The following is a 72,089-nucleotide window of genomic DNA, read 5'->3' as shown; positions in this document are numbered from 1 at the left end:
ACACCCATATTTTTTCTCTGCCTCCCTTCCCCCTTTTTCTTTCAGGAATGATTCAATACAATATCTTAAGAGAAATATAGCAATTTCTAATTGAGCAAGCCAGTGGAAGGTATCCCTGCTTGTGGTAAGGAGGTTGAAAATAGATGATCTTTAAGGTGCCTTCCAACCCAAATCATTCTGTTCCTCTATGACTAAAAATCAAGGCAAAATCAATCAACCTTAACCCTAATGCTTTCTTCCAGTTTTAAAACAGTCACCAGAACATCCCTTATTAAAGGGGCTAATTAAGTATGATCCCTTTTTCTTTCTTGTAAAGGTTATTGGAAAACAAACCGAGCAACATCTTTGTTATATTTTTGCTGAGAAAGTTCCTTCTTTGGCAGGGGAAGGGTAATTGTGATAGCAAGCTACTTCTGTTCCCAAATTCCCTGATGTGCTGGGGTCATGTTGCATATCTGCACTCTGCTTTAACAAGGAACAACAACACAGACAGAAGGGCTTATTTTTGGTGTCACTACATTTAGAGCAGATGTTATAAGCTCAATTATCCTGGTACTTCAGCTGTAACATTGCATTATTCTCTAAGCTCCGTATCTTTGGCTGAAATTGTTTTGTTGGAAGACACTGCTTTCTGAAAGCTGGTGCATCTGCTCCTCCACTTAGTATAGCCTGACAGCTACCTTCAGTAAGCAAATTTATCATTTTGGATTGCTTCTGCACCGTAGCTACAAATCACATTGGATGTACTGCTGGACAAAACACGTTTTATAATGTGGAGCATCTGCCCATTGTAAGAACATCCAGCATTTTAACACAGGATCATTAGTCACCGAGAGTAAATTGACAGGTTATCAAGTTCTGCATATTTCAGTCAGCTTCAAAAAAACCCTACTTGTGTAATGCAGGAATATTCTAAGTTCAGCAACCTCAGAGTATAGTTATCTCCATATATAACAATGTTGTGAAACAGAAAGACATGTCCCGCAGCTCCTGAATCACAGCCTTGAAATGCAGCATGACAATTATTTCATTTTGAGGCCAATGGTGATGAGCTCTGTCAGCATGGCGAGTAATTAGAAGAAATAGGGATCACTTGACTCATCTTTTCTTCCTGCCTTTGCCAGGTCGTTAAAGATTCCATTTGCACCATCTAAAGCTTATTCAATTCCATTATTCCATTCATTTACTGCATCATATTGTTCTGGAATTATGTTTATGAAAAGGGACTCTACATTTTTAATTTGAAGTTTTTTTGTCTTTGAAACAATGAAATAATTTCTAATTCTTTCTGTAAAGGTGATGTTTTTTAGAATGCGTAAATTGAGATGAAAATAATTGAAAATAATGAGTCAGGCCAATAACTAGCAGACGAATCAGCCAAATGATAGCTTAAAGAAGGCAGATCACATATTAAAAAACAGTTGAATATTTTCTTTTAAAAATCCAGCTAGACATACAATTCCTTATCTCTGTCACCTAACATTTGCCACATCTACTTTATGCACACATATACTTTGCTTGGTAAAAAGGCAGAATCTTTCATTACAATGTATAGCAAGATATGGCAGTTTTACACTATTTCTATTATTAAGTAGTACTATAACAAGAGGGGACTTGTTAAAATTTCATCATTTTAGTAGCAGCATTCTCTACAAAAAATACTCATATATTTCCTACACTTGGACTGTATGAACAGATTATCCAACAATTACATATTAATTATTAATCACCCAGTGCTTTGGAAGCCACCCTGTGGCTCTCTTGTGCAGGAGCTCTACTGCTTTTGCAACCTAATGATATGATTTTCCCAGCTGCGGTGTTGCAGTGCTCAGCCAGACGGAAGGCTGATGACAGAGGGAGACATAAAGTTATGGGGATGCCTAAGGTTCTACCTCACCTTGCTTGGGGGAGGTTTTGAAACAGTAAACTAAACAAATTCAGTAGGAAAAATACAGAAAACTGATTAGATGGCAGACTGTGGTTAGAATTGGAGTGGTTTAGGTGGTCTGTATAGAGATTAATGGAAATACCTGAAAATAAGCAAATAGGGAAGATCTTTTCCTCCTGCGTTCCCCAAGAACATATTTTCTGACTCCATGTTTAAGCAGCAAGCCTGAGAACTGTGATTTGCATTATCTGTACACATTTTTGGCTGTACATGGTTATCACTCAGGAAAACAAGATTGATTTCTCATTCTCAAGCACATTTATAATGTCTGTGCAAATGAATGTAGGGCATATCCCGGTTAGATCAATATTTATGCAGCCTACTTTAGAAAGCAAGGGAGTTGCTTCTGAGCAGCAGGGGATCTTGTAATTTCTTTTCCTATGGTTTCCTCTTTTCCTCGTTTCCAGTGAAATTTGTTTGCATAATGCTCCACGCTCGCTGACAATTAAAGGGAGTTTTCATGAAGGCCCCTCCAAAAGGCCGGGGACTCCCTGGGATGGAGGGAGGTGTGGGTGAGCCCGTGGAGCTGCAGGCCGGGCCCGTGGCAGCAGGGTGGCCCCGGAGCGTGTGCTTGTGGCAAGGGGTGCGAGCGAGCACAGTGCCACTCCCCGAAGGGACAGGGGCTTGGAGGACCTGGTGGCTTCTGCCGCCTCCCTCCAGCTCCGGCGAGCCACTTTGGCTTTGCGCACTTCATTCCACTTGCGAAAGAGCAACAATTAATTACCCTAATTAAACCCAACTGCAGAATATCCAATACTGCGGTTTGTTTCGTTCTTCTAGGCTCACCTCTTTCGTGCACGCATTCCCCGTGCTGTTGTCACAGCTAATCTCTTTCATTCATTTTGAAATGGTGGGCAGGGGGCCAGGGGAGAACGGAACACATAATAAATCAAAAGTAGCAAAACATTAAAAAGAGCCAAGCTCCCAGCAGTATGCCGGCATCTATGTCTAAAAGGATCTTCCTAAACAGCTGTTTTCTCACAGCACAGCTTTCATTTTCTTGATGCTTAGGAGGAGGCAACTTCACTGACCCACAGACAGAAGGCAGCATTTGTGAATACCCTTTACTTTTTCTTCTGCCATATTTACCAGAATTTTCTTTTTTTTAACCTGACTTGAATAAACTCAAGGGCCTTCAAATGCCCACAGTAATGCAAGTTCCTACACAGTGATGCATGCATTTGGAAATTAATTGGGAGATGACAACAAGTAACTTTACAGTACTGGTATCTTCTGATTGTCAATTTAATTTGCCATCAAATAAAATACACTTTATGTATATTAAGTATTCCCTGAAAGCATTATTTTTTTTCTAAAGAAGCTCCTCCACGATGCAAACATGATGAGCTCTAGGCTATTAAATAATCTTGATTTCCATGGCTATAGCACTGAAATGCAGCATTAGCAAATACAATATATTGAATGCCTCTGTAGTAAATAATTCCATTTTTTTTAACTAACTAACTAGGCAATAAGAACCCTGTCAGTTCTGTGTTGACAAAGTATCTTAGTTACTGAGTAACTATAGAGATGTTTCCCTTACGCTTGACGTAATTATCAAAATGCCTTCCAATAGCTGGTGAAAATGTTAAGGCTGAGAGAGTAATTCCTGGAGTGTGGTTCGCTCCTCACAGGGACAAAAAAGTCAGCTCTGCATAGGCCAGCTATGCACCCACAACTAAAAAGTTCTTCATTGTATTTCTTCTTGCCATCGGTCCCTTTAGAGCAAACTGGGACATCTGGTACTGCCCTCCAAATCAAGTTTCAGATTTGGTCAGCCTCAGGCACAGGGCCAGGAGAAGACACAGACACAGACATCCTAGGACATAAGCCAGAAATTACTTTGTTTCTCTTAAAGCTCCAGCTTAGGTAAGGACTTAAACTCTGTGTTGTCTTGTTCAGAAAGGGGGATGCAGTTGAAAGTATGTGCAAAGCTTGCCCTAAGAGCCCCCAGCCGTAAAGGATACTGGTTTTGCTACTTCCCTGATCTGTAGGCAAATCTTTCTTCATGATCCCTGGCCTGTGCTGTTCTGGTACCTTGGGGTGGTTCAGATTTTGCCCTGGTGCTGTTAACTCTCTGCAGATCTTTACTCTCTGGAGCCTCTGACGGACACCCCAAAGCTGGATGTGTCCTATGGCCTGAAGAACATGGACTAGTGCACCATGGTGAGGGACATTTCCTACTTGGCACTCATGCTGAGCTCTGCATGGGTGATTTTTCTCCAACAAGTGATGTGGAACATGTAGAATTTCAGTCTGAGCTGTGCTCAATGAAGAATGAAGGCTGGAAGGGATCCCAGTGGGATATTTACTGCCTCTTACTGACATAGAGTATTACAGATACCATACAAAAATATTACTTATAATATAATGTCAACAATCATATATAAACTGCACCCATGTTGTTCCAACAGGTTGTCTTTTAGATATGCAATGACAGAGGCTCCACCGCCTCCATGCCTGGCTGCTGTCTGTCCTCTGCCCCGCTGCCCTGACCAGCTATAATTATTCCCCAGTGACTAACTCGAAACCACCTTGCTGCCCCACAGGCAGAGAGCAGAATAATTGCCTTCCGCTTTGCAGCCCCGCGTGTTGAAACACCCTTCTTTCCTTCTTCAGGCAGAGCAAGGGCAGTGCCTTTGGACTTTCCTCACAGGGGTTGTTCTCCAGGTCTCCTGCCAGCTGGGAGGCTGTGTCCAGCTGGGGTGCTCTTGTTCTAGGAGAGCCATACCCCAAAACCAGCCTGACTCGCAGCAGGGTAGAGGAGAAGGGCTTGTGCCTGCACCTTGCGAGCCATACCCTTGTTGGTACATCCCAGTTTGCCTTTATCTCTGAAACACGGTGCTCCCAGGCTTCAGTTCACAAGCCAGGTTCCTGCCCAGCAATCTGGGCTATTGCCTGATTGGATTTGTCCATGGTTCCTGCCTGATAGAACCATCTCATATGAGCTTGTCCCCATTCTGAATTGCATCCTGAGTTTCCCCCCACACCAGCACAGTGTCCCCTCAGCGACACCAGTGACGATGCCAGCCCCAGCACCAGTGTGCCCTGCTGTTCCAGGTACAGCCACTGCACCTGCTGTCACTCCCCTTTGCTACAATTTGACAAGCCTTGTGTCAGCCTCCTGTAAATTTCTCTTTTGAGCTTACTTATGATGAGAATGGCATCAGAGGCACGGTCAAAAGCACTTGGAAGACAAGATACGTGACATGGCGTCTCCTTTCTGTGAGACTGATGGCTGCCATAAAAGGAAATAAATTTGCTTTAGCTCACTTAGTGCTCATTTAGTTTATCACCAAGTGTGAATTAGCCCACATTTGATTACTTGCTCCAGTATTTCCAGGGCATTGACATGAAGTTGGCAAGTTTTCTCCTTTGCTCTCAGTTTTAAGGGAGCCACCCTATTTGTGCATCTTGTACAAAGTCACAGTTTGACTCATCCTCCATCAAGTCTTACAGACAACTCATGGCCCAGAGGTGCCATTAGCCAGGTCTTCAAGTATCTGAGGTCAAAGTATCGCTGCCAATTTGCAAATAATTAACTTCTTTCATGAACTCTTTCCTTGTTAGAGTCATCCATCTTTGCCACTGGTACTGCTGGTGTTCGTGTTACCTACCCACATGCAACTGGTGTTTTGGGGAAGAAAAGTAGAAACTAAAGGCACTAAACACCTCTTATACAGAAAGCAGCACGATGAAAGCATTCCTGTTTCAGGAGTTAGAGACTATAGAATCATAGAATGGGATTCCTGATGTGATTCACATTAGAATGTGGTTCCTGGTGTCCCTTGATAATCCCCTATCAGCTTACGCCTTGGCCCTTGCTTGCCCCTGCATGTTGGGGCAATGCTTTGTACGTGCTTGGCTTGCCAGGTGTCCTCTTCCTGGGCATTTCCCTCCTGTGCTGAGGAGGGAAGACTGCAACCATTAAAGAATAAAAGGTTTTAGAGGGCAAATAAGTGAGTCATGCCCTGGTACGTGTCACTGTAAGTAAAATAAAACAGTAAATCGGCAGATTTCATGGAAACAGCGTGGTCCAGGCTGTGCTCCTGGAGCCAGCACAGGAGATCTGTGCATTCGCAGATCCACACGGACATGGCTATCCCTGGCACACCACGTCCCACCCCAGCGCACAGGACTGATGAGGCGAATTTCTCACAGTGCCATTGAAAGGAGTTGGTTAAGAGTGAAAAACACTTTCCTACAGCATAAATCAGCCCTGCAGAAACTCGGTGCTCAGCCATACCATAAATGCCAGAGCTGTTGTGCTGTTTTGAACTGGGGAGCAGAGAAACATCCCCAAGGCAGCCCAGGGAAAGACAAGGAGAGGATAACAAGAATTCCAGGGTGCAGGTATTTGACATAATCTTTGAAAAAGGCCAGTGGCTGCTCTCTGCCACTCTACCCACTATTTCTTCCTCCACTTTGGCTGACCAAAAAGCACAAGCCAACCATGATTTGTTAATAATGAAGAAAAATGGCTCTTTGTTGACGGAGCTGCCACTACGCATCCCCAGAAGTCCCATGAGCAGCTCTGCTCAGGAAAGCTATGCTTGATTAAACTGAGCACTGGCTTCTGAAATACTGGAGCAAGGGCTGTTATGGGACTTCATCCAATATAACTGCGTTTTATTTTTATTGCTCCTCATCTGTTTTCCCTGATTTTGATAAGGCCAGAGAGCACCTTGGCTCAGCAATCTCTGCTCTCAGCAGGAGGAGGAGAATCATGCACCGAGTGACCTTACTGAGGTGCCTGTCACATAAAAACCCTTCTGCCACCTGGAGTCCTGCCTGCACCCACTTTTCTCTCTCCTTCATGAATATTTATGGTGGCAAAACTAGATATTGCATGAATTAGCATGGAACTTTAAAATTACGCAATGAGCAATTTCATATAGAATGAAGTTCCTTGGCAATTCTTCCATGTAGTTATATCAGTAAGATTCGTGCCTGTGCAATTCCCAGGGTGAAATCAATTTTACTTTTTTTTTCTTTTTCTTTTTTTTTTTTTTTAAGGGAGGGATAGAAGATTAATGTGATTCTCCACACACTTTCATCACCAGACTTTGCTGGTTTCCATTCCAGTGTAAAATTATGATAGTGCCCTCCTCTCAATTTATATTTTCCTTTGCCTGCATATTGCTTTCGTCTTCTTGGGGTTGTCTGTTGCACCTTTCCTTTTTGTGTTTCCTTTTTTATCTCACATCTAAGATCGCTGTTTTGTCATGAGACAGGGTCTTCCTCAAAAAAGCATCAATGATAGACAGAAAATGGAGGAGACAGTCAAAGCTGCAGTAGGCAAGAGGAGTAAAGTAGGTTAGGCAGTTAGCATTCATCAAATATTTAGTGAGTGATACAAGCTGAGGCCAGCTGTACGGGATCTTGATATGTTTTCTCTTTGTACAACTTGGTCAGTCCATCACACAGGTCCCTGCAGAGCACCCCAGCACTTACCCATGTGCCTGACCTACATTCTGCACGGCGTGTGTGCCCGTCTTTCCCCAGATGGCAAAGACTGCTTTGGAAGAGGGTTTTGCTCCCATTTCAAGGCACCTGCAGCAGAAACCCAGCATCTGGCCCCTGCTTACCCTGGCTGTGACATGAGCTGCTCTTGTGGGTAAACATTCCTAAGCCCTTACTGTAAAATGTGTTTCCCTTTTTCTTATTTGACCCTTTTTTCATCCTACTTTTTTCCTTCTTACAGCAACACTGCTCTGGGAGAAGCCAGCATTTCCCACTGGTAAAATCAGCTGAGCTCACATAATTTCTCTAAGCCACAGTGCTGGAAGGTTTGTCTTGTCTTGTGTTGGGGATTTTTTTCCCCCCAAAACCACTAATAATTAAAGATATTATCCTATAATGTCGTGGGAATGGTTTATCAATTCAAAAGGGCTTTAAGATTCCCAGGGAGATGAAGCCACTGTGCCACATCAGGCTTTGTCATGGCACCCCTGGTGTGCCAGGGGTTTGCTGTGCCACTGGGTTCACACAGTGCCCATGGCTGAGTCTCTCCTTGTGCTGGGCTGTGTCACAATGCAGGGGCCTGTGCTTGTTCAGAGCCCCTAAACCAAAGACAAACGGGGACAAAATGCCTTGCCTCATCCCTTAAATCCCACAGCGTGCCTCCCCACTGCCAGGCTCTTTTCCCCCAGCATCCTGGTGCAGGTGTGCTGCTTTACTCCACAACTCTGTGCTGGCACCTGGATTTCTCTTTCTTTACAGCGAGGCTGGGGCTCCCGACAGCTCCTGCAGTTTGTCTGCCTGACAAGAACCCGCACACATTTTTTGGCTGCCCCAGCCCACACTCGAGGGGTCCTCGACCTGCCCCGTGCGTCCCTTTGCTTTCGTTTTTGTTTCTCAGGGCCCCTCCGTACCGCGGCTCCTGCCAGCCGGGCAGCTCACAGGAACACGGGGCTGCGGGATAAGCAGCCAGGGCTCAGGAACGTGCCACGATTTGCTAAAATTGCCTAATGAAGCCTAGAGAAGCAACTGCAGGCATTTGCGAAGCATGGAACAAAAGTAGCACCCTTAGGCGAATATAACCCTAATTTCTTCACATAATAATTAAAAGGGCAAATTTAGGAGAAAATATTAATCCCTGTCCATAGAAAACTTGCTTTTCCCTTTTACTCCAGGCTAGAAATATCAATGGAGTTAAACATTTGTCGACGCTTGCAAAAGCACAGCCAGAGCAAGAGAGCTGAGTAAAGGCAAATCTCTCCAAAGGAGAAGCCAGAGCCTGCTGTCGCTGGCAAGATACAGGGCTCGAAGGAAATGAAGATGAGTGAGATTGCAAAACTGAGATGCCTGCACTTGCAAATTACTTGTAATGGCTCCAGAAACGACTTGTCTAGTGCTGTTGTTTTACCTTTTACCTACCACTAGGTATGCACGTCAGCTCATTTAAAGGGCTGTATCGAGACATATAATTTGTTTACAGCTCGTTAATTTCCATTATAATAACAATGGCATGGTACATGCGAAAGCACGCTGGCGTTTTGGTGGTAGCATGCAGCAGAGCCTCCCGAAGGCAGCTCATTGCCTGCCCAGAACCGGCTGCAAAACATTATTCAGCCCTATTAGGAGTAATTTCGGGGGCAGATTGGGGAGCACGAGTCTTCCCTTTGCCACAGACAGAACACACACGGTTTAAACTTGTTTCCTTCCTAATTGTGGGTGAGCAAAGCACAGGCACTGTTCTTTCCATTTGGGTCATTTAGGGTTTGAAAAGGAGCTAATAAGGAAGCCAAGGAATTATAACATGAGGGTGGTTCTCTAACTTCTTCCATTCCACTTGTAACACATGCAATTGTAGAACTTCTTTTGCAGCAGGGCAATGCCTCCTGCTCCCAGCAGATGATCCTAAGCCATTCCTCTGGGTACCGGCTCACAGGTTACTGCTTTCCTTTGGCAACAGTCCTTAGGCTGATCCCGTGTGTGGGGGCGAAAAAGGTGGTGAATCAGCTCTAAAGAAAAAGGACAGAAAGGAGAACAGGGATTGTATTGCTGGCTCAACCTCAGGTGCTAGTGGGAATTTGGCTTGCCTCATGCAGGGTGCAGATTTTGACTGGGATGCTGTGAATCCTGGTAATGTCCTCTGCTGGCATTTGGTGCTTCTTCTGAAAAAAAAAAAAAATCCCAGATCTCAGAATTTGGAAAGGGACTTTGCACTTATTTTCTCTTAAGAAGAGTTTAAAAACTGCAGGTAATTAAAAAGGATTCAAAGCTTTTACAAAATATATAGACAACTATTTCTTTTGACCAGCTTTAGTAAGTACAGCCAGGTTCTGACTGAGGGGTATAAATGCTCTTTTTTGGAATGGAAACATTTTTCCTAGTAGTTTACTATTCTTTGAACTTGTCATAAAGCACAGAGCAATTGTCAGCAATACGCCCCATGAACACAAAAATATCTTGGAAAAACTCCATCACAAGATTTTGCCTTTCAGACATTTTTCATTGCAGTGATCACTGTTTGCCAAGAAATAACAGATATGAAGAGAAGAGGTTCTGCTTGGTTCAGTAGTAGATCTAGAATAATTATTTTGTGGTTGCAGAAAAAGCCTTGCTGTTTTCACTGTGTATCTTGAGAAAAATTCTTTCTTTCCAAGAGATTTTATGAGAAGCACAGGCTGTGCTATAAAATCATGCTTTATTCTTCATTTAATCACAGGGAGCTGATATAAAATGCAGACACTGAAAGCAAGAGATGAAATCTCACGACTTTGCGTGAACCCACTCTTGTGGTGGAGGAGAACTCCTGACTTTGGTTTTCACTGCAGTGATGTGTAAGTCCCAACAAACACTTTCAATTTGCAGCATCTGCACAAGTTTCATGCTACAGCTCCAGAGCCAAGTAAACATCATATCACAGCAGGATATGATGGATTTCCCCATCTTCATGACATCACCGCCTTAGCAGGGCATTTAGCAGCTGAATGCTTCAGTCATGAGTGTGGCCTTTTTCTTGGTCATTTTTCCCAACCTGACTCCAGTACCAGGTTCTTTCTGGCTTCCCATGTACAGCAGAAATCCATTTCTGTTTCTCTGGAGCCATTGCCAGGTCTGTATTTGTGGCCAGGGCTGCCTCACAGGGGGTTTCTGCAGCAAAGGGAGAGGCTGCAGACACCAACTGCGTCAGCCACAGCACATTTGCCATAAGCTTTGCAATGTGTTTTATGCAGAGAAAAGCCTTCAGCCCTCCTAGTCTAATCTTGTAAGGCTCCTAGCTGATCTTAGGTGTCTGTCTGGAGGTGGTTGTCCTCTAGAAAAGTCTATGGGCACATGTCAGAAAATGGCAACTTCATCTGTCTTCCAGAACTACCCGAGGTGCTGCAACTCCAAAAGATATAGAGCAGGATTTTTCCAGAAGCAACTGGGAAAAAAAATCTAGGACAGAGCTCACCAGGGCTCTTCTAGATCATCCCTGTCTCTGTAAACCAGATTAACATATCATTTTTTTCTCCCCTAGGATATGCTGCTGTGGCAGTATCAGTGGTGCTGGATGCAGCTGGTATATCTTGAGGAAGCCAGATTTGATAAGGATTGCTCTCCCTGGCTTTTCAAAGTGGGAAATGTAGGTTTAACTGTGACCACATGTAGAAGTATGCTTTTTGGAGCTGTCACCATCATCCAATGCACTTGGATTTTTCTTCCTCTTTGACTTTTTTCCTTGTGCTCACAAATGGTGTCGCTGTGGAAAGCTATTAGGCACCTTGCATCTTCCACTGGAGCAGACACCACATATGTTCAGAAGGGTTATCTTTGTTCCCTCGCTTATGCCAGGCCCATTAATCTTGATGCAAAACAAATTAACATGTTATTATCCATACTGGGACAGTTGCAGGGCGGGGGGTGTCTGTGTAATGTACCAAGCTTCCACTGCTTAGGGTGTGCTTTGTTACCTGGAATGAACTAGTTACAGTTTCTTGATCTACAGTACGGGATGCAGCTGTTGTGTAACTCTGGAAAAACCTTCTGTTGTTACCCAACACTGTTGGTATCACCCCATCTATGATACAGCTGTGCAGTCAGAGCTGTGTTGCGAGCAGAGTGCGTTTGTGCACCGCACATCCCTCTTCCTGCCCCACACATCCCTGTTCCTGCCCCACTGTGTGCAGAGACACATCAAACACCGCCTGCTTGCTTGGGCACACAGGGAACAATCCTCTTTTCCCCACAGACTATGAGGGAATTGAGAAGCTGAAGCAGGTCTGTGACAATGATTTTGGTTTGAACTGCAGGGGTGGACGCTGTTTTACTCACAGGAACAACCACCAGCCCTTGCCCCAAAGTACCAAATGGCCACATGTCCCCTGCCCAAAATGAGCCTTGCAAATGGAAACATGGCTTCTGGACCAGCTCTGCTTTCCACTCCTGACGTTTTCCACCTGGGATTCATAAACCCTGGGTCATTCCCATTTATGTCACATGAAAAGAGGAGGAGAAAGCGCGCTGCTGCTGGCCACACGCGAGCACTGGCCAACCTTTGTACCCGGGGTCAGCAGAGCATCGCCACGCAAGAGGTTTTGCTCCACCCAGAGGAGGAAGAGAGACAGGTGCCATTGTCCATGAGCACGTGGGGTCACTGGTGCTTGCCCAGCAGAGCGAGTGCCAGCTCTGCTGGAGCCTTCCCTGGGAGTGGGAATGTGCAGTGTGATAATAGGAGGGTTTTTTACTCTCATCAAGCTCAAAATTATTCTGTTTGTTTGAAAAAAACAAAAAGGAGGAAACACCTAATATGTGTACCTTCTCCTGCACACGCTTGGATGTGCACACAAGGATGAAGAGCTGTGCACGGAGTGGGGCTGTGTGTGCCCTGCTGCCAGCGGCTCCCAGCAGCTGAGGATTCTGGCACCAGTCACAGAATCTGACAAGGCATTTCAGTTTCATTGGAGCCTTTGGCTGCGCATCACCAGGGCCCAACCTGGGTCACGGACATTGCTGTCTCTCTTTACAGCCACAGACCTCAAGCTGCGATCAGTATCTCCAGACACAGACAAAGTGCGGACACCACCAGCATGTGGCAACACAACTCCTTATATGCACCCTCAGAGAAGAGCAATAAAGATCAGAGCTCATAATTTTTCAAACATGTAGGGACCAGTCCTCATCCCAGAGCTCTTGCAATGCCTCACAGGCAGCAGTGAAGGAGAGAAACCCCAGCAAATGTCTCCCGACGGTGTTTGAGTCCTCAGCTCCCAGGCTAACTTACGCCTTCTGATTTCAGTGGAAGATCTGGCTTGAGCAAAGCAGGACACAGTCACACTCCATGTTGCACAGTGACAGAGAAGACAGCAATCTTAAATCTCCTGAATCCCAGCCTTGTGCTCTTTCTTCCCAAGTTCACGAGTACTTAATCTTTGAGAAGCTTATGCGAAGATTTTCATGTTTGTTTAAAGTTTTAAAACAAAACCTAATCACCTGCAGGCAATCCTACATGGCTTTTATTTTTTTTTTTCAGTCCCAGATGCAAAACAACCCTAAACCTGCTCTGCAGATCTGCTGACACAGAGGAGATTAAATGCTATTTTGCTTCTCTTTTAAAACCCCTTATTGATTTTTTCCTGGGTTCACATAGGGTTCACAAGTGAGAGTGTTGGTCCTCTGAGTATGACTGCCCATTTTAAGTGCCACTTTATGCATTAAAGGACATGCTGCAAAAAGGGCAATATGGACAGTAATGCTGAAGGGCTTGCTCATGGCCCACAGCCCCAGCAGCTTCATTTGAGATTTGTTTATCACCTGATATGGTTAGAGCATCACAGAGGGTGCTGTGGAGGTCGCAGCCATTTTAACCAAGCATGGTGCTGTTGCCTTGAGAGAGGGATGAATCCACAGGAATTGGCCTTCTGTGGGTGGCAGAGGAGAAGGACCTAATTCCTTTTGGACCTGCTGCTGCACCTTCGTTTGTAATTGCCTGATTGACCTTGACACCAAGAGGTCAGACTCTGTCCCCAGGGTGTGGGCACAGAGCCACTGCAGGAGCCACAGGCTCCCTCAGGGCACCAAACCCCTGGGGACAGGGCCATGCTTTGGAGATGTGAGAGCAGGGCTCCCACCAACCCCAGCTGTACTCAGAAACACCCACACGTGGCTGTCTGGGTCACTGTCTGGGAAAAAGTATCACCAAAAAAAGGAGACCAAGGAGCTGAGCTCAAGTGCGAGCCTTGATCATCCCCCACACGTGGCTGTCTGTGTCACTGTCTGGGAAAAAGTATCACCAAAAAAAAGAGACCCAGGAGCTGAGCTCATTCCAGATCATCTGCACAGCTGGAGCATCATCCCTGATGACCACATCTGGAGGAGGTGCTGCCTGGCTCCCAGGCCACCACCTGGCTCTTGGTCATGGCTTTGTCAGAAATCTCATTCTTTGAAATGCAGCACAGAAACTGGAACAGCAAAGGGAAAGAGATTAACATACTGAGAGCATAAATGGGTGGTGTCTGGTAGTACCACAAGGAAGTGAAAATCGGGTCTTAGTGCAAGAGGTGTTGGACAAGGGTGATTACCCTTACAGTTGTCTGGTCTACAGGTGTACATATAAATGAAACAAAAAAATCAGGTATGCCTACAAACAATACACAGAATCACATAATAAATAAGGTCAGAAGGGACTGTCTGGCCCAATCCCTACCCAAAGCACAGCCAGCTGTAAAGTCAGAGTAAGCCTTTGCTGGGAGAGCTTTGCACATCCCTGCAGGAGACAGTTTGACCACCAACCCTGTGAAAGTTTTTTGCTAATGTTTAGTTGGGAACTCCTTGTACATAACTTCTGTTTGTTGCCCCTTATCCTTTCACTGCACACTTCCAAGGTCAGTCTGGCTCTGTATTTCCTGCAAGGTAGTGTCAGACTGCTCTGAGGTCTCCTTTCAGCCTTCTCTTCTTCAGGCTGGACAAACCCAGTCCTCTTGTCCTCTCCTTGTATGCCACATTCTTCTGTTGGACCTGCTCTGGTACCAAGGACCCTACAACTGGACACAGCGTGCTTAGACGGCCTCCCAAATGGTTCGTGTTTTCCTCCAGAGAGGCTGAAGATTTTGTTTGGTTTGGTTATAATCTAGGTTCTCTAAATTTAAGAGGTTTTGCTTTTCTTGCTGAAATACCCTACTGACTATTGCTGGGCAAATGACACTCAGAAAGATCCTCCAGCTGTCCCCATGTGGCTGCTCCCTTCTTCTCAGCTGGTTTCTAAATTGCCAGAGCAGGGAGGCTCCAGAACAACCTTTATTGAGAGAAGTAGGACAAAATTCAGCCTAATTGCCACTGTGGCCGAGCTAGGGCAGTCTGAAACAGAAGCCGACAGTGAGCTGTGGGCGATGGAAGAGGTTGCAAGCCTTGCACAGGAATCCCATGATGTCTCTTAAGCCCCTACGTTCCTCTTCACCATTTTAAAAGGCAAAACCTGTGCTTGCCCTTACCTCCGTGCCGGCAAAGCAGAGCACAGCCTGTGGCAGCCGTCTGGGGCTGCTCCGCTTTGGTGCCACTCCTCTTTTCCTCCAAATACACAAAGTGCACCAGGCAAGCCAGGCGGCTTCTGGCATCCCGCTTTCCTCGCCGCTCCAGGCACGGCGCTGCTCCCGCACACGTCCTCTCTTCCACGTGGTTCATTTCCCCGCCATGGTCTGGCTTACACCTCCTTTTTTTCTTTTCCTTTGGTAGCAAGCTCCACCTTGGCTCTGCGAGAGTGACACAGGCTTCAGCCCGGCAGGGTGCGTGGTCCTGTCCCTTCGCTCCTTCCCTTCAGGGTGGCCTCCGTGCCCTGGGAAAACATTGCAGTAAAAGCTGCCCAGGAGTGAAGGCTGAGCTGGCTTTTGTTCTGATAAGTAATCAGGTCACACAAACACTATCAGACATCATCAGTCGTGTGATCTCTGCCGGCAAGTTCTTCAGCAAGGAGGGCAAACCCTTCGGTGCCGTGCTTCATGGCAGAGCCAGAGCTTTGTGCCTTCCTTGGCCAAGCCCTGTCGCATTTGAGGCAGGGCATTTGCCTCTGGGCCGGGGCTCTGCAGCCAGCTTTGCAAAGCTTGGCTTGCTCCTCTGTACCCTTCCCCCGGGACTCTCTGCCTCCATCCATCCATCCATCCATCCATCCATCCATCCATCCATCCATCCCTGCAGGTCTGAGGCAAGCCGAGGCATGTGGCCAGCCTCTGGAGCAGGAGCCACTGCTCACCAGCAGTTTTCAGCCTCAGGATGTTTCCCTTCGAACAGCTTGACAGCAAAAGCTTTCATCCTGGAGAAGACTGACTTGCATCTGCAGCTCGTCTGCTCGTCTTCCTGGGATTTGCACACCAGTGGCTAAAACCTGGCTTTGGCTTTAAGGTTGAGTGCTTGAGTGGGGTGGATCTGCTGAGGTGGCCTTGCCCCAGCTTCAATCCCCTGCTTGAAAGGTCTCACAGGACAGCCTAGGATATATGGGATGCCTCATGGCTGAATTGCACCTTGGCAAAACAGCTTATGATTCATCCTTCGGGACCAGTTGCTGGCTGTCATACAGAGCAGGGGCAATTTGTGAGGAAGAAAAGGTATCTTTCTGAAAAATAAAGTGGTTTGGGCTTTTTCCCCCTCCCAGAGGCCTGCGAGGCAGAACGGCAGCGTGCGTGAAGAGAGCATTTATGCAGATGAGCAGCGTGGCCTATTTAAGAGCAGAGTGAAAGAGCGATTATTCTGCAGCTCCATTCTGATGTTAACCAAAAATAAAAAATGTCAGGACTCGGCAAAAGGACCACACACAGCCAAGGAAGCAGCACTGGCGGTGGGGGTTACACTGGCAAAGGGACCCTGAGTGGGAAGCAAATGAATGCTGGGGCTCCCACTCACAAAATCACCAGTTCCAGGGTTTGCAGGAGCAATTGCCATGAGAAAGAGCATTAAAACCCTCTGTGAGGCAGGCTGCAGGCAGTAGGGAATAAAGCCAATCGCTGTTGTACTCATTTCCCCATCCAGGAAGTCAGGGCTAACTCTGCTCTCTGTTCCTGGCCAGCTGAGCCTGCACAGCCAGGGCTGCACCTCAGACAAGGCACCTGCCAAAGCTGCCCGTAAGTCCTGTAGGCACAACCCAGCACCTCTTAGGAAAATACTTTGGAAGCCTTTGCAGAAGCCACCACCAATTTTTGGTAAGAGAGAGCCATCAGTTTTGCTTACGAAACTGCTGTTTTCTCATTTTTAATTTTGACCTTTAAAGGAGCTTTTATTTATCCAAGTTTCAGACAGAGCAAGAGGACACTAAGCTAAAGGGACAAGGGCACCTGATCTGTTACACAGATTTCTGAGCAGAAACCTGACCAAGATGAACAAAACCAGCTCACAGTGGCAAAATACCTGCAAGATTCAGCACAGGTGGCCTCCATCCCCACTTACACCCTCCACTCTCTGCAGTAGTGATGTACAGTGGAATTCCCTGATCCTGTATGGCTGAAAGATGATCCTTAAAAATTGACCTGCGCTTGTGAACTCCGAGGCCCCCAGGAGCAGATTCCCAAAGTACCCTGCTAAATACCTCCCAGGTAGCTTAAAGTCAGCTCTCCTGAAGTCTAGGGTAGCAGCTCTATTCTCCTGTTTTCTCATTACACTGAGAAACCAACTCAACCATTTCATGATCACTGTGGCCCACCATGACATTCCCCATGAGTCCTTCTCATCCACCTTGGGGCAGAGGGATCAGCTGCGTGCAGCCAAGCTCTGTTGTGACCCCACCCCACAGCCATCAAACAGGCCAGATCCAGGAGCAGGGATGTAACCCTGGGCTCCTGACACCAGCGGGGCACATTTCTCCCAGAGCAAATGCCTGTTGGAGACAAGAGGATTTATGCTTTCAGCTTCACACTGCTGCTTACAATCAGTGCCATGGGGGACAAAAGCACCTCTGTGTCCCATGGAGCCATGGAAGTAACTATAGAGAAAACTCCTCAGTGCTCAGATAACCTGAATCTTCAGACCTGTCCACAGAGTGTAGCTACCTCTTGAGTCAAGGACTGTAAACTCAGAAAGAAAAAGAAAAAAGCCCCCATGCCACAAACAGCTGGATACTGGGAGAATAGGACAGCTTTCCCTCTGAGCAGCACAGGGTGAATGCAGCCATTTGCTGCATTCCCTTTCTCCAGGAACATGTTTAGAGCAAAGGAAAAAGCGCTAGAAAGAGAAGGGGAGTGCACAGCACTGGAGGCAGAGAGGAGCCCCATCAGAAGCAGTGATGTCAAGCTTGGCTATCAGACTCCAGCAGGTGTGCCTCCATTTGGATGCAATTCCATTTGAGGGAAAATTTTATAAAAATAGGTAAAACTGGCAATCAGTGGATAGTTTATCATTTTGCTTACTGGTAAAGGGCATGCAGCAAGAGCCTCCTTCAGCTGCCTGCCCCTGGGTCTCTCACTGCCACCAGAGCTACTCACAGCTACTTGTGGCAGCAATGCAGAGAGAGAAAATAAGGTTCAGGACATACAGGAGACATCTGGAGAGGCAGCTGAAGGCCTGATGGGATGCACCAAGATTCCTCAAATGATGCTAGATATCTACACCTGGACTACTTTAACCCAGCCCCCTGTCTACACCAAAAAAGAGCATTAAGTAGGACAGGAGGAGACAGCAGTTTATCAAAGAATTGCAATGATAAATATCAATGGGGTGTGTCCTGTAGCTCTTGCTTTGCTGCTTAGAGAGGACATTTGTATCAGCAGTGGCAATGACAGGCCACCAGCTGGAGCAGTCTGTGGCACCTCTGAGACCTGGCAGCGCTGGCTGGGTTGGGGCAGGAGATGAAGAAATATTCCCACCTCACTAGCATTCACTGGGAGCTGCTGGAGATGCAGAATCACAGAATATCCTGAGTTGGAAGGGAACAAGAACCATTGAGAAACACAAACAAAAGCCTTGAAGGCAGAGACAGGGAAGGAGTGAAAGTTGCTTGGCTTGTGATTTGTCTGTGTACATTAATCTGGAAGCTTTTTGCTGCTGTCCCCTTTTCAGCTGTCACTTCAGCATGAAGATGTAAAATTTTAGCAGGAAGGGGAAGCACTCTCAGCCTACCTTCAAACCACAAGTCGTAGTTTTGTTTAAAATGGAAAAAAGAGATAAGCATGGCAGGGAAGGACAGCATCAACCCCTAATGCTGGTGGTGGCTTCAGAGGCCCTTTGGCCCAAGCACCTCAGGGAGGACAAGAAGGCAGCTTCCAGGCAGAGGAAGCAGGACAAGAGCACTGCTGAGCCACTGAGGTCCACAGGCTGTGCTGGGTGAGCTCTCCACCAGAGCTCCTGCCCAAGCCTTGTGCTTCTCCTGGGCAGCCAAGTCTAGCCCTGCTTTGGCCCTTGGGCAGCAGAAGGACCCAGAACACACACGTGCACTTCCACCATGTGCCATCTAGAGCTCAGCCACTCTCCTGCCACCCGCTCAGCTCCAGTGACCACTGAAGTGGCCACCTTGCCTGTGCCCGAGTTTCCACTTCAATTCCACAAGGGACAGAAACCACAGCGACACTCCTGCCCAGTGCCCCATGTCCTGGACACAGGCAGGCCGTGTCATCCCACTGCAGCTGATGCTCCCCATGGGTGTGGAGACAAGGGCAATCTGCTTGATGCTCAGAAGAAACTGAATCTGCAGAGAGTGTTTGTCTCCTACTACATTTTCTGAGCTTTCAAAGCCCTTTGAGCTGAAACATGACATTATCCAAACAGAACATGATGCTACAGTAAACAACACAGAGCAAAAATACATACACTAATTAAAAGTGAAATGACTTACAGCCAGGGAAACCCAAAACAGAAGGATGGAGCAAGGTCATTGTGGACACACCGAGGCAGACAAACAGCAGCATATGAGACTCACAAGGATATGAGATGGAGGGAAACCACAGGAAAATGGCATAAGCTTGTCCAACTCACCCAGCAGCAGGCCTGGAAGCAGGGATTTTGTGGCTGATCCCATTGCCTCACTGTGAGAGAAGTGAAGCAAGAACATGGGAAGTGGTAGCACAATATGGCTTGTGGCCAGAAAATTAGATGAGACCCAACAGAGGCAGCACAATGGAAGTGGAGATGAAGGGGGAAATGACCTTTTTTCATTTGGATAAGTGTGCCCAGCTGAGCCCAGGTTGCTCCTCACAGGTGCTATTGCACACCCCACTGGTGAGAGCCCAGCCAGAACAACTCTGCTCTCCACAGATAAAACAAAGGGCAGGCAAAGCCCTAGACTGGCAAGGAGCCTGTAGGATTAAAACCTCTCTGGAAATAAACAAACCACCACTCAATGCATTTGCATCCACATTTGTGAGGCAGCACCATAGGATTATTGCTGCTCCTTTTCTCAAGGAGGGAAAAGTGACATTTTAGACACCAAGTGCTAACAAGCACAGACAAGTGAGTTTTTAGCTGAGGCTACAGTATCTGTAAATTAGAGAAATCTATTTTGCTTTCTTTGATAAGGCAGCTGCAGTCTGAAGCCAAATCTGCCCTCTTTCACCTGTCCCTGCTGCCTCAGGCATATAATGTAATACCTTATTTTAATAGGTCTCAAGTGAGCAGTGAAATCATAACCACACAGTCTGATGGCGTCCTCGCTGCTGCAAACACACAGTGTGGGAGTGTGGCTGCAAAGTTTGCTTCGCTGGAGGGCCCCAGCCAGTCAACCAGCACCAGCTTCCTTTGGCTCTCCATTTCTTGTGTGACCAAAATCAGCTCCAGAGTACCTGGAACTGAATTTGAACCTGAACCAGCCTCCAATAAACAATACTGAGTGACTCTGTTAGCTACATTTCAGTCCGAGTCTTCCCATCTTTTCTCCCCTCTCTCCACCTGTGTTCTGCCCTCTGCAATGCGGGTGACCTCCATCTTTACTTGCCACCCGCTGGATTTCAGCCCACGGCTGATACAGAGCCAGTAAGAAGGAAGCCATGACTTACCTGGGCGGGGTTTTAGCACAGCACCTTGCAGAAGGGACCTCACCCGAGATGAAGGGGTGCTTGCCAGGGGGAGGCAGGACAGTGAGGCTGCCCCATGAGGGAGAGGCACCCCAGCCTTCCCACAGCCCCCACAAGAGCCAGCAGCTGGACACAGCTCCATCAACAGCCCCAGACCAAGAGCAGCAATGGGGCAGGCCCCAGGACACCCCGGGCTCCAGGCAGGAGCAGCAGGAGAGGGAAGCACCCAAACCACGGCCCTGGGAGCACACGGCCGGCGCTGAGGCGGGGTGAGGCGCGGGCAGCACCAGCCCAGCAGCACCGAAGCCCCGCCTGGGCTAACCCGGGGCTCCGGGCCCAGGGCGGGCTGGGCAGGCTCCTCAAGGCCCGTGAGTGCCCCCGGGGCCCCGCTGCTCCTCTTGCTCCGGCTCGTTTTCCCCCGGGGCTCTGTGGAGCAGCCCCGCTGGCGCTCAGCCCTGCACGGCGGCCGGGGCAGCGCAGCTCCCGCTCGGGGACGGCGCGGGCCGCTGCGGGGGCTCCCCGCCATCCAGCCCTGCCTCCCTGCCTCCCTGCCTCCCTCCCTGCCTGCCTCTGCCGCCTTTAAACTCTCACGTTTCCCTCTATCAAAGGCACGGCCAGCTGTAAAAATAATATCCTGGCATGGATGGAACAATACAGCGCAATATGCAAACACCTAAGCAGAGCAAAGCGCGGCTGCGTGCGGCTCGAGAGAGCGAGCGTTTGAAGCAAAATTAATTTTGTTTCATTTTATTAAAGAACCAAGGGAGCTTCCCAGCTTTTAAGTGGCAACTGGAGGAGGCTGGCATGTCCCTCCATCAGAGCTCATGGACCAAAGGGAAGAGAGCATATGGAATGTGTTACACATGTCTGTCATTGAAGTAAGGAGCTTTAAAGAGTTCAGAAGGAAACTAGATACATTTCCAAACAAAAAAAAGGCTGAAAAATACAGGGTGAGTGACAACACCCAGTGGGGAGGGGAGAGGGCTCCCATCGCCTTCCCTCTGACTGAGAAAGCCTGAAGCATAAAGTCTTTTGAATATGGAAGTTGTCTAAAACTGGTTAAAGATGTGCAGTGAAAGATGAAACTTTAGGGCATTAATCGAGAAGGCATTTTGGGAAATTAAGAAAGTAAGGGCCCAAATAAATGGTTAAACTTTGTAGGAGTCCACACTCTGCCTATACACACCATTGGAAATGTCAGGCTGGCTTGACCTACTGCATCCCAGCCCAATCTCTACTTGCCTGCAAGAAGACCACTGCTAGGTGCTTTTAAAATAGATCCAAAACCAGAAACAACTGTAGTTTGTAAATGAAGCTTCTGTAGCACGGACCACCAGCAAGCAGACGTGGTTCCCCTGTGCCTCCTGATCACAGCACCCACTCCTCTGCCAGCAGGATGCCCATGTGCAAGTCAAAACCTGCTCTGAAGTGCTGTGCATGTCACCTGCCACTGGCCAGGAAGTGGCATTCCCCTTCCCGAGGAGGTGGTCTGGAAAGAGCAGGAAAGTGAGGGCAGATCACCAACTAAATGCAGGTTGAGATGTAACCTGCAAGCCACAGGGTGGTCCCTGCTGAAGTGAACTCAACACCTCCTGCTCCTGTTGTCTTTGCTGATGGGGCTGTTGGTGCAAATGAAAACACGGCTCACACACACACACACAAAAGCTTCAGAAATGGAACATCAGCATTCTCTTTTCTCAAGCCCCTGTGCCAGGTTTTGGGCAGCTGTCCCTGCATCCTGAGCCCGAAGGCAGAGTGCTGGTCAGGGCATGAGTGCCCTGCTCCTGCCAGGTCTGCACTGGGCAGTGCAGCACAGCACCTTCCCACCAGCTGTCCCATCAGCATTAGGAACCTGTTGGCAATAAAAGCATTATCATATTCCCTTCCACAGTCAAGAACACAACTTAGGAAAATGCTGTTGTTAGTTTGCAGCAGCTTGGCTAGACATCTTTGGCTTGAACAAAGTGACAGCTTTGTCACCTCAGGGCAGCTGCTCTGCCCAGTGGTGCTGGAGGCATGACAGCCTTTGGGAATCAAGCTTTAATTGTAGAGTATCCAACCACATTTGCTTTCCTATCTAACTCTAAATTAACATCCTGTTCTTTGCCTCCTCCAACTAAGAACATGCTAGAAATGAGACATCCTTCCTCAGAAAGGAAGCAAAATGTGTTTCCAGTGTGCAGTGCAAATTCCCAGCTCCCATTTAGCTGCCTTTGCAACAGCAGGCACTGGCACAGGCTCAGACTCTGATAGCTATCCTCTTGCACTGCTTATTTTATTTTGAATTAGCAAGTTTGCACTATCATTTGGGAGTTTCCCTATCACAGATTAAAGCATTTCAAATGGCCCTCCACATCCTTCATAACAATGTTTAAACCATGAACCATAACATTGCAGTCTCTGTCACTTTCATCATGTGCATGGCTTTAGCACACATGGGAAAGAGACTTAGAAAGGCTAACCAGGGCAAAAGTGAGATTAAAAAATCCCAGCAAACACATAAATGAGAAATGGAGAAAAACCATCAAAGGGAGACACCACTCAGAAGAGTGCCTTAGCTAGCTGTGGGTAGCCATAACAATTACGAACACATTATAAGGTTTTGAATGTATTGTTCTAGTCTGTCCCATGTCCACATAACTCAGCCCTGTGCAGATTGCTGGAAGGGCTCATCTCCTCTGTCATGTGTCTGATCTGGCCAACTGCACTGTGGTGACATGCAGAATTCAGCTGGTTTTGTACCAAATTGATGCAGTTGCTCTTTGAAGTTCTGTGCTATGAAATTGATCTGAGCTGTGGTAAGAAATCAAGTGATGTGTGGAAATTGTCTCTCCCCAATGCCTGTTCCTATTTTTTTGGTGCTGCTGTTGCTTTCCCCTGCCCTTCTTTCCTCATGTTACTGCTCTTTTCATCTGTGATCTTTATTTTGTACACTGACAGAGGCCGGGATTTACATGCCTGGTTTGAAGTACCCAGGAGGCCTTGGCAAGATGTATCTCAGAGCAAATCTGGTCTTAAAGGAGCAATTAAAATAAGTCCCATGATGCTTTCATCCAGAAATCTTGAGACTGCTAAGCTGTCTGCTCTTTTGCTGAGGCAGGTACATATCTTGTAAAAAAAAATTTAAAGAAAGGAAAGGAGCATTCTGATAGCAACACAATTACTTTTATACATTATATTTACTCAGCCTAGACATGCCGTCAGTTTAAAATCTTAGTTTTGGCTAAAACAAGAAAAAATCTGATGTTGAAATGGCATCAAATTACAAATGATGTAAAATTTTAATGTAATGTTTGATTATATGTTATATTTTATTATGTATCTCATAATTTTTTTAAGAAGTTCCTAAGCAGTATTTTAACACCAAAGCTAAGTGGCAAGTAAGTTTTTAATACAATGATCCCCATCTTTCCATAGTCACACCAATGAGCATTGGTAGGAGTTAGTTCTTATCTTTGTATCAATCTTCAACATCCTCTGCCTCAGGAAAAAAAAAGCATACTTTAGAAGTCAGTAAAAAATGGACATTTTAGATCAAAGGAAAGTTCTAAGATGAATGCACAAGTGGTTAAGATACAACTTTCCAAGTTCAGCACTTTTTTCAGCCTCTGCTTTTGTACCTTGTGCTATTGACTCATTCATGTAATCGTGACCCTGTACACCAGTCAGGGAACACATATCAATATTAAAAATAATTGTCTTATTATGTTCTGTCTCTTGGGCAAAATGTTCCCGAGCATGAGATATTCCAGATAAATGTCTGATCTGTGGACCTTCAGGCTAAGTAGAGAGAGGTAAGACATTACCCTCAAAGATAACCAGACTGCCTCAGGAATTACTCCTAAAAAAAAAAAAATGCTTCACAGTGCTCAGAAAGCAATTCTCATTGTATGAATGCAAGTATCTAGAACCATTTTAAACCTCAGTAGTTCTTAAGTCTCAGCTTCCACATCCGGCTGCAATTCTCTGCATATTCAATATTCATTATGACACCTGGGCTCTTCTAGCTCTGGTTTGGGTTGGCAGAGACCTTTAAAGGTCATCTATTCCAACCTCCTGCAATGAGCCTTCCACTGGATCAGGTTGCTCAGAGTCCCACCCAACCTGACTCTGAATGTTTTCTGGGATGGGGCACCTACCTCCTCTCTGGGCATCCCATGCCAGTGTTTTACCACCCACAGAGTAAAGAATTTCTTCCTAGTATCTAATCTAAACCATCCTCCTTTTAGTTTAAAACCACCTTCAACCACCCGTGAAGTGTATCAGAGGCCACAATAAAGTCTCCCCAAAGCCTTCTTTTCTCCAGGCTGCAGACCCTCAGCTTTTCCAGCCTTTCCTCACAGGAGAGGTGCTCCAGCCCTCTGATCATCTTTCATGACCCTTCTCTGGACTCAGGGTCCACATCCTTTTTAAGTTAGGGAGCTGTCCCAGAGCTGGACACTACTCCAGCTGGGATCTCACCACAGAGGAGTAAAGGGGGAGAATCACCTCCCTCAATCTGCTGGCCACACAGTTACCATTCTTATTTTTTTGAGAGGTAACAGGTAGTGTGCTCATCATGTGAGAAAATACATAAACATGAGAAAACTCAGCAGAAATGAGCATTACAGAATCACAAGTCAAAGCTTACTCAGATGGCATGAAGATGCTGAAACCAAGTTAAACTGAATCATCTGAGATTACCTCAGGTGTTAAAGCATGGTGCCAATAACACCAAGGTCGTGGGTTTTGATTATTTAACAGCTGGACTCAATGATCCTTGTGGGGCCCTTCCAACTCAGAAAATTTTATGATATCTGTGATTTTAAGTGGTACCTCAGAAGTTCCCATATATTCCACTGGTGGAGTTATGCTGCCACCTATTGCGAGGATGAACCTGACACAAGTTATTTTGCTAGGACACGTTTGCAATAATTGCCACTGATCTTTCTCTTCTATTAGAAGTACTTCCTTCTGAAATATCTGCTACTGATCAATGCTGGTGAGAGGCTGCAGGCATAGGTGGCCTTTCAGCCAGACCAAATACAGGTGTTCATACATTCTGATCTCTAATCTACCACATGTACAGTTTAATTTGGCTCTGTCTGCTGCTGTCAGCGCAAAAGCTGGTCCAAAATGAGAACCCTGCTTCTCTACTCCAGTCGGTGGTCAAGGAATGCGACATGGGCAGAGAGGCAATGTGCTCTCCCAGGATAATGCTGCGAGATGTGCTCTTCCTTCCTCCCTCATGCAAGGAGCACAGGACTATAGGTTAGTTCCACAAAACTGAGAGAGCACTTGAGCTATAGTATAAACTCATGACTGTGCCTTTAGGACCCCTGTTCTCTCCCCCGAGCACAAGGGCAGTCCACGTGGCCATTATATGTATTGTGCCTGACTCCAGCAGCTGCAGTTACCAGCCCTGAGCAGGAAGCTCTGTTTTTCCTGTGTACAGAATTTAGGCAAACTTATTTCAGGGGAGCAACCTCCGGAGGCCCAGGCCAGCACACCTGCAGAGGCTCACACCAAGAGCAAAGCTGAAACAAATTACAATAGTGCTTCCATCTCTCCAAAACTGAACTTCCATCTGTCCAAAACTTGACACCAGCAGTTCTCAATGTACCCTTCCCCAGCTTTTTACTTCCCCCTCTGCTTTGTGTTCTGTGTGGCAGAACACAGAGATGCTCTTGCTCTGGTCCTTCACCTCTCCAGGAGTATCAGCTAAGCCAAGACCTAGGCACTAGGCCATCCCTGCCATCTTAAGGTCACTCAGGTGGGAAAACGGGGCCATCTGTTCAGCCACAGCAAGTGGCATGCATCATCACACTCCCTTGTGCTCCCTCCCTCCAATCCTCCCCAGGCCTACCCTGCCTCATTACTCACTTTTTCTTCCAGTTTTAGGAACCAAATGGTTCCAATCCAGAGCAGCACTGCAAACCAGGAGCAGCACAGGAGTGACTCTTGGACAGCCTGGATAGCTGCTCAGGCCAACCAACTAGTGGCATTTTCTCATTTATCTCTCGGGCATTCAAGCAGCTTCCAAGCCACTCCGTGGGAGGGAGAATCTCTGGAGCTGCAGCTGGAGCCAAACCTGATTGCACAGACAGCAGTGGTGCAGCCAGAGAAGAGAGGACTGCCAGGTACAAGTGCTGTCAGCTCTCCAGCAAACCAAGCACCAGAAGTATGAGGTGTTCCTGCTGTTTGCTGTGCCACAGGGTATGTATTTTTACACTTCTGAACTGAGTCCAGCCAGGATCTGTCAAAGTCAGGGCTGCTTGCAGCACAGAGGCAAATGAACATACCAGCAACTCAAGATGGCACTGGAAGTAGCAGGTGGCATTTTCAGAGTATCACCATTTACAAACTCCTTGGACAGATATTTGCACTCCCTGGAGTCCAGGGAAGGGACACAGGCCATGTGCAGTAATGGAAACTGTGTGGTGTCTGTGTTACACATCCCCGCGACTTTGGGAATTGCCTGAAAGGTTGGGTTCATGGGCAAATTTCAGCCTCCTCATCACCTGAACTGGTTTCTCCAGAAGTAGGTTGTTCTGGGATAAAAAAATCCAAGGGGATAAAAAAATCTGGGATAAAAATCCAAGGTAGTCTGTGGCCCTTGGCTCCATAGATAAACTGCCGCCAAATAGTAGGAACTAGAAGTACTCTTTACAGCAGAGTGAGATCAGAGTGCTCAGCACCCTTCTCTTCCTAAGCACAACCTGAGCACATCCACACACTCCATTCCTAGCAGACCCTCCCACTGCTCCAATAAGGCAAATTTTTCTGAGCTTCTTTCCTGCTCCCAGCAACTCCTGGTGCCCTTCCATTTATTTTAGAAATAGATCTCACTTTCTGGTCACTACAGGACTAGGACACACATTATTTGCATGCAGTAAAACAAAAAAAAAGCACAAAAGCATGTTTAACCTGGATTTTAGCCCAAATCCAGCAGCCAACAGGTTAGGATAGGCTTACCTGTTCTGAAATGTCCAAGTCCTGGGCCTATCACACAAGGGCAACCTGTTTCTACCAGGAGATCTCCTATATCTTAAAGAAGTTTAAATCTAGATACAGTATCTTGACTTCAGACACAAGACTGACCTCAGTTTAAGTCAAATACTCTTGGCTTTATCTCAAAAGTGATAAATTCCAACCAAAATGGTGGCTTGCCCAAACCCTCCATCATCCCATCCCTATACCCAGCAGCAGTGACTCATCATTCTCAGTGATAAAGGACAGTACACGCACACAGGTACTTTTTTTCTTTTTTTTTATTGCTGTTAATTCAAGGAAAAAGGTTGCATAAAATCCAATCTCTTCTAGAAATATAAGTGACCTTTCCAGTACATTTCAAATATCAAAGTATATGGTAAACATACAAATAAAGAGAAGGTAACATACCTCCTATTTACAGTACAGTATTTTAAATCATAAAATAAGTTCCATAAAGTACAACTGGCAGGTAATTCACAATACAAGTCCATTGGTGGTTTAACACCCTCACTTCAACTCAAACGCAGTTCAGTCATTTCAAGTGGTCCAAAAATACCCAGATCAAATAAAAATTTTAATCAAAATAATTTTCATTTACTACTTAAACTTTTTTTTTTTTTTTAAATTAAAGCTTTCATCTACCTCCCTCCCCTTCCCCCCCCTCCAAGAAAAAAGTTTCAAAATGTACACTGGTGCTATAAATATAAATGCTATCTATGAAGAAATGTAGTAATCAAGCTTTTTTTTTTATTCAAGTTTTTTGTTTGTTTAGCAATTTATTAGACAGCTGAACCAAAGATTGATTTTTAATTCATCCCTCTACTGGACACTGGGTCTGATTTTAAGAAAAAAAACATTTCTGCCATGAACTGTGAGGAATGCCAAACCTTATGGATATACAGTGGTAGTTGTTCATCGGTGTTGAATGCAGCAGTCAAAAAACACACTCGTCTTCCAGATAACCTCAGTGCACTTTAGGAAATCAAATATTACCTGGAAGCAATTTAGTACATATATTGGCTTTTAAAAATAAAATAAAAAATACAGCAGCATTAAACTTACTTACTCATGATACTGACATGTTTAATACCATCTTAACACTCATTTCAGTCTTTCACATTATACCGTAATTACGCATAGTGGTAAATTGTTATAAAATAGTGACTTTCCTATTTGGTAGACAGGTTCTAATACTAATACCTGACTATTTTGTAGAAAACCATAGCTTTTGTTCAGTTTGAAATAAAACATTTACATTCTAAGTACAATGCAACACTGTAATAGTTTAGGAAAAAAATATTCAATCAAGTAATGTTCATTCTGTGTTGACACGATGTAGAATAGCTTTAAAAAAGGAAAAAATGCTGTCAACTTTCATTACAAATGCAAACACACTGAGTACAACATTCATACCATTTTTTTCACCTTTGTTGCTGAACATACAGGCTAAAAAGCTACAAGGGAAGAAAAATCTGTCAATTTAAGCTCGTTCATTTCTCTAAGTCTGTTCCAGTCCACACAGTTTCAGCCCCTTCCTGCTCTATGTACTTTCATTTGTTTGGGCCTCTCAAGAGCTGCGTATCTGTATTATTATCAGGTATAGTACACATACACTGTCGTGTTTTCCTTTGGACTCTGCTAACCGGATGTTTGAACATCTCCCCTCAATTCATGAGCATTAAATTTAGAGTACGGGCAGGGTCTGTATGAACTGCTAAACACTCATGCAAAGTCCAACGAATCCACGTGGACAACCAGGGAAAGTTAAAAAAACAGCAGCATAAGGAGAACAGGGAGGGAGGGAAGAAGATTGTGGTGGGGAACACGACCAAGTTTCTTCTTTCACCATATGACTGCTCCACCAGTGATGTCAGAGGTCAGAGGAATTTTTTTTAAAACTGCAGTAAACATTGCACATGTCTCAAGTCTTCAGTGCAAAAGCATGGATCGAATGCTCTGTCTGATTGTTTGGCTGTGTGTGTGAATTACATGCATTACGCAAGCCTCTTGTAGAACCAGGAGGAGACCAGGGACTCAGCCTTCTTCTTTTGTACGGAACAGAGGTGCAAAAGCAATGAAAAATTCCAAAAGAATATAAAACCGGGAATGTCCCAAAACACAAGACCAACCTCCCCCTCCCACACACACCTTCCCCCAGTTTCCCAAGCTTCACTTTAAGTAGGCAATGTTTACTTGTTTCAGTCTGCAGAATCCAAGGTATCATTGGAAGGGGGAGGGGGAGGTGCGTATCTCAGTCTGTAAGTGCCTAAAACAGGAAAGAGAACTACTAAGTCACTGCTCACAATTAAAATGGATTACAAAACCACTACAAGGTATCAAAATGGACATGCTCTTCAAAAGGCACTATCATCCTCCAGTCCTTTTAAAGTAGGTCCTCAGACTTTATCCTATTTTCTTTCATCCTCTTGCTAGTTTTAAAAAAAGATATAGAGTGTAGATATAGGACTTGAGCTCTACTGGAAAAATGAAAAGGTTCATCTTTCCTGTTCCAGTCCAATCAAACTACTAAAGCCAGAATGGGAACAAGGGCAGGAATCAAAAATAGATTGTGCTCAATGCAAACCCTGCATTTTCCCCATTCTTCTGGATGGAGAGAGAAATGGAAGCTATTCCTTTTATATTTAGCTCCAATTGGTTTCTGCCTTTTTGCTGCAACTTGTCTCAAAAGTTAAATGTATCGCATGACGGGGCACAGAAGGATGGCTGATTGTTCAAAGGTAAGCCCTAGAAAATGTTAAATACCAAATAGCCAGTCTATTGGTTTTTCTTTCAAGTCTCAGAAGTTTAAGGAATCCAAGGTCATATCATAAACAATAACTGATTTCTTTTTGCCAATGAATTATCTCAAAAAGCACCCCACTGAACAGGAATAGGAAAATTGAAACAACATGCAAGTCTCAACATAATGCCAAAACCAAACCAGTGAAAAAAGAATGACAATTTAGGACTGGTATCATTTTACTTTCCAGCTCTGAACCCATTTTCAACTTCACACTGTGAACCCCCTTCCCTCGTACTGTTCTACAAGATTTTCAGGCAGAGATAGGATACTTTGCAGTTTTAGAGCAGGTCACTAGTGCACAACCATTTACACGAAACATACACACGCACGCACACCTTTCTGCAAGACCAGAAACAGCACATTCAGAAAGGTAAAGAGAAACTACCAAACTCAAAAGCAAGTCCGCTGGGAGTTATCATGATTACCTTGTTGACTGGCCTCCATGGATGACTGCTTACAGTCCTGCGCATAGTGTCCACTTACACCACAATTGTAACACGAAACGTTCCCATTCTTCTTGGGTCCCGACCCATTTGTGTTGGCAACTACGTTAGGTGCTGGATATACAGGATAGAACCTCCCAAATCCTGCCATCTGCTGCATACCATAGTTGGCTTGGCTTCCCATCACTGGGTCATGCATAAGCCCGTTTGCATACGGAGACTGAGGCAGGAAGAACGGAAGTTGTGTTCCATTGCTTTGATGTGCTTGATTGAGGTAGCTGCCATTGCAAAGTGATGGCAGAGTGAAGAAAGATGGAACTCTGTAGACTTGTCCATGAAGTGGGTTATGATAAAAATAGCTATTAATCTGAAGGCTGCCATTGGTCCCACAGCTACACCTACGTCCACAAGAACCACAAGGGCCAGATCCCAACTGCTGCGGAGGTAACATTGTCCCGTTAGTGTTATTATTCCCAACAGCGTTTATGTAGGATGTGCTGTCGCTCTGTGCAGTGCTGTGTGTTAGAGCGGGGCTTGGGCTGGGGGCAGGGCCTGGCGTGTGTGTCGGGATTGCGGGAGGAACGGTGGACTGGACCTGACCAACACCGAGGCCAGCGGACTGAGGCGGTGAGGAAGTTGCTCCAGTGCTCAGCACGTTTGTATTCTGGTTGGGCAACACACTGGTAGCGTGAGGGCTGCCTGGCAAAGCGTACGAAGCTGGTGGAGGTGGCGGTGCTGCTGTGGAGAGACCAGCTGCTGGAAGAACTACCTTGAGATTGGTAGGCTGAGGGATTGCTCCTGGGTTTCCCTCAATGTGAGGCACCATTTGATTCAGTCCTACCACCTGGGATGCAGGTTTTGTGATGGGATCTGTAGTAGGAACTGGGGATCCTGGGAAACTACCTGGATTGTGGACTGGGATAAAGGCAGTATTTGGTGATCCAATACTTAAGTTTCCTGTCGGCTGCTGTGGTCCGTTAACTGTGCAACTTTCTGATGATCCCTGTGGAGAGGGGATTTTCAACCTATGTATTGCCAAATGCAAAGCAGGGCTACCAGGCTGGACAGAATGTGGAAGGAAAGAGGATGGGACTGGCAGAGGGGAAGCCATGAGCTCAAGGCGTTTCTCAGGTTCACCAGAGGTCACTGGGCCCATTCCCGCAGGAGGGGAATTCGCAGCCTCTCTGACCGGCGAGACAGCGACAGGTGTGGTAACCAGCATTCCCATGGTTTTACCATCTGCAGATATGGGTGGTGGGACAACTGCTTCAGGCTTTTGGGCAGCGCTGTGCATCACACAGTGTAAGGCAGGCATGAAGGAAATATGCTGAAACTTTGCATTCAAAGGATCTTCTGAAAGGCTCCCATTTTCATTATTCACTGAAGAGATCTGAGCAGATGATTTGTTCATATTTGATGAACTGACAGCACTGTAGCCTGTAAACCTGGTTGTATTTTGATTCCCAGAGTCCTCAGAATTGCTGTCTGTATCTGTGGGGACAAAAGCATTTGTCAGTCACAAGAATGAAACTCAAGCAACAGGGAATCATGCCCTGGACCCATTTACCCATATAAAACCTATTGAGTTTGATGACATGAATGATAGTTGTGTCTTCCCAAACTGTGACAACTTCGAGATTCTTTTCATTCATCCAAATTAATCTAGGTCCATCTTCATGACTTGCCTCTATCTCCCTGTCCAACTAGCTACTATGTCTTTGACTCATGCATATCTGCAAATGCAAAGAGTAGGACACACAGTGAATCAGGAATTTGCATCTGTCTAGAAAGATATTAACACAGATTATTTAAATTTGGAAGGAGTGGCAAATTGTCAGTACAAAAAGACAGAGCTCTCGGACATGCCACACATAATTTCATATAAACCCAGCCCCTTTCAGGCCTAAGTTTTCCACATTATTGTACTGTGGAAATTTCTCAAGAGAGCTATGTCACTGAGGCCAAAAAATTATGATATATGTTTATGTCATAACCTAAAACTCAGTGGTATTTAAATAGTGCTAGAAGCCCTCAAAACACCCAGTCAGGAAATCCACAAAGAAAAACGTATTCTATGGCTAGTTCACAAAACAAAGTACCTAATCAAACTGAAAAAACGAACTAAAATAAATGCAATAAACAGATTAGTCCAGGAATAAAGGCATTCATGCACACTCGCCATAAATACAACCTCTGTCTTTTTCTTCTTCACTATCAAAGCTTTCCCGCCCATCATGTCGTGGACTAGAAGGAGAGCTGTAACTTTCAGATGATGTCTCTCCACACGTATCATGACCAGATCCAGCATCCAAATTCAGATCTACAAATAAAAGTTGTCAGTTTTATTTTTTATCTCAGTGTATGGAAGTGAGGTTATTTTGGTTTTCTCACATTTCCCACTAGTTGAGATTTTTTGCCTGTTCCTACTTAATTGCACCTGTCCCCTGTATTCCTATCACTTCCACTCCCAGCACTCGGGACTGGTTTCGTCCCTAAGTTTGCGATGAGTGAATCCTTGGTGTTAAAGAAGGTGATGCAGAAAATTGATATTTATGCAAAGCAGTGAAAAGAATGAGGATCCTGAATGACTGATTTCCTCTGAACGGTAGCGATCCAGCATTTCCGCTGCCAGAACTGCAGTGCTCCTTGGTGACACCATCACAGGCAGGAAGCTAACTCAGCAGGACATGGCCAAACAATGCACCACTTCATAACTCACTCTTCTAGAACAGGCTTTAACCAAATTCTATCAACAAATCCTGTTTAAAGGAAAAGAGGTGAGCTGAAAAAGTGGTAAACTGTTTTCTAAATTCTGAGTGGATCCCAGGGCACTCTTTTGCTGGAAACCACTTTTCATCGTGGGTAGCTACTATGGTTTGGCTTTCAAGTTCAGCCTCAGAGGGGAAGAAGAATGACAAATGCACCCTCTCTCAGAATCTATGACAGACACAAGCTGGAAACCCCAGCCCACAAAAAGCTTGGTTAGCAAACCTCAGGACAAAAATTAGAACACTAATTATTATTATAATTTATAAATAAAATAATTTCCCCCCATTTTTTATTGCTACTGGAAGTTTAACAGATTGGGATGGCTGACCAAAAAGTTGCCTGAATGTTTCAATTCTTGAAATAATTTCCTGGATTAAACCCATAATTGCTTAAATTCTTTTAACAAGTACTTTGAACATCTAATACAAACTGCAGCCTCAGTGTGAACCTGGGATCACTAAGAGCCAGAGTCTAAAGTGCTAATCACAAAGTATTCAGTCTTAAAAGTTACCATTGTAACTAACTAATGCTTCAGACAAGCTCAAAATAGGGAGGAAAAAATGAAAGAAAACATGATGCAGTTAAGAATTACAGACTCAAAACAGGGCATTTCAAACCAAGCCTGGATATATAAACCTAGGCAGAGATTCAGACTGTTATTTTTCCCCATACACTATTTCTCCAATAAGTATCTCAAAAGATGTTTTGATGTTTACATGTGGGTTGAAAGCTTGTCTCTGAGCAGGATTTAATGGCTTCCAGCCTCTGTGGGTTACAACTTCTTTTTGAACCAGCCAACAGTTTCAGAGGAGGCAGTTTCACATCTGTAGAGTGGTGGGTAGTGAGCAAACAGAGCTCCTGTGGAAAAGCATTCCATACTAACTCTGCAGAATCAGACAATCAACTATGTTGGAAAAGACCTCTGAGATCATCAAGTTCAACCTATGCCTAATACCACCTAAACCATGGTACCAAGTGCCACATATCCAGTCTTTTTCAAAACACCTCCAGGGATGGTGACTCCACCACCTCCCTGGGCAGCCCATTCCGATGCCCAGTCATTCTTTCTGTGATTAATTTTTTTCTAATGTCTAGCCTGAACTACCCCTGGCACAGCTTGAGTCTGTGTCCTCTTGTCCTGTTGCTGTTTGCTTGGGAGAAGAGACTGATCCCCACCTGGCTACACTCTCCTTTGAGGTGGCTGTAGAGAGTGATAAGGTCTCCCCTTGCACACCACTGCATCACCTCCTAAAGTCGTTGTCAGTTCATAAAACTCAGTGCATTTTGCCTGACAACAAAAACAGTAATCAATCAGAAATGCATGCAGCAGAGCTCTGCTGTAGAGTGTGTTTTCTGCTTAACGGCCCTTAACTATAGCTTTCCAAAACTGTTCTAGTTTTGTTATGTTTGTGAACAGTGAGTTCTTAAAAGTTTTTACTCAAATGCTGTTTGCAGAAGGTAAAAACACCTGCCCATAAAACGTCAATAATTCTAAACTGGATCCAGCTGGAACTCTCCAAGGGGAGCAGTGAGAAGAAAGAAAGAAAGTTTAATCAAGATTGTATCACTTTTAAGGGTCCTTTCAACACTTAGGCCAATTAGGTGGTGCAAAAAAAAGGGAACTCTGTCAACCTTCTGCCACAAGAACTACATGTAAGACAGGCAAGGTCTCAACTGATAGAGGGAATTTAGAAAACATCAAGATGAGAAAAGTCAATGGGTAGCACAGACCTTCAGGAATTTGTAATACAGCTTGGAGACTCAGTTTACTAAAGGAACACAAATATTATTTTTTCTTACAACTGGCTGATGTACACAAATCCTGGCCTAGACACTACATTTAGGATTACCCTAAACTGAAAACCCTGCTAGGGCAGCATACACAGTTCTATGTTGTAGCTCAGTGGTCCCTTGGTTTAAACACTACAGTTCATGAATGGTTCACACCACAGGCTTTATACAGGTTTCCTGTGGGCCATTACACAACAGATGAAGAATCTAGTCAGCTGCAAAGAGCACACTAATAGCAAGATGCTCCATGTCCACACACTCAGACTGCTAAATTTCCTATGGAAGTAGCCTAATGACAGCTGTTTCTGCAATTACTCCACCCCATAAGCCAACTTAGGCAGACTTCACTAGCATTTTGCCACCTATGCATGAAGAGACACACCCCAAGCAACTGGATACACGAGACTGAGTCTAGTGCATTCTATACAGCAAATCAAAGCACAAATTAGACTGCTAATATATCAACTTGCACCAGAACATTTTTCAGACTTGTACCCTCCACTTTACAGAAGACCTTGAATAAATCAGCTGCAAGTTCTGTTTCTTACTAACAGCTTTGGAAAAAGCCCCTTACCTTTTGCTGTCCCAGTACGGATGTGCTGCGATGCTGCAACTCGAACTCCATTGCTCCTGTTAGTCAACCTGCAGTCAGTTTTCTTTGCTTTCTCCCTGTGTAAATAATTTCATGGCTTTTTTGCAAATGCATGAGGACAAATAACGAACCATGAATGAACATGGAATGACACTGGAAACAAAGGCAGTGACTCCAGGCCAGAAATGCGTATTTAATAGATATAACAACAAATAAACAACAATTAAATAGAGGCTGCTGGTGCAATATACCAGGAACTAAGCTATAAGGAGCGTTATTAAACACTGTGAATAAAGATCTATATAAGAAAAGACACCAGAAAGGAATAGGAGCAGCAAACAGTAAAGTAATTTTTGAAAGCTGATGTCTGTAATGCAGCCCTACACCAGTCTAACATAATAGCATCTGGAAACTTGGAAGTAGGAAGAGTATTAGGTAAGGGTGGAAGTGCTTTCACTTCTTACAGTGCAGAGTTGTGTAGCCTGCAGGAAGTTCTGAAGCCCTCTGATGTGCAAATTATCATCAATAAGACATTTCAGCCAATTACCATTCACTTCATAATGTTAAGGGTTGCCATCAACCCTCATTTGATTTTCAGTATATTCTGGACAGCTTTAAAATTTAAAATTTAAAGTTTCAAATAAATATAAAGGGGAAAAGGCACTTTCGTATTGGTTAAGAACATTCTTCCACTTCACCTTCTTATTAAATGCCTTGCAATATTCTGAGAAATTAATGCATTCACTTAAAATTCTATTTTTCAAGTTCTTTACAAAATATAAAACAATGTAGCTTTGCCTCACACCATGCCAGTTCTTGTGCCAGCACAGCAAATGAAAGCACCTAATTGACTGCAGACTGTTTATCAGAGTGAATGTGTTACCCTTCATTTCTGGATTACCGGTTACATTAGAAACCTACTTTTCCAGCTGTGGCTTTCCTTTCTTCTTGCTTACTGTAGACAGACTTCGTTTTTCCATTGTGTGCTAGACAGAAAATAGAAAGACACCAGTCAAACAACAGAAGTTTTCATAAAAGCAAAGACAACACCCCTTCAAGACACACAGGTCCACAAGTCCAAGAGCAGTGGGCTCACAGGTGTTATAACCACCCAAAGAACCACTTGGTCAGTGCATCTGAGCCTGTAAAATCATGTCCTGTGTTTACACAAGAACCAGCAAAACTCAACAAATTACTACTTGCAGGTATACCGGAGATATCAATCAAATTATTGTTTGCCTGCTGTTCTTCCTCCAGAGGACAAAAACAAATGTATTTCATCACATACCTGCTAAAAAGGCTGATCACCAAGCTTAAAGAGCTACAAAATTTGTTGACATAAATGGAATTATTTGATAGTTGGGGGTGGAAAATACATATGACAAATTATTTCTACGTATGACAAGCAGATAGCTAGCCTTAAACTGGAGGTTTAAGCTGCTAAACTAAACTCTAGAATACAGCATATAAGCAGATAAAAAAAAAAACCACATAGGACCTACACAATTTTTAAAGTATGCTATCAATAACTGTTATTAACAGCTCCTATTTGGTGAGGAAGTAAAATCTGCAAAAATTCTGAAATAATCTCTGTCCAACACTGTATCTGGACTTCTTTTAAATAGCTTTTCCTTTGCTATAGTAAATTAACCTTCTTCTTACTTCAAGCTCGCAGTATGCAAACTTTGATGCAGCCCACCATTTCATGTTCAGAAGTCAACCTCAAATCACAACCCCGGCTTTATGAAGTAAGGAAACTATTTTTGTTTGGCTTGTTATTCCACACATAACAATCAATAGCCAGATTCCAAACATAAATGAGAGTAATATCAAACAATTCTAACATTCTGTGTTTTTCATATATAAGCAGTGAGCAAGCTTCCTTCCCCCAATTTCAGTAGTAGATAATTTTATTTATGAATAATTGTTCTGTTTAACTATATTCACAATGAGATTGAGCATTGAAGAGACACAATCCCAGAAAAAGTGTATATGCATCTATTAACTTTTTTCAAAGATTATTACTTAAATAATGCAGGTAAGATAGAAATAATATGTTTACCCTATTGTACCAACTGTACCATTAATACAGTTTAGCTACTAATACTGTTTCTAGTGTGTTCCTTGTAATAACAGAAATTGCCCAAGCGTCCTGGAATCCTCTCTGATGACAACGCTACAGTAACAGGAAAGTGCCTGATCAAAAATTAACATTAGTCTTTACTGATTACTTACATTCTCCCAGGGAATTTTATTTACAAATTCATGAACACAATATTCAGCTTTCTAAGAGTGTGGTAAGGAATTATGAAGGGTTTTCTAAGCAAGGTAAGTCAGTAGCAACTTCAACACTTAGTTTGTACAATTTCAGCAGCACTTTTCATCTTTTAAAGCTAAATCTCATCATGTGTAGTGGACAGTCCTCTCAAGTTTCTTGGAATATGGTTTTAAAGAATAAACAGCAACACACCTGGTCAAGGAGGTTAGTACAGTGCTCTGGGTGCTGCTGGACAATACAGCTTTTCCTTCTCCAGTCCATTACCCCATTCTGTTCCGAGTGCTGAATGTTAAGGCTATCCAGTGAAGAACATTTTGCACTGCTAGTGCTGCTGAAAAGTAAAACAAGCCCCAAAAGTTATGCTGATGTGAACAAACCTGCAGGCTTGTCTTACCAACATACATATTTTGCATCATGTTGGGAAATTTTGCTTTCAAAAAACCCTAGGAATTTTCAAGAGATTTAAAAGATGTAAATTACAGCAGTTCTTGTGCTCTAAAGTTATGATCTGACCATAATTGGAGTTCCTTTTTCATTTGATGTAAAATTCAGAACAACAGAATTTGTAGAAAACAGTAATTGGGGGCAAAATTTCCTTGGATATTTCTATACACAAAAACTTTGCTATTTTCATACCAGACATGTGGGAATTTTCCAGAGAGAAATGCATTCTGAATTCACCTTCTTTCTTGTTATCATTAATGACAAAGCTGGAATTACTTTGTAATCTCTGTTTCAGAATTAATGAAGAATTCAAATTCAGGAATATGAAAGGAACACACAGTTACTATAGAGATCACACTGCAGCTATGTTTGTTTCAATTTCAAAATGGTCATCTTGCTTTGCATTTTTACCTTCAGGAATGCTAGTTTTGAGTAGTGCTAGGAGAAGGGAGTTACACTTGGCATTTACTTTGGACTTCATAGCAATTTCCACTGAAGCTCTGCTCTACAGCAGCCAGTCACAAGCAATATTTAACTAGGTCTGAGACCAATGGTCAACTAAAGCTGCTGGAAGAAAATAGTCAGGGTTCTGACAGTCAGTAAGGCACAAGGACCTATAACCTTCTCATATCTCATACAAAATTATGCCTTTCTGCAGGTTGGATGCAGAAGAAAAAAGTAAAAAGGAGCTAACACTTTTAAATTCTTATCTAAATACTTATGCTGATAATTGAAAGTGCCTTTTAATTCAGGGCTGCTGGCAAGCTGCTTCACAAAAGTTCCTGCAATGTGAAATGTTACTCAGTTCCAATGATGGCAGAAATCCAGCTCACTTGAAAGCACAAGACATGCTGAAGTTCCAGTAGCTACTTACCAAATACCTCTGTGAGTAAGGGCGCAAACTACTTAAAAGATACACAACAGAATATTTTTTTTAAAATGAAGAAAATGGCAAGAATCCAAGGTCCCAAAAGACAGACATAAACACCTGATTGCAAAGACAGAAGCAAGGTCACTTCAGAAACTTCTGCCAAGAGGAGGTAAATTATTTCACTGCTAAATTTGCAGTCATTTAATGGAAACTGTAATATTACTAAAGTTTTTGTTTTGTAGGGGTGATCTCATTCCTACCAGTACATATTTTGACTTTTCAAGAGTAAGGCTGCAATACTGAATGAAAACAAGGGATAGATGCACCATGTACCAAAGCTATTTGAGATGAACTGCTCGTGACTCTCAACAGCTTTATGAGTATTCAAGAATGAAAACTTTCATTAAGTGCCATTTCTTTACAAACCCATAAAGAAAAGGCATAGATTTTAAGGAGACAGACACATAAACCAAATAGGAGAGGGCTAACAGACCTCTAGCAGTCAAGGAGTAAATACATTTCCTCCTCTTAGATAAACAGAAAATAATAGCTAAGGAAGCTTCTTTCTCAGAACTTTGTGGAAATGTCTGTTCCTCTCTTTCCTACCTGAAAGATAGATCCTAAACTGTGGTCAGCCTTAGTGTAATTCATTATGCAATGAATTAAAAAAAAGATAGTTTCTTTATTAATGACCATAAGCGACTAGATTTGGATCCTGTTCTGATGACTTTGTAATAGACTGTATATCCACTGTTTATCACAGATTTTGTCAGGGAAATATATATTTCTTGAGGAAATATAAGCTGAAAGTATGTCAGTTTAAAACCAAAACAGACACAAAGCACTAAGTTATCTTGTGGTGAGTTGACAAAAATTTTGTCTATTAAAGATCTCTGGACCTTAACCAACACTGTTCTGTGCTATGTTTATACTCTAATTACTGGAATTCCAGGTAAATTTTCACAAGATAAATACCTTTTACAGATAAATCAACTCTGACCAAAATTGTAAATCACAATAAATTCTGTATCCATTTCTTTCCCTTAATTTAGCTGAATTATGCACAACTACATGCAAACATACTTGAAGTTATTAATCAAAATACTTTTTAATCAAATGAATGAGTGAATTCACACTAGGTGAATTCAGGGATCTGAAGGCATATATATAAACTACTTTAAGGTGGTTAGGAACTGCTTCCACTTACACAAACACAATGGACACAAACCAGCAAGGCGTGTATGCATTTGCCAGTAAGCAAGGGTGAGAATGGACTACCTTCTCCTACAAGCTCCTCTTTGAGGTTACTTAGGCTTCAAATCAATAGCACTGAAATTTTCAGTACAAGCATGGCAGTGCACATAGGAAAGATACATGCCATACTGATTATGGCATGTAATATCTTATAAACACAAATCAAAACATCAATTCAAATAGTGAAGATCCACAACATTTCGGAAAGAAGAGCTATCCAAATGAACTAGACCTATAGACTTAGAAATAGGGTCTTCTGAACTATTTTTCTAATAGTTCAGAAGTTAATAACAACCTCCTAAATTATAAAAATAAGATCAGAACAGCCCACCACAAACAAACAAAAGCTCCACAAAGAAGCTTTAATCTAGAAGGACACATACTATCAAAGCACCAACAAATGGAAGTTCAGACATGTAACATGGTTACATTACACCCCAGTACCTACTTGGCAACAGGACTTTTTCCATTATGTTTCTTGTGAACTGCTGTGTGCTGCATTACATCTGGAAAAAAAACAAACAAAGCATAATTTCAACAGAAATTCCATTTAATCTTTTAAATCAATCCAGCAAATTCATCTTTCCATCACTACCAGGCACATAGCATAAGACATCTCTATCAAACAGGTCAGGCTTAATTTATAGTGCTGAAATTAGCAGGTGTTGCATAGAAGACAAATCGGTTTGTATAGATTATATAAACAAGACTATTTACCTTCCATTTCACAGAAGAATGAAACAGAAAGAGAGGAACTATGACAATGCCAATGTTTGCTCACCTCTATATTTAATTCTAAGCACTGAATGCATGACTGAATATCAACCAATATGAAAGAACAGAGAGAGAAGAAAGGAATGAGTCAGAAAAAAATACAACATTTTGTTATTTCTTCTGAATACTGAAATTCATCTCAAAACTATGTCACACATTCTGACTAGCAAATGAAGGCAAGTCCTACACTGAAGTACTGCATTCTAAACCTGAAAATTCACTAGGCAAGTAAAGCTTTGCAAATTGCACCTGACAAAAAGAGATACAGCCTCAAGGCCCAGCTGGGTGGGGCTCCAAGTAACCCGGTATGGTGGAAGGTTCCCTGCCTATGGCAGATGATTTGGAACTTTAAGGTTTCCAACCCAAACCATTCTAAGAGTCTATGAAGAAAAACTGAGAACTTTAGAGATATAGTCTACTCCTTTTTTAACAAAAGCAACTTTCCTTAATTCCAACTATTGATGATCTTAGTATTCTTGGTACTTAGAATTTTGTCTTTTTTAACAAAAGCAACTTTCCTTAATTCCAACTATTGATGATCTTAGAATTTTGCCGGAGCTACTGTCAATGCTACAACTAAGGTCAAATTATAGTTAAAAAAATTTGAGGAAAAAAAAATTATTCTTAAACTTCTGGTAAACACTTCACTAAAATGGCACAAAAGGCATTCTGAAATGCATTTGTAGTTTCACCACATGAAGAGATTTATGTATGTTTAAGAGCAGTATATAAAAGACTATTTGAGCAAATATATTGTAAATTTACTCAGTGTGCTCTGAACTCTTAAGAATATGGCAATGATTATTTTAACACGAAAAAGCTGTTCAAACTGCATATGTAGATTACTGAATCCACAGAAATTCAACACCAAACTTCTTATGAATTATTAATGTGAAAGAGGATAAGAGTGCTGTCATTACTTGACAGCCAGCATAAGTGTTCAGTTGTCTGTGTTCACCCATCAGTCCCCTTTCCCATTCTTTCCACCTGCCAGGAACTTGTACTTGTTTCCTTCTAAAAACAATGCAAAACTGACTTGCTGTTCCTTTCAAAATGAAACTACTGACCAGTCACCAGGCTGCTGCTTCCATGTGTGAACTGTTTTTGAGGTATTTGAAAAACACCAGCTTTCAGACTGTAATCAATACTCACTACAGTCCCAACCTTAGTAACAGTCCAGAGTATCAAAGCAGCATAGGTTCAGAATAAGAAGAGGAAAACTTGAATACTCTGTGTAAAATTAGAACCTAGACAAATTTGGCATATTTAATGTAAAACAGTTTTGAAATACTCTTGAAATACGCTTGAAATACTGCACTTAACTCTGAACTCTGGTAATTGAAGAATAACTAGGTAAAGACATGAAAGTTTATAAATAATCTTGGCTTGCATAAATTGTGAGATATATATTCCTGTTGTTCAACACAGCTGTGAACTTCTGCCTTCGAGCTGTCTATGAATTCTGCCACTTCTTGAGTTATAGAACAACCTCTTAAGGAAACTGCTGAAAGTACACAAAAATTCTTCATTTACATAGCAGATTTAATTCAATTTTTGTACCACTTTATACCAATGGAGAAATCAGTCAAGTATATGATTTCCAGAACTGTGTGGTAAAATATCTCAAAGAACCACCTTTGAGTACACAACTACCTTCCTCCTGACTTGAAGCTTCTGAACTGTCCTCCTTGAAGTGTTCTGCTGTCTTAACCGTCTTCAAAGAGGGTTGTAAGTTACCTGCAGAGAATAAAGTTCACGTAGTAACTTTATATGTCTTCAACAACTGGACAGTTCCTGAACGTTTGCACTAAACTGGAAGCTAGGGAAATGGAAGACTGATCTTACTGGCATGTGGCAGCAATTTATACATTGCCTTCTTCAAAGCAGGCCATCTCCAAGAGTAAAGGCTCTTAAGAGAAACTTTTATTTTGAAGAAAATACTGTCAAAAAAATTTTAATGCTATGAAACAATTTCAAAAGGCTGTGATTGTGATAACTATTAGAGATAATCCCACCATGCTGCACTTCAGACTTTTCTTTATAATCATTTTGTTTTACAACAGGAAATGGGAGGAGAGCAATGATAGTTACTAGCATACTTCTGCAACAAATAACACTCCTCCACTGTCAAATCATTCATCTGCCAAAAGCAACCTAATTTGGGCTAAAGTCTTCTAGTGCCCTTAGCACAGTTTTCATACAACATTTTTGCCTTTTTATATCAGACAGGATGAAAAATAAGTAGGACTAATATTAAACAGTTTTGTTGCAAAAATACCACTTCCATGCTCTGAAAAAGGACTTAATTTCCTAAATAATATAAGAGTCTACTCTTCCCCTCTCAAAAGTACCAATTTAGTGCAGGTAAAAGCATCTGAAAGCTGTTGCTTAGGAGCTTGAAACATTGATAAGAAAATCTTTCTGAATATCATCTGCATTGAAGATACTAAATCCCCAGAGATCATGTTCCCATGTTGAAACCAAAAGTCTACTCCAACCTGAAAAATTGTCTAAGCAACTGAATTTAGGAACCAGGAGGGAGCTAATTGATTTCCTCCTTAATGGAACCATAGCAGCATAATTAAGCTTACTGAATATTCAGTGTGAGATCCCCACTATTATTTAAGGTATGAAGACCTTCCACAAACATACAATTTACTTCCACATCGGTTTTGCTAAATAAATTTGTATTTCTGTGAAAAGATATTTTTATCCCTGACTCTGTATAGCAACTGAAAACCAATTTAAGCCACAAATGCTTTGTCTGTCAATTAATTCTGCATGTTCTATTTGAGAACTAGATGAGATTTTTTCTTAAATATATGCTTTCTTTGCCAACACTGTCAGCATATGCAAAACGTGCAACTACGACTAACTTGCAGTAACAAGGAGCAGGATTACAGGAATCCCAAACAGGAAACCTAGAAAAACACAGAAACCAACAATAAAAAAAACCCTCAAGGGCCACTTAACTGAGGTGATTTCGGCAACAGGTGGGGTGAGTACTTTTGTCTTAGTACAGCTTCTATTAGGCTGCACCACAGGAAATGTGACTGTGAGCTACCATGGACAAGTCATCCAGTCCTTCTTCCCAAAAGAAAAACAACTACGTTTAAATTTATCACAGTAATTCTCTTTATCAAATGTTTTCTTAATATCTAACTCAATGTTAGGGCCTGAATCATGCCAATGGGCTTTGCAACTCTTCCCTGCTCTCCCAAGGGCTTCACCTGCCCCCAGTGAAGATCCAATCTGGTACACTGCAGTTCTGCAATTCGGGGTGTGACTGCTGGATAAAGAACTGGTAGATGTCTCCCCCAGGGCCTCCCTCCTTGGGCTTGGGAGCTGCATTTGAGCTCAGGCCCTAGCCTAGGGTGCACTGCCAGCACACCTGTGCCTGGACATGAATCTTGCTGATCCTGTTCTTAACCCTGACCTACTGACTTGTTTTTCTGCCTTGACCTCAGACCTGCCTCACTACTCTGAACTTGTCTGGTAATCACAAGGTTCTTGCCTGCCCCTGGGTCCTAATCTTCCTCATAAGAAGTTAAGCCTAGTGCTTTCTGTCTGATCCATTAGAGAGAACAGATCATCCTCGTTACATTAGGATTCTGGCATTTGAAGACTTAGATCATCTTCCATTTGAGTCTTTACTCTGCTAAACAATTAAGTTCTTCATCCTGTCAGACATTCTGCATCTGACAAATCCTCATGAACTTTCATGTGCTCAATTATTTATTACTATAAAAATTATCTCACATTTAAGATCACTTTGTAATCTATAAGACTTCTGACAGAATTGACATTTGTCTATTCTCTTTCTGATCTACCCAACCTGCAGATCATTTCTGCCCAGTCAAGTCTGTCTTGATGGAACTTGGCACTGGCTCTTTTTTGAAACCATTTCAAACTGCCACCATGTATAACAATGCATTTGCAAGTCCTTCCCAACCAGATGTAGTCTACAGTCTAAAATACGCACACCCTGTCCAGTGTGCCCATCATTAACATCAATCTTTCTGGACTTTGGAAACTCTTTCCTCCCCATGTAGCCTTTCAGTACAACAGAGGTGTCAAGTTTTACAGCAGTAAATCCCAGCCACTTCCACAATTACCCTGATTGTTATTAGTTTAACATTTTGACAAAACTGCCTTGTAAGAATGTACTAAGTGTTACTAAAAAATGTTACAAAGCAACCTACAGCTGCTACCCTAACCACAGTGCTTCTATCTCATAATGGAAAGAATATATCCATCACAGATCGCACACATAATTCCAAACTGAAGTCAGCTGTCATTCTTCTGTATTTTCCCAAATTAATATGAGCTGTCTGTTTGGAACCTCCAATCTATTCAATTCCCTGCTAAGATCTTTGACAACTTCTGAGACAGCGGCCTCCCAGTCAGTGCCTCAACTATCATGGTGTGCAACATGCACTGAAATAAGGAAAGATTCAATGGAAACAAAGATCACATCATCCTAAGGCATCCATACAGAGAAGCCAAGCTTTGGTCACACAAACTGTAGTACACAAGTAGGTTAAGGGGGCCACCAAAGAAATCTCTGCAATGCAAATGATGGAACACAATTCTGTATGTTCTGAAATTAGGGACATCCCATCATTTATGTACTCAAAAAAAATCTCAGTTTAAATATCAAGAGAGATGTTTATCTACAAAAGAAAACAAACAAAAATCAGATGTGATTTTTTGGGTCAGTTCAAACTTTTTGTTCCAAAATTTAAACTTTGTGAAAGGAAGAAATGCCAAACTGTTGAACATAATTCATAACGGCCTATTTGAAGAGCATGATGGTACAGAGAAAAATGAAAAAGAATAAAAAGAACACAAGCTGATGCTACATAGTATGTTTCCACTGTCAAAAGTATGAGTATCTGCTCAAGAAACTATTCATTGACCAGGAGTTCAAATACAACCAATGGAATATAACACACAAACAAAAAATTGTAAAACTGTACTTAGGCACAGCAGTAAGATAAGCTTTATATAGACTTTTCATTACATAAAACAGTATTAGGATATTTCTTACTGTGAGTGTGCAAAGATTCTGATGAAATTGATTGGAAGAAGTTGTATACTCTCTGATTCTGCAGAAAAGCTTGCGATGTATTTGAAAATAGCTGCCTGAAATTTAAGTGAGAGTTTGTTAAACTAAGTAACAGAATCATAGGAAGAACACAAAAATTTACTACAGTACTATTTTAAAGCAAAATAGGCAGTTCTTAAGAAGTCCAAACTCTTCAAATTGCACATTCAACAATGCTAAAAGCTACTTTTGAGCTTTGCTGTTAAGCACTAGGATAAGACTGGAGTACAGTCAATATAAGCAATTGGTATGATGATTTCTTTGAATTTAAAATGGTAGATGCTTTTGAGTCATCCTAATTCAAACATTTCAGCCACTTGTAATATTTTATTAAAGATGAGTTTGGATTGAGTCCAAAAGCACTGGACTCTATAGTTTAACTTAAAAAAAAAACCAAACAAACAATAAACTGAGAACACATTTATTTTCCCAAAGCAATGCATCTCTTTCTTAAATACAATTGTATGGTTAAATACAAAGCTCAATCCACCTATAACGTGAGTATTTGAATTTCGTAGTTATCTCCAAGAGCAAAGGGTGGGATGCTAAACATTGCTCTGCACTGGTCTGAGTTAGTTACCAAGATGTCAGTGGCAAATTTTTTTAGCTTCAAATGAGAAAATAGGCCAACAATGAATGGATTTCACTTCCCACACACGAAGGTTTCAGATATTACTTGCCAGGAGGCACTACCCAGCTCTAGTTCTTTGGAGGAGAGGAAGGGGAAAGCAACTTTTGGCAAATGGGCACATATTGAAACCCCCAAATAAGTATATATTTATGCTAAAACTGACACTGAAAGAAAAAGGAATTTGAATACAGTAATGCTATTCTCTTGAGATTATTTATGTAGCATTCCTGTATAGTCACAACACAACGTGCAAATTGTAATTACAGTTGCTTACTCTCACACAGTTGGGTATGTCCAAAGGTTATCTTTGAAGTGAGTCTCTTGGGTTTGTAATTACTGTGCAGTGAGGCTTCACAACCTTTCTGTATTACAATACATTCCCTTCAGTCAACCTCTGTGTAACAGGTTTATTGATTTAAAACCACTATGCTTATTAGCTAAAACTGTTCACAGAGATTAATTTTTGGCTTGACAATCAAGTAAACATAGACAGAAAAATATTGCAGACCGGGATTTATTAAAAAATTGGCAAGGGGGTAATTGAGGCTCAGAGCAGTTCCACATCATCTTTAACTAAAATATTAGGACAAAATGCTAGAACCAACAGAACATTATGAGTAGGAATTTGAAAAGCAGTGCCTGATTCCTCAACTACCCCAACTCAAGAGACACTGCCTAACATGATAATTTGTTTTCAACAAGGTTGAACAATCCTGACTGAAAAGGACAAACATAACAAGGCATCTGTACCAAACCAGAAAAAAAACCCAAGAAAAACCTCATGTAGGCAAACCCAAATTCATATTACTGTTCTGAGTTACAGAATTTGACCACCAAGCTCTCTCATCACTAAACAGCAGGTCATGAGACATGGGCTATTTTCTTACAAATACTTAAGCTACTTTTAATTTTATATACATACTTCACTATTATAGTTTATTCCTTTTAGTTTCCATTCCTCCATCTCTCACCCTATCCTGTTATGAAAAGTAGAACATATGTGCTCTGAGTTAATGTTTCTAGTATTTCTAAATATACATTTGTGTAAAGGAAGTAGTATCCTTCCACAAATGCCAATCATTACTATATAGTTCTGCTTAGGACAAATATTTTCATAATTGTGCAATTACTTCCAAAGAAGTAATTCTATAAAGTTTAGTAAAAGTCTTAATTTAAAGAAAATCTAAGAGTCAGGAGTATCTATTTCACCACTGTCTCCCCACTTTCTTTGCAAATTTGGTTTAGGTAGCAGAATTTCCACTGTCCATAGAAGTCTTCTAGCTTGACTTCAATCACTTTTCTGGTGATGCATTTCAGGCTATTTGCTAAAACATTTACCTGATTATGGGCTCAAGATCAGCATGCCTTCGTTCTTCCCTCTTCTGAAAACCCTGATTTAGTGCTCTTAAAATAGCCTTGTCAAATGTTTCAGAAGACAGTTCCTTTGGGAGCTGAGAAAAAGGTTAATGTGAAAAATGAGTAGTTGACATTTTAAAGACTGTATTTGTTCACTAAGAGTCTTTATACCTTTTAGTATCAACAAGAAACTCAATTGTTTCAGTTTGAGTGATGTATTTTACAGACCAAAGGTACAACAAATCAACATCATCTAGTTTTGCAAGAGAAACACTTTGCTGTAAATCCTCACAGAAAAATTCAGGCATAAAACTGTTTAAAGCTCTATTTGAAAGAATTACATGTGCAAATCTACCAAATACTATGGTCGTTTCCAGGATAGTTTATAGTCTTTTTAAAAATTTATTTCTTTAAATCCTTCATATATAGAAATTAATTCTAAAAATGACACAAAAAAAACCTAACCTGGCTTGACTGAGTGCACTGTACTGACTATCATCACTTAGCTTAACTACTTTAAATAAACAGAAGTAGAAAGGAAACAATTTCAGTTATTTAATACCCTAGACTTCAGCGGGCAACACTGAGATTAATCAATAGTGAGTCCCTCCCCAGTTGCTATTAACACTGGAAACTTCTTATCAAAATTCCTTATAACTTTCCAATGCCAATACTACAAAGTGAGATCTTCTGATGTGCTGGTTGAGAAGGCAAAATTCTTGCCTTCTTCTACTTAAGAGCATGTCTGTTTTAAATGAAGAATATTCCCCAGAACAAAGTTTTTTCACCTTTAGAAATTCCAAATATTGTACTTAAGTACATTAAAGCAATTATTAAATGATTAAATTTGTTCATCTACATTTAAAAAATAATTTTTAATATGGCGCAATTAAAAGTAAACTGTCACTGAAAAACACTTTGTTTAAACTGAAGTGCAAAGCTATTGCTAGTGTGGTTAATATCTGCCAGCAGTTATGATCAACAGCACTAAGTAAATTTACACTAGAGCAGCATCTTCCTCTTGTATACACCTGACCCAGAGTGCCAGCTGGATATTGCTGGAACAAGAGCCCAGCACTCAGTAATTCTTTCACTGAATGAAGTGGTACTAACAGAGCGATGCTGTGTCTGATGCAGATAATTGCTTGGTAACATACATAAGAGGAATCCTTGGAATCCAGACAGACAGGTGCTGTTTGTCCTGTACAGTGCTACAGCATCTCAAATGTCTTGGATCTAAAACCACAAAGGGCTGAAGGCAGCTGTTCTTAACAGACCCTTTGGCTTTAATATGCATTACTGAGGAACTCTGACTGAAGAATTAGTCAGTGTTAGCCAAAAGGTACCAGGAAGTTACTGCAGAAGTGTAGGAATGAGCAATCTCCTATCCTAGTATTTTGTATGTAGATTTGTCTCTGGAAACAGTTACCTTCTTGTCTTTAAAACGAATGCAATTCCTCTGTAGTTAAAGACTCAGTTATATGAACCCAAGATTGGGTGCTTAAGGTAAGGGGACAGCCTTGTTACTTACAAGCTTATTAGTCCTTCCACATATGTGGGTAATTTCCTACTTGCAAAGAATTTTTCATGCTTACCACCTAAGAGAAGCCAGTCTTGAATATAAAGCATCCAAGTTATGCCATTTCCTACCTTAGTTTTCCCACCAATGCTTCTATTCTGAAACAATTTTTACCATTATCTTATTTCTATCACATGCAGCATTGGAATTTTCCATCAAGTATTTTGACCATTCTTTTCTGTCCCTAGGAACCTGAGCATACTATTTAACAATGCCATGTAGATTGGAACAAGAACGATAAAAAGCCAAAATGCAAGGGCATATGAAGTGGACGTTTGTGCTTTATGTTTTTTAAAACAAGTAAGTTCTGTCCTGCTTTACTTAACAATTCTCTCTTACTTCTATGCCTATGGCTATCAAACCAGCACAAACCAAATATATTTTTCAGCTGTGCACATTTTCCACAGAAGACCTCAGGAAGCTCATAGCAGCTTGTGGTTGTCTTCCTCTTTTTCTGCCATGTCCTAGACACTGCTGGAGCAGTCAAGCCAGCACATGGAACACCCTACATCAGCCAAACAGCACAACCCTTCAACACTCTGGACCATGTCTGTTTTCCTGTCTCCTCAAAGAAGCTAGTAGGTTCTAGGAGGTCCATTTCAGACACTGATGTTTGTCTTACACAAGTGAGAACAGGGGGCATGCATCTGAATGCTCATCCCAGAGCTGCACAGGACCCTGTATGAAATGCTGTTTTTAGGGGTCTCTTCAGCTGCAGATGCATGTACCCTAAGCTGTGGGATAACCCCCTTGCAACCAGACATGCCATCCATAATTTAAATCCTCACAAACCAAGCTCTGGGAACTCTTAGAACCAGATATTCAACTAGATTAAAGCAGTTGTGAATATTCACTGCTTAATATCTAGAATGCTGGGAAACAATGTTGATAATTTAAACAGTGAACAAGACAATGACCTTTGTACAGTGACTGGCTTTCCACTTGTAATTAATACTGCAGTTAAGAACACCAGATACCATCAAAACATGTCCAAAACAGATCTCTCATTACTGGCCTGAGTAGGGAAGAGTTTAAATATAGAATAATTTCCCAGAATAGGTGGAACCCAAAATATTAGACACTGGCAATGAACACAGAGTTCGAGGTCATCACACTGATGGGGTCTGTACATGGCCTATGCACAGAAATGTATTCTCTGATCAGAGGGGAAAACAACTGAGAGAAGTTTTAGTTTTTTTAAACATGGATACACACGCATATACAGTTGCTAGATTTTCCTCAAGTTGAACTCCTTGTGATGATGAATAGGCCAGCCTTTGTTCTACTGAAGAATACAACAGCTAAATTAAAAACTATTATGCTTATGGCTGTGTCTCAGTAATTAAACATAACAAACGATACTCTTTAAGGTCCTTCTAGCAGGAACACAAGCAAATGACCAGTGGTTGGTACCTATACATGAGCTCTGTGGGGAATATTAAAAACTCATCTGGTAGTTTTATGGTAGTTCAATTAAAACTCTAAGCGCCATTTTGGATGAGAATCACCTCCTGGGAAACTCCCCAAACATTCTCTAGGGCTGCTTCTTCTGTCAAGAGTCTTCATTCCAATATATATAATTAGATGGTTAACACAATTGTGAAGTACAAAAATCTGCTGGCATGCTTTTGTCTCTATAATTACACCCCAGAAATCACAGCTCTCCTAGACTACTTCTGGTGTTTTAAACCTGATGTGTAAACACTACTTTCATACTTGAATACATACTTTTAGCAGGAATTCCTGAAGCTCCTGATGTGTTTTTGTTACACATGTTACAGAAAAATCGGACCAGGTTACCTAGAATGAAGGAAAAAAGAATGAGGGAAGTTCCTTTTCCCAAATATCATAGCAATTAGCCTGTCAGAACAATTCCATAAATTTGGCAGTCTCAGAGTTAACACTTGCAATTAAGCAAACACCAGGTAAAACAGGGATAAGGCTGTACTTTTTCAAAGATATACTAATTTTAAGTGTGTATTTTAGGATCACATTCATGTTATTTATGGCTAAAGGGAGCATGGACAAATTCAAGGAAATACAATGAAGTCCCTGAAGATTACTGACTCAGAAAGAAGCCAGGCAGAAGGCTCTGTAATTATGGGATTTGTATCAAACAGAAATAATTAACCACAAAAAAAATAGGTACCAGAGGAAAGGACTGAAGGTCAGATATACTGGATTGAGCTCTCACTGTCATTACCAGGAGTCAAAATGAAACAGAAAAAAATCTCTGTTTATATTACCTATAAAATAATTTTATCTGCCTCAGACTCAAATCTTACACAGTCATATACAAGTTGTTTTAGGCTACAAGTCATAAAAAGTATTGCAAGTTACTAATTAGGCACTCAAGAATCAGACAACATTCTGGCATATGCCTGTATAAAATTTCAGTAGCTTATTGTTCCGACACGACATGCAAGTAGTAAACAGCACCTTCACATGCATGTTTTGAGTAAAAAATAAGTAAGCTTGGTTAGATGAGTGTGGCCTGGCTTTAAGCCCACTTCTGGGCCAAAGATTCCAATTAGTTACATGGGAAGATTCAGGGTAACAGGAGTGGACACAACAATTATAAACATTCATTTACTCTCGGGCGTTGATAGAGTAATGTCACCCACCAAATGTCTTCAACTTAGTCCCCAGAAATGCCAACTACCTCGGTGTCCTCAGCTGGGAAGCCATGACTGCAATTGCTGTTACAACCTTAAAAAAGCAGTGTCTGGGCAAGACAAAATTATCTACAGTGAAGAGCACAGAATATACCTGCACAGATGACGAAAGGAAACTCCTTCCTAAAAGAACTGAGGTGGAGTTTCAAGATTACTGAAATACTTGCCACATCTCCACATGGCCCCTTTAACAAAGAAATTCAAAACCGCTGTCAAATCTGGCTACATGCTGAATCTTTAAAAAAGCATTTTGACTTTAAATATTGATAATCTATATAGGTATTCTGTACAAACTTTCCCCATCTCCTACTGTATTTTACTTCATACTCGCTTCACAGACTATTTGGAAAAAAAAAATCTATGATGTGGTTGAAATATTTAGCCAGGTTAACCTTAAAGACATTGAAGGCTACCTTCTACATATTACTGTCCTCAACAAAAGAAGAGTGCATCCATTTAGAGAATACAATATCACAGGATACAATACTAAACTCTGTGATCAACACATCAACTTTCAGCTCAAAATGGCTTTTTTTAGGTTTGCTTCTTCAAAGACCTCCCCCATGTCAAATGACCAGTCAGAATGTTTGATGTGAACCATTCTGTTTTGGGTGAAAAAGGGGAACATTTAACTTTAACTTCAAATCTGGTATAATACCAGATTCACATCTATTGGCACAATGACTCATAGTGTTAGTCAGCCCTTGCTAAGAAAATTACCACTTTGATTCAACTAGAACATCATCATCAACAGCCTTAGTAACCATCATTTAATACATGCTGCCCTTAGCTACCACAATAAATGAAGACTACACTAGGTGGGCTGTCCAGTTTTTGGCCATTTTCCAGCTTCTTTGGTTTTGCCTTAAGAAAAAAAAATCCAAACCAAAGACACCAATCTCCAGTTTTCTCAAAAAGCATAGGATCCACCCTCACATGGTAAACACCGAGAAATGAGATCCAAGATGACCACATGACTCCAAGCAATCTACAGCTGCAGACTCAACTGTGCTCCTGTGCCACTTGAACACTGACTAGGTTTACAATTCTTATAAATTAGAAAAAGCCAGGTTTCCTGAACTGATGTCACACACCCAGCTATGGCTGAAGCTTTACACCTTCCCACCTTATGCCCACTATTATGTAAAAGACCTGATTTGCATGCAGAACTCAAAAGAATCACAAGATAATCCAAAGAATCTCAAAATTGCCTCCTGTGAAGGTTTTTGAAACAAGCTGTATGTATCTGCAGTACATAGACAATAATTTTAACATCCTGGAGGTTATTTGCTTACTTTGAATGTGTACTCCAAATGTTTGTCAGCCCTTTTTCTTGATACGTCTTTCAGGGTTATCTTCTCAATGTGTACAGCTGAAAGAAAAACACCTCATTGTGCACTCCAAACTGACAGTTTGAAAACCATTCCTTACTTTCCCAGGCTCTCTGAGCACGCCTGTAGGCTAAACCCTGATGCAGACTCTTCCTTAGGAGCTGTTTTATTGCTACAAACTGCCGGGAGCAGGTAGAACCTTGCTCTCCAAGTATTTCTCTGGCCTAGTGACAACCTCTTTGACACACATAATGAGAATCTATGCATTACCCAAGAGCTTATTTAGACTAAATGTCACATAATTACGACAATATAACCACTATAAGTGAAAAGACAATAAAAGGAAGTAAAATTGTATCTTTACTCCAAGAAGTAACAAGGGCTGATAAAAACCAGACAGTACCTTCTACACCTAGGTATCAGAAACATCAAGTAGCAAATGAGGGCAAACTAAGGCAAAATACCCACATTTCTGAGGGTACTTAGGTGAAAAAAAACATATTTAGGGAAGGTCTGAAGGAGACAGAAATGAGCGTCAGCAAACAGAAAACAAAGAAGAAGCAGAAAGCTTTGACAGTTGTACTGTAGAGAGTGTCACTGAACTGAACTGAGAAGTTTAAAAGGTACTGTAAGTACTTGCTACTTTCACATTCCTTCCCCACAGCCTACTGTACATAACAATAGGAGAGTTCTGCCCGTGACCTGGCAAACTGCAGCACCATATGGCTTTCAGGGCCTGGGGACTTCCTTGAGGGCACACAGCATTGTTCAGGTAATACTCCACAGAAAAACCCTTGTGCAGATGAGATGGGATTTCCACTATTGCTGCTATGCTGGCCTAAGAATTCAACAGAATTTTATTCTGTTGCAAGCCTGAACACATCTTTACATGTAAAGAAAAAAATTATTTAAAAGCAGCTCGACGTGCCCTACATCATCGATGCATCCTTTCAATGCTTTAGAAACTCCTTTTTTTTGGAGGTGGGTGGTGTTAACAGTCAAGGTTTTCCTTTCAATTTTTAACTGCATGTTTACATGGGATATATTGGAAACTACTCAACAAGTGTTTTTTCCTAAAAAAACCCCTTAAACCTCCTGCAAATGTATGTTGCAAAACTTATTAATGGATATTAGCTAATTATCCTCTAATATAACGTAAACATTTTAAAATTAATTTCATTACAGTTACAAATTAAGTCTCATCTCCACCAAACATGCCATTTTTAAGAGAATTAAGTATTGGCAATTTCCCTAAAGGAACAATAAGCCAGCAAATAAGCCTAGTGACAGTGCTACAGCTTCCAATTTTCTCAGTAGAGAGACAAATACTGAATGGGCTGGTGTACAATGGCTGTAATCCTCTAGATGGGAATTAGGAAGACAGACAAGCATTTCATTTTTACCAGTTAATGAAGATTTATTATTACAAAGGAAAGAAATCTGAGAAGAGCTAAGGATGCCAGGCAATATCAATATTTTATGAAAAGGTTTAGTGACCTTAATTTTACCTGTCTGGTATAGATTAAAGTGTTGTTAGAAGAAGGACCATGGCACAACAAAAGTTTTTGTTGCAGTAAAATTTCTTAATGGTTAACATTCAAATTGATACTGGAATTCATATTTATAAGTTAATTAAGAAGTTGATTCCCATGACTGGAACTGAGAATAGTGGTTTAAATTGCATTCCACTACATGCATGTATTTAGCATACACAATTAGGAAACTAAGACCATTAACACTCACAGACAAGCTTTTTTTCCCTAATGAGACTATGCTTATTTAAAACTATTGAGTGTCCTCAATGCTAAAAAACTGTCCTCAAGTATAAAAAAAATTTATTACACAATGCAGTATCTTCAACTTCCTTAACTTCTTTCTGCTGCACGCTTCATCGTAATACATAACACAACAGGTAATTACAATGTTGTTGCTGCACAGCTTTAGTTCTAGTTTCAACAGACTCCTTTATAATTCTGTCTCCACAATGACATTTTAAATATTCTAAATGGCTAGGCCAGAAGCAAGAAGTTTGAATACACAAGCCAATGAGGCATGTCACATGTCTACCTCTATTCTGGACACAGCACATGCATCCAGGATGACTAAGTAAAGCATGTATACCTGACACTGCTTCCATTCTAAGTGAAGATTTTAAAAATTCATATTCATCACAGTTGAGAATAAAACTCGAGTTTTACTATCAGTGGTATTTCTAGCCAGTAAGGAGATTTCTACAGCAGGGAATCTCTGCCACATAACTGCGTAGCAAATAGCACAGAGGTATTCTGATCCTTCACTGTGGTTTCTCACTATGATAATACAAATGCGGAAAAAATATTTAAGCTCTTTGCTAGATTAAGTTATTCAAATTTTTTGTGCTTCTGTCACTTTATTTGAGTGTTACTAAAAAGATTCCCCCTTTTAGGTTTCTAATTCATGAATATGAACACTTTGAACTCCATAAAAGCATTTGAAACAGGTTTGTTGTCTGTAATCTGCCGTTATCTTGCTCTTGTTTTGTTTTTCAAGGAATCAAAAACTCTCAAATTGCCGGCCTTCAAAGTGCAGACAAATCTCCACACTAGAGACGAAAGGACATTTATGAGGACAAAATGAATAGCAATCGTTTTTCCATATTGTTGGCTCCTTCCTATCTGCAGACTATCTGTTGACTAATTTTGAGTAGACAAGTAACTTGCTAATCCTCTTGAAGAATAAAGAGTAAGAACAAATCTGTTTTCAATAATGCTCATTTCTTCAAAGAGAAGAAATTGTGCTGGCAATTGCATATCAGAGTTTTGTTTATGCTCAAGAAGCCTTGTTCTTACTCTCCCCAACAGAGCCAAAACACTGACTTCTATGAAATCTTTCACTTTTCCAAACTGCCTTTTCTATAACTCCTGCTCATATGTAAGTTTTCTTTGATTTTTTGTTTTAATTTCATCAAATACATCTGAATCAAGCACCAAAATCTATTGATTGCTTCCCAATATTTTTGTGTTTAGCTTTGCTAAAAAAAATCTAAATACTGTTAATACAAATGCATTACGAACTCCCGTTAATATGTACGTTTTCTTTGCTTTTTTGTTTTAATTTCATCAAATACATCTGAATCAAGCACCAAAATCTATTGATTGCTTCCCAATATTTTTGTGTTTAGCTTTGCTTAAAAAAATAAATACTGTTAATACAAATGCATTACACCTTCTTGTTTTCCCCCAAATCCTACCCTTTTTTCAGTGGCAAGCCCATTTGCAGCTAATTTTCATGCAGGCATTCACTAGCAGTTAGCAGCTAACACAAATGACAACTTGTTATAACAAAGAAAAGACCAAGTAGGTGGCAGAGAAGCTATTTCACTTACCAATCACTGCAGCTTCTTGTTCAGACGAACAGCAAGAGATACAAGATGTCTACAACTCCAAGCAGAGTTTAATGTTCAAGGAAACCCTTAAAAGCCTTCCCCAAAAGGAAGCTCAGACAACATACCTTCTCGCTGAGGTCTGTGGGAAGCCATTGGGAGTCCATCATGAGGTGCTGTGGTTCGTTCTAGCAAACTTGTCTCGTTACTTGACATGCAGTCACCATGGGAAAAGTCGTTCTAAATCAAGAAAGAGAAAAAAAAGTCTTAGTAGAAGAAAAACTAAAGTTCTTAGTAGAAGGTCTGTTACCAAAGCTTGCTCTAAACAGCAGATATTACAGAAAAACCCACAAACCCTGTATCTGGTATTCCACAGGACAAAAACCTGAAGCTCTTGAGAGTGCCAAAAAGGTGCTCATTAGCCATTTCAGTTCTTGTTTTATTTATGTGTTTATCAAATGTCATCTATAACCTCCAGTGTTTCACTGACCTTATTTTTAAAACAGAATATGGTAAGGGAGAGGGTATCTCAAACTGGACAATTCAGGACCATTAGCTCATAACTTCAGTAATAATTTACAATTAGCATGAACTCTTTCAACTACTAACATGTCAAGTCATCTACTCATTACATTCTAAATATATTCTCCTCAATTATATTCATGTCCTGTACCTTCAGCCTGCCACCTCTTCTATACAGGGAATCATGAGTAACTGCTTGGACAGTCTATGAGGACATGTAGTCCATGCATCTCTAACCAACTAAATCCATGCACCTCTTACCAACTAAACATTCAGAACACAAGCAGTTGCCACCAACACCCTCACTTTCATAGAGAAAAGGACAGACTGAAGTCTCATCTTCCCTCACATTTACACGCAGACTTCAAAATTGTATACCAAGACACATTAATACAGTGCACAAAAAGGGACACAACAAGAAATCATAGGAGATAGATAACATGGACAGATAAATACGAGAATAAAAAATAATCTAGGCTAACAATGATAAATAAGAAAAAAGTGTTAGAAGAGCCTGGACTACAAGTGGTTTCCCTAGGGTTACAAAAGCCTACAAATAATTTTTTCCAAATTAAGATGAAACATTAATGTATCAATTTACACATTATTCAATGACCAGGTCTTGCTAAAACAAAAGCAAGAAAACAAATAAACAGACCAACCAAGCTAAAATTGAGAAATACTTTAAAACATCCAGTGACATGAAATGCAATTGTTTAATTTCATGTTCAAGGAAACAACACATTGCCTTAGAAAGGTACATGCACAAGTGTTTGGATTAATCTTTTTTAAGTAAAGCACCTTTGTTTATCTGTAACAAGTAGTATAACATAAGAGCTGATGAAATATCAAATTCGGGAAAACTGAATGCACCACATTTAGGAACTGGTCTGCATGAGAACTAGATTTATTCATTCAGGATGAAGAACACTAGAAGACCTTCATAAAAGATGGGTAGAGAAAAAATATAAATCTCCAGAGAGCCCTCTTTATTTTTAAATGCAGGAAGCATAATAATAAGTGCCAGAATATATGTGGTTTGTTGGGTTATTTTAAGGACTTGTGCAATGTGATGAGACAAATCATCAACCAAGATTAGTTGCTGTATTTGTTGAAGAGGACCCCAAGACTGTCACAACAAAAAGATCAGAATGAGAAAGCACAGAGGCGGCAAAAGACATCTGAATCCCCTGCCAATTCTTCAACAAACTTCTTCAGATGAGACAGATATATCAGCTACAGCTGCCTTCATCTTACTAAACCAGCTTTATTTCATCTACAGAGTGGGTACAAACTGTGGCAGCTCCTAAACTGTCCAGGCATCAAGGCTGCCCTGGGCATGCTGGTAACCCAACTTTGGTCAGTGACACCACCAGTAGCACAGTTAGCAGCTGCCTTTAGACTGCACTGCAGGACATTTCAGCTGCTCCATCAAACCGATGTATGTTTGTGCTCTGAGATGAGCGTTGTTAATTTCAGGTTTCAAAGCCATCAGATACAAAATATAAAGCCTGCTTTGTTTCTTCAAGATAAAACTCACACCAGTCCCCAGTCACTCAGTAAACAATCTCAGCAAACATCTAATAAATTATGAGCATAATGTCCGATATGGGGTAAGAAAGGAAAAAGCTGTATGTCAATGAGACTGCAATTTTTAACAGCTTTAGCACACTTACAAGTTTAGTTTACTAAAATAAACCCCCAAACAAGCCACCACACAAACATGCTGTGGAGAGAACTACTTCCAGAACTCTTCAAAAAACCCACTGATACTGTTTCAGCAGACATTTCATAACAACTGTGGGCAGAAAAAGCGGAAGTACTTTGGTTTGGTTAAGTGTTAACTCCTGATCTAAAAACAATTAAATCTGAGGTCAGACACCTTCTCTTGCATTCAAAGTCAGGATATTTGTTTTGATTAATGGAAAACAAAAGACAGTCTATTCTAAAAAATAATTGCTAGTTTAAAAGTCAAAAAAACTGTGAGCAGTTTTTAGATGTATAGGAATATGATTTACTTCAAAAAAGTATTCTGTTCAGCTCATGTCAAGGAAGCATTAAATACTGCTGCTACACCTTCTAATACTAGAAAATTGCTTCTTACCAAGCACATGCATCATCTCTGTAACAGCATTCAAATACTTTTGCAGTGAATTATTCTGGAATGGTTATTTTTCTATCTATGGCAGCAGTCTATAACAGGCAAACTACAACTGCAGTTGAAGACCCCCTTTAATCTGCAAAATATTACGTTTCAAACCTTATTTAAATAATTATAACAATTATTATAAAATAACTATAATAAATTCATAATTTATTCACTTGCAGAATTCTTCACGTCCAAAGTTAACCAGTAATATGCACTGTGTGCATTCTGTGACTGCTGGCTTTCACAATAGCTAGTGCAATGCAGGAGGTAGACAGTGGGAAATCCAGAGCAGTCACAGCTTCATCTTACAGCCTGCAAAGCTCCAGATCCTGCCTTAAGCTGCACTACAACTCTTCACTTTTGGTGTTACCTGCTGTGACAGTTCTACATCAAACTCACAAGTAACTGAATCACAGGTGCCACTGTCAGAGCAGACAACCCCAGGGCACAAGTGACTGCAAAGTCTGAAGGGCCAAAGAATATTAAGAGTGGCATCATGTGTTACTGCCTGGTGCCAGTCTCTCCAGGAACACAAGTCCTTTAAAGCCTGGTACACTGCTGAGGAAGGTCATGCTGTACAAAACCAGCTGTGCTCATCCTTTCCTATCAGTGAATATCACATATTCCACATTCACACAACACACACGAGCATAAGGTTAACTCTCACATAAGCCTTTGTCACTGTGAGACTTCACTGCAACTCACAGTGCTGCTGCTAATGATTAAAATATAGTGAAGCAGGAAATCTGGGCAGCCCCAAACCAGCTGCCAGATAATTAATTTGATAATCACACAGATCTCCTTGATGGGCTGAAGGATTAACTACATTTCTCTTTGAAAGTAAAATGAGCTAAGAGAACATCCTAAAAACCATCTCTAAAAATTATCTGCTCTTACAACCCAGACCAGTTTTGTATGAAACAGATCTATCCTCACATGGTTGAAAGCAAGTACTATGTTAAAAAAAGCCTTATCACTTGAGACATTTCCCAGGACTATATCATACAGAACATCATAGAATGTTTTGGGTTGGAAGTAACCTTAAAGATCACCTAGTTCCAATCCCTCTCCCATGGGCAGGGACACCTTCCACTAGACATGGTTGTTCAGAGCCCCATCCAACCTGGGATGAGGCATCCACAGTTTCTCCAGGCAACCTCTTCCAGTGCCTCATCTCCCTCACAGTAAAGAATTTCTTCCTAGTATCTAGAACATGGTTAGGTTTCTAGCCTGCAAGCACACATTGCCAGGTCACATTGAGCTTCTCATCAAATCACACTCTCAAGCTCTTCTCCTCACAGCTGTTCTCAATCCATTCTCTGCCAAGCCTGTATTTGTGCTTAGGATTGTCCCAAGCCACCAGCAGAACCTTGTACTTGGCCTAGCTGAACTTCATGAGGTTCACAGAGATTCCTCTCTCAAGCCTGTCAAGGTCCATGTGGATCCTTCCCTCCAGTGTGACAACTCCAAAACACTGCTTGCTGTCATTGGCAAGCAGTGCCCTTGATCCCACCGTCCGTGGCACTGACAAAGACACTGAACAGCAGCCATCCCAGTACCAACCCCAACTCCAGTTGTCACAGGTCTCTGCTTGGACCAGGGAGTCCTTGAAAACAACTCCTTGAGTGTGACCATCCAGCCAATTTCCTTATGCACCAAGTGGTCCATCTGTCAAATCCGTGTCTCTCCAGTTTAGAGACAAGGCCATCGTGTGGGACAGTGTCAAATGCTTTGCCCAAGTCTGGGGAGATGACGTCAGTCACTCCTCCTATCAACACTACCACCCTGATGCAGGAGGCCACCAAATTTGTCAGGCATGATCTGTTCTCAGCAAAGCCATGTTTGCCATTAAATGCCTCCGTATTTTCCATGTTCATTAGTATGGTTTCCAGGAGGATCTGTTTCATGATCTTGCCAGGCAAAGGTGAGACTGACCAACTTCTAGTTCCCTGGGTCTTCCTTATCTTCCTTTTAAAAATGGGGCTTATGTTTCCCCTTTTCCAGTCAGTGGAAACTTCACTAGACTGCCATGACCTCTGAAATATGATGGATAGAGGCTGAGATACTTCAACTCTCAATTCCTCCAGGACCCATGGATGCATCTCATCAGGTCCCATTGTCTTGAGCACCCTCACATTCCTTAGATGGTCTTCAACATGTTCTCCTACAGTTGGTGGTTTCCCATTCTCCCAGATCCTGCCTTTGCTGCCATGACTTCAATGGTGTGGGCTGGAGCACTTGGTGAAGACCGAGGCAAAAAAAGTTATTGAGTACCTTGGCCTTCTCCATATCCCAAATGACCAAATATGCCATTCACTTTGAGTCTTTCTCTTACCACCCGTGTATCTACAGAAGATTTTGTTGTTGCCATTGTCATCCCTGGCTAGATTTAGTTCTATCATGACTATAGCTTTCCTAACCCGGCTGCTCAAAGAGCTTGTCTATATTTCTTCCAGGCTATCCTGTCACTGCCTTACACCCTTTGTAGCCTTCCTTTTCAGGTTTGAGTTTGACGAGAAGCAGCTTACTTATCCACACAGGCCTCTTAGTATTTCTGCCTGACTTCCCCCTCATTGGGATGCATCACTAATGAGCTTGGAAGAAGTGATTCTGCAATATCAATCAATTTTCTGGGGCCACTCTTCCCCCTGAGACTTATTTCATCCTACTGTACCAATCAGCCTCCTGAAGAGAAGTCCAGAAGCATTGATGTCCCAAGGTCTAGGGATGCTTGTCTGTAACACAAGCACCAGATACCCAAAGTGGTGAGCCATCCTGCTGAGAAGGATGTTGCTCTGTCTAATGCCATGTGAGCTGGGCAGATCTCAGCTAACCTACACATGACAGATGTCCAGACTCTGCCTTCTATCAATGTAGATGACTGATCAAGCAATGTCATGTTGGCATTGCTTTGGCAATATGAAGTGAAATCTGTTACTGGATAGCCTACTAATTACCATGAGCAAGTGATTGATGCACATAAGTCTTCTGATGCTTGCACTGCACTTTCATGAAAGAACTATTCATTCATCAGCTCTGATGAGCACTAACAAGGGAAACACACTTGCAGCAGCTGGACAGCTTGATTAGTTCTACGTGCCCAAATATGAAATATTATTTTTCTGCAAGAACTACAGTAAATGTGCTGTGAGGGACAGCACTACTCAGCCTTGCAGGCTATGCAGATGTAAACTGGCACAGCTTGTTCATTCATCTACAAGTGGGAACTGACAAACAAAGCCGGATGAAAGAAGGCATTTTGGAAAAAATCAAGGTCCAACTCATGATTGTGAGTTATCAACTACAGCATCTGCACCTTCGACAAAATTGAGTGATGTCAGAATAATCATTAACAGATGTGGTGCCAATTACAAGACCAAAGTCATGATTTGTTTATAACAAACCTTGCAGGCTCTCATTGTTTCACAGCTGTGATATGCAGATGTATCACTGCACAGCTGTAGTAGCACAAAGGTTCAACATCACCTCTCCAGAAGCAACAAGCAGGTGAAACTGCCTGCGTACTTGTGTGCTGCTGAACCCTCTCCTGATGACTACAGCAGAGATGAAGCCTTACTCAACACTGAGCAACAGTACTTTCACCTCATCACTGTGGGGTGTGGCTTGGATACAGGGATAGAACATTCTTGCCATTTTAAAATGGAAATCCAGCATATGCATTTAATACTCACAAATGCAAATATGTAGAGCAGCAATGCTTCAAAACCTGTTTAATGCTTACCACTGTTGATAGAACAATTGTCCCCTAACCAAAAAAATCCAGTACTGTCTCAGAGAAGTTGTTAGGCAAATGCAAAACCAAGACTGCAGACAAATGCCCAACAGACATTGCTGCTAAGCCATGCTCCAATCTGCAAACTTTGAACTATACAAAGGCACCATCCAACTGTTGTAAGATGCAGAGAAGCTGTTCTGTTCTACAAGACTAGAGCAGAATTAGCCTCAAGATCTAGGACCACAAAGACCCACCAAATTATCTCTCTTTTGGCCAAACCAACATGCAACTTAGATGTTTCCATGTCAACTTATCTTTTAACATGTAGAATCAACCTCCAGAACAATAATACTTATTCCACATAGAACCACAGCTGGAGAAATGTGCTGACAGGAATCGCAGAAAGTTCACCATGGGAAAGTGCAAAATCCTACACCTGGGCAGGAATAACTACAGGCACCACACACTCAGAGACCTAACAGACTATAAAGTAGCTTTGCAGAAAAAGACCAATACGTATAAAAATGTACGTGTGTGTGTATACACACATCTGAAGGGAGGGTGCAATGAGGATGGAGACAGGCTCTTTTTAGCAGTGACCAGTGACAGAAGCAACAGGCAGAAGCTGAAACACAGGAGATTCCCTCTGGACATCTGGAAACACTTTTTCATTGTCAGGATGACTGAGCACAGGTTGCCCAGACAGGCTGTGCTGTCTACATCCTTGAAAACACTCAAAAGTCATCTGGACATGGTCCTAGGGAACAATCTGTAGGTGGCCCTGCTTAAGCAAGATGACCTCCAGAGGTCACAGCCAATCTCAGTCCCTTCATGGTTCTGTGACCAGACATAAAATGCCGTAATATGTGTAGTAAAAGCCTGACTGGCTGAACATACAGTTCAATTGGATTATGTGCAACTGCCCTATAAACTCATATCTAGTAAGCTAGACTGCATAGAGAGTATGCACACGTGCCTAAAAGTACTTTAAAGCATATTTGTTTTGCAAAACTATGTTAAGAGCTCACCTGTAAGAGGCAGCAACAAAACACTATAACGGAGACAGAAACCTGACAAAATATCAGCTGATTCTGAGACGAGAATGACACCACGTGACAGCTTCAGCAATCAAATACTGACTAACTTATAGCACTACCAAATCACAACACTTTTGAGACAAAGGGCATACCAACCTTCTCACATCACATGAACAAATTCAGCCTGTGGCAATTACATTTGAAGTACTAGACATGGCAGCTACACCTGTGATTTACAGTGCTGGGGGAATAACACACCTCCGTTTGCTAGAAACACAGCTCTCACCTCCACCTGAGCTTCTAGCAGGACCTAAACCACTTTCAGTCCAACCCAGCTAATCCATGACACAGTAGAGAACTTGAAGTTAGAGCCAGCCAGGCATCAGTTCAAGCATTACTCTATCCCCAGGTGGTTGCTTATTCAACAACCCTGCAACATCAGTACTTGTGCTATTGTCAGCTGAGTGAATAAAAATAAAATTACTTGAATGTAGAAGTTCAGACTAACACAAAAAATTATTCTCATAACAGTCTAGAGTGACAGGAAGATTTAGAAAACATCTGCCCCTGAAGAGTAGTTCACTGAAGTACAGTCAATACTGAGAAGGGACGATGCCTTCATTACTACATTTAATTACCATCAGAGGGCAAGATGTCATTTTGTCCAATCCTTGAACTCCAGCATAGTTTGAAAGTATTCTTTTATGTACTGCATTTCTGAATAACAGAAAATCTCTGTCTTGTGGTTATCTTGCTCCTAAGGCTTCCCAAGACACAAAATTTTCTTTAGATATTCAAAGTATTTCTACTTTCTTCTCCCAAAAAGACAAGATTAAGAGGTTGAGAAAAGGCAATAAACTCACAAAGGAATGCAGTTACTAGCCAGATCTCTGCCAGTTTTGGTCTCCAGAAGTATAAACCCTTAGACTTGGAGCATACTACAGAAATTCACCAGCTCTTGAAGGAGAAGTAGGTATTTTGTTTTAATTACAGTAATGAAGAATCAGTTGTAGTGTTTTCTAGGACAGCTACGGCTAGAGACTGATAATGGCAAACAAACAAGATGACAGATTTAAGCAGGCAGAATCCTACAGACTTCAGAGGGTTCACAGACACAATCATCCTGCTGCTGCTGTCTGCACCCTTTCCTGCAGCTCTTTAAAAAACCTGAGAGTCCTCTTCACTCCAAGCCCAGCAAGATCCTGCTACCTATAAATAAGTCAGCATTGGGCAACCCTGAAAATTGGACCACAGCTCAACTACAGCAATCAAAGTACAAGCATTAGGAAGTCACAGGTATATTTTCAACACCCTCAGTATTCATTTACTCTGCGGGAGAACAAACTGTCAGGGACAACTAAGCGGCTGATTAACTCTGGTACAATGGGACTGGGAAAGGCTACAAACTTGTACTAACACCTCATATTTAGAATTAAACAGCTAAATCGGCTCAAAGCAGTGAAAGTCTTTACTCTGCAAATTTCTGGAACATCAGCATGCACATCTAGAGAGAACTCATTCATTTTAGGCATAGTTTTTTATCTAGCTATGACTTCCTTTCCAGTAATGTTTCTGGAAATTCTTAACTCCTGTTTGAAGACAGAGAAATTCCTGTTCAAAGACAAGGCTGTTAGGTTCTCTGAGGCAGCTGGAATACTTTTCATCTCAGTATGCAAAACTTGTAAAACATTTGTATTTCCCTGGAGTGCCCCACCATTTAAAAGATCTTTGCCAAGAGTGAAATGACATTTTTTATCTTTATGTCTCTTATTTAAACCAGACTCTGAAGATACTTTTCCTTATACTCAACTCTTATGACACTAAAAGCAGTGCACTGCAGACACAGCTCTTAGAATTTAATTTTAGAATCTACTACCTTATTCTGCTGCGAGTGACTGAAGATCAATTATAAAAGCACTCTTCTAATTTGCACACAAAATATCCTATAAATAGAAGTGCACTAAGAAAAATACTCTGTAAATAGAAACTTTCCTTTTGTTTGTAAGTAAAGACTTTTTTCTGTGAAGAATCCTGCAGCCAACTAATTATATTACTATTCAACAAACCATTATCTCCAGGAGATTGCTTATTTCGACAGAACCTTGGTTCTATTCCTGTCAAGTATGCCTGATTAAATATTCCAGTGCCTAATGCAAGCCACGGTTATTACGTTTGTAGATATTCAGAGCTTCTTCGGTATTTCAGCATTTTGATCCCAGACATCCGATGGGATGGAGAAAGATAAACAATAAAGTCAAACTGCTTTGATAACGATGAACTTATTAAACAAAAATAATCAATGCAAGAGTTAAGCTGTGTGTTCTGTAACTTAAACAAATATACAGTGTTATCAACAGGATCTTTGCACATTAGCACTTCTTTTATTCAGCAGCGAATATTGCTGATTTATTCTTATACTTCAACTTCAGATGTGAAGTTGATATTCTGCAGTTTAACACACCAATGACTTTTTTCCAAAAGATCTTATAAACCACACCTTAAATTAAGAATATAAAAATAGTATCAAGTGTTTCTACTTCAAGCATAAAAACTCCCTAACTTTAATTCAGAAGACTTCATAAAGAAAGCAAATTTATCAACTGTAAAGTAATCCTAATCTGCCCACCCCGCTCCAACAGTCCTACCTCCCACAACTTTTGAATTCCTGTTTTGAGCTGAATTTGTTAAAATATATCCAAAAAAGTTACATTTTTCAAAATCATTGAAATAAAGACACTAAAAACAGCAACAATCTTATTAACAACAGTCCTACCTCCCACAACTTTTGAATTCCTGTTTTGAGCTGAATTTGTTAAAATATATCCCAAAAGTTACATTTTGAAAAATCATTGAAATAAAGACACTAAAAACGGCAACAATCTTATTAATCATTTGTCATTAAGTAACTTTATTGTGAGCTCAATTTTATCAGACACACAGACCCTAACCAGAAAATATTCCCAAGAACAGAAAAAGCAAATTGCTTTATGCTCTAGTAAATCACCCACAAATTCTTTTCAGGTGAACCTCCCAAGCCTTGGTGCTCACTAAAGCTAGGTGCTACAACTCCTCCAAACCTCAAACCGAGCCATTTTGTTAGATATGCCACGTGCGAGAGCACAGTCCTTTGCCCTAAAGAATTCCGAACTGACAAACCGCCTGATTCCGCTCCAGCTCCGCACTCCCTCGCGTGTGCGGGCTGATTTCCTATGCCTGGCTGCTGCCAGCCATAGCACACATTGGTATTTCACGGCCCCACGGTGAACAACAGCCCAGTGAGCGCCTCCCGGCGGGTCAGAAGCCGCGAGCTGGGAGCGCCCGGGAGCGCCAGGCGCGGCGAGCCCGGAGCTGCGCTCTCCGTGCCGGGCGCGGGGCACGCGGCAGTCCCGCGCGGCCGCTTCCCGCCGGCCGAGCCCCGTTAGGCACCGGCGGCACCGCCCGCCGCACGTGACCGGCAGCCAGCGCCGCCATGTTGGCCGGGGCGGGAAGCGGCGGCGGCCGCCATCGGGCAGCGTGTCCGTGTCCGCGCACAGCGGCCCTCCGCCCCCGCCAACACGGCGGGCAGCGGGGCTGTGCCCGATCCGTGACCCACCCGTCCTCCCCGCAAACAAAGAGGGGTCACCCCCTTTCCCCGGGCCGTGACGGTGCTCGGTGGGTTGGGGGGTCGTGTCCACCCCTTTCCCCACTCCTGCCGATCCTTCTGCCCTCGCCGCGCCCGGCTGTGCCCGTCCTCCTGCCTGGCACCGCCTGCCCCAGCGCTTCCCGTGCGGCCGCGGGCCGGGGAGAGCACCGCGACCGCTGCGAGGGCTCCCGAGCGCAGCTGCTTGGGCTGCCCGGCACGGAGCGGCTGCTCCCGGAGATGGAGCCCAGCCCTTCCAAATAAAATTTCAGAGAGGTCTTTATGAACCGTTCCCGTTCACAAACGCAGAGCCCTGAAGGCACTCAAATTTCAGAAATTAAAGGAGGAGAAAAGGCCTGTGGACACCCGACGGGATTTTAAATAAAGTTCAGTGTAATGCTACGGCAGCATTTCGCCAGGGAAGCCTTTAACGCTGCTACTGGCTCCATCTCCTCTGGCGTTTTATCTGCGAGGGTCCCACCGTCCCCGTGGAATGCTGACTGAAAATCCTCAGCAGAAACCCACTGATTCCTCTGTTCCCTGTCAGCCATTACTTGCCAGAAAGGCTGTGCTGTATTTACAATTAGCCATTAGGGAGGGGGAGGGGAAGGAAAGCCTGCGGAAGCGCTGCCGCTTCACTGCTGGGTCGGCTCCGGAGTATGCGATGTGCGTGCTCAGCCAAGCTGACTCGGGTGCCTCAGTGTTCCCCGAGTAAACAAAACCACCACAACTTGGACAGCTGCTTTTATGCTGAAGCCAGAACACTGCACAAAACTGACTTCAATCCCAGCAATTCACGGGAGCCTGCTCTCCCAACTGCATTTGGTGGGACAAATTGTAGCTGAGCAGCTACAATTGCTGTGCCAGTTCCAGGCAGGAAGTATGTTTCCGGTTACTAGCTCTTTAAATCCAGAAGGGACAGTGTCCAGTCTTACCACTTCCTGCAATTCAATCTTTTCCCCGGAAAGATGAACTTTCAGGATTAATTTCTGGGATAGAACTAGACTTGATGCAGGCCAATGAGCCAAAATAAACACTTTTTGGACTGATACTCCAAATTCATTGTGATTTCAGTTCTGTAACGTCTGCTCATTAGTTTTATGACCTGCCAAATGCGTTTTGGACTTTAAATGATATAAGCATTTAGTTAATGAAGATAATATCAGAAGGCTTAGAAATTGATCCCTGTCTCCTCTGAGTACTCCTCAAGAGCATACCCCATCTTTAGCAAACCGAAGGAGCCATTCCTTTCATACAGCAGGCAATGTAGAAGTTTTTTACCAGTGGCTGAAATGGACTGCACTGCAAGCAGACTTAGAAGCAAAATCCCAAAACCCCGACCCTTACTGCTTTGTACCCTTTTCTCTCAACTAACTCATGAAGACCTGATGGGTTCAGTGGAACAGCACTATAAACACCCGTCTTCCAGTCCTTCCTTCCCCCTTGCACGAGAGGCCATCTATAGACCAAAAACTGCAGAGCTCCATGAGGACAGCTTGGCTGCATAAATATGGGGCAATTTTTAAAGCCAATGCTCATCAAGAGGGCAGCAGTGAATGGCACTGCGCGAAAACCTCTGCTTAAGCAGAGCTACTGCACAGGAGAATGCTTCCGTTGTCACTGCAAGTCCTCATCCCTGGTGACAGCCACATCCTAGCAACAAGTGGCACATCTGCTTTCAGGTTGAGCTTTGCTGTTTCCTGACAGGCACCCAAAAAATCAGTTTTTCTCTGCACAGAAGCCTCACCTGTGACATTTTAATTTGTTTCTTTAGTGGAATCATTAGCACGCCCTCCCTAATGTTGTCAGCCATCTCACTGAACCTGGTGTTTCAGAGAACCAGCCTTAGAGCTGGTGACCCGAATGCTGCCCTGATTCTTGCCAAGTTCAAGCCTGTGTCTCATTCTGAGGAGCAAGGAAGCAGACTCCATATAAAAAATATTTCAACTTGTTCTGTTGGTTTGAAGCCCCTATAGAATGCTCTCTTAAGCAATCTGGTCTCTATCTAGCATTATTATTTCTATTTTTACAAATCTAGTCAAGCTGTTGCTTGTACTCCTGCTTCGTACAGTGACCTACAGCGTATGAGGCAGGCAGTTCAGTACTGTGCACCCTGCACTCCAGCACGGCAGAGTTCCAAAAAAAAAAAAACAAACCAACAGCGTTCCAGAAAGCATGGCAGGCTAGGAAAATCAGCCCTTCCCCCCGCCAAGAAATTTGTAGTAGACACTCCGCAGGAGGTTGTGGGGGCGGCCGGGGCTGACACAGCCGTGGTAGGGGGAGGACGGAAGGGACCACATCCCAATGGGGGGGAATTCGGGGAAAGCAAGCAGCCGCTCCTACGAAAACAGTAGGGAGCGATGGAAGCAGGACGAAACCACCCGCCGAGATGGCGCAGCAGGAAGGGCGCAGGACGCGCCGTTACCTGGGCTGGGTGGCGGCCGAAGCCCTCCTCCTCCTCCTCCTGGTCCCCGCACAGGGCCCTCCGCAGCCGCTCCAGGTGCTCCCTTAGGGTGACCCGCTGGTGGAAGGAGAAGGCCGGGTGCAGCGAGGCCATGGTGAAGAGCAGGAGCAGCTCCTCCTGCGCGCCGCAGCCCAGGCCCTGGGCGGCGGGGAGCCCGGCCTGCCCGTTCTCCGCGGCTCCGTCCATCACCACCACCACGTCCCCCTCCTCCTCCTCCTCCTCCTCTTCCTCCTCCTCGGCCGGGGCCCGCCGCGCCGCCGGGCAGCTCTGCAGGATGGAGTCCACCTGGGGCAGGAGGCGGTGCAGGCGGCCGGCGGCCTCGCGGTTCTCGGAGCCCAGCAGGGCCAGGTAGACGATGAGCTTGGAGCGCACGGCGGGGTCGCGGAAGTCGCCGAGCTGCCCGGGGTCGCTGAGCCCGTTGGCCTTGGCCTCCGAGTCGCGGAGGCAGTGGTAGTCCTTGCGGGCCAGGTCCTCCAGGCAGGAGCCCAGGAATCGCAGCTCCAGCGGGTTGCACAGGTCCAGCAGCCCCACCATGAACTCCAGGCGCTGCGCCGAGCCCAGCACCAGCCCGAACCACTCGTACACCGTCTCCTTGTCGGTGCGGGCGGCCGCCGAGCCGGGACCGCCGCCGCCCGGAGCGCCCAGCGGCCGGGCCCAGGCCCCGGCCCCAGGCCGTGCAGCCGGCTCGGCCTCTCCAGCCCACACCCCCTCCCCGCCGCCGCGGAGGCGCCCCCGCGGGCCCGGGGCACCTGCTGCTGCAGCGGGAGGTGACAGTCCAGGGCACCGCCGGGCTCCTTCAGCCCCGCCGCCGTCGCATCTTCCGCCGCCGCTGCCTTGTGGCTCGTCTGCTTCAGGGGCAGCTTCATCTTCAGCATCCTCGGCGGCGGCGCGGGGGGGACGCGACGCCCGCCGGGACCCGGCGGCAGCNCGGGCACGCGCGGCCGGCACGGCCCCGCCCCGCGCGCGGCGCAGGGACCGGCGCGCGCTTCGGGAACGGGAGGGGAGCCGGGCTTGCCCGGTGAGTCCCGTTGGTCACGGCCATGGGAACGGGTCAGCAGTTCGCCTGGGACCCGTCCGAGCGAGGCTCCCTGTCTCCTGGATAAAAGATTTCCGTGGGATGAGGCCGTGCGTTGGCTGGTGGCTCTGGCGTGCGGAGCCACGTGGGTTTGC

General features: G+C 42.8%; 1 protein-coding gene across 1 annotated transcript; it reads right to left on the bottom strand.

Annotated features, from left to right (window-relative positions):
* Positions 1-27,596: 27,596 nt before the first annotated feature.
* Positions 27,597-71,840, bottom strand: ZCCHC2 (zinc finger CCHC-type containing 2). Its single transcript, XM_039721686.1, has 14 exons — positions 70,881-71,840; positions 57,521-57,632; positions 53,996-54,072; positions 51,754-51,825; positions 48,429-48,541; positions 46,403-46,497; positions 43,006-43,089; positions 41,027-41,084; positions 38,202-38,337; positions 36,653-36,717; positions 35,714-35,808; positions 32,771-32,899; positions 30,562-32,070; positions 27,597-29,599 (listed from the first exon to the last, which is right to left on the bottom strand). Exons 1-14 carry the CDS (start codon positions 71,451-71,453, stop codon positions 29,532-29,534), a joined length of 3,186 nt encoding a protein of 1,061 aa, XP_039577620.1. The 5' UTR covers positions 71,454-71,840; the 3' UTR covers positions 27,597-29,531.
* Between the last annotated feature and the right edge of the window lie 249 nt (positions 71,841-72,089).

Source organism: Passer montanus, unplaced genomic scaffold (genome assembly GCF_014805655.1).
Source record: "Passer montanus isolate IOZ18808 unplaced genomic scaffold, ASM1480565v1 scaffold107, whole genome shotgun sequence".
Lineage (NCBI taxonomy): Eukaryota > Metazoa > Chordata > Aves > Passeriformes > Passeridae > Passer > Passer montanus.
The sequence above is the reverse complement of the archived record's forward strand: the minus strand, read 5'-3'. Positions and strand labels throughout refer to the sequence as shown.

Bases quoted from the DNA above. Each gene is read 5' to 3' on its own strand.
- ZCCHC2 (XM_039721686.1), bottom strand. From the start codon at position 71,453: ATGGTGGGGCTGCTGGACCTGTGCAACCCGCTGGAGCTGCGATTCCTG. The intron at 57,633-70,880 runs GTAACGGCGCGT...TTCTTGATTTAG, and splicing joins TCGGCCGCCACCCAGCCCAG to AACGACTTTTCCCATGGTGA. The intron at 29,600-30,561 runs GTAATCATGATA...TTCCTGTTTTAG, and splicing joins CATGGAGGCCAGTCAACAAG to GCACTTACAGACTGAGATAC.